The sequence below is a fragment of the Lactuca serriola genome, chromosome 6 (genome assembly GCF_051521515.1).
Source record: "Lactuca serriola cultivar US96UC23 chromosome 6, Lser_US96UC23_V15, whole genome shotgun sequence".
Lineage (NCBI taxonomy): Eukaryota > Viridiplantae > Streptophyta > Magnoliopsida > Asterales > Asteraceae > Lactuca > Lactuca serriola.
In genome coordinates this window covers 79,752,535-79,824,623 of record NC_136413.1, presented here as the reverse complement: position 1 = coordinate 79,824,623, position 72,089 = coordinate 79,752,535, and the positions used below count along the sequence as shown (strand labels likewise).

The following is a 72,089-nucleotide window of genomic DNA, read 5'->3' as shown; positions in this document are numbered from 1 at the left end:
AGATTAGATAAAGTACTAGACAGAAAAATACAAGAGTGAATTATTATAAATAAGAATAGAACAAAGCAGTATGTAACAGTTACTTGTTGAAACTAACTTATTATATACTGTTTGTAGATTTTCAAAAAATCAAGGCACAAGTTTCAGCCATAGCAGAGGAGATTGGTAGCATGTTTGTAGATTGGTATATTTTTGTGAGAACCCAATATTTCAACTCCATGTAATGACCTGAAAAGTCAGTTATTGTAACCACTTTTGTGATAATGAAATTAACTTCGAAAATAAAATGTCCAAAAAGTTTCTATTTAATTACCTCCTGTGATAGATGTCTTTAAACCGTGATCGTACGTAAAAAGAACGCCCAAATCCGACTTCGTATATTGAAGTTATGATTTTCCAAGTTCGGCTTAACAGCAGACAGCTAAAAACTCGAATCGGAGATCGAGCGACTTTTGGTCGGAATGACCTAAACGAGAATCGAAGGTCTCGACAATGGTAATTCAACGGTAAAAAGTCTGGCAAAAACCGACGTTAGAGAAAGAAGTTATGAATTTCTAAAGAAATTCCTTAAACACGACCCTTTTAAAAATAAATAATAAAAATAATTTCAAAATTTGCCGACAGAGTCTAAACGAAAGTTGTAGAGCGTAGTCTCCCCTACGCGTGAATATAAAGACTATCTAAAATGGAGTTCGTATGAAGGAGATATGAATTTTAGAAGTTTATTAATTAAAATAAATATAAATTTAATTATAAACTCTTGGTAATATCCGAAGAGGAGTCAGCAGATAGGACCGAGGTACGCCCTGCGTACCCTCTTACGCCCCGCGTACTCCAATCAAGGGCACCGGTTCGTCCACGTCGCCCCCTATGCGAGCTACGCCCCGTCCCATCCGAACTCCGGGGCAGTCGAGGACTCGGTCGTGCATGACGCACGGGTACGCCCCGCGTACCGAGGCCTCTCAGCCCCTATAAAAGGGATGCGAGGGTTCCGGGAAAACTTGCTCATTTCCTCTCGTTTCTCATGCGTTTTGCCTCGTTTTCTGTGCCCGTGCTAACCCGAAGCCCTGGTCTTTTTGCCCAAGTCCCGAAGATCGTTATTACTCCTGAGATTCCCGAGAATCCCGAGAAAGATCCGTTTCCCGAGACGAAATTCTGCCCGGTTTCCATCTCGCTTTCTTCAAACCTTCAGGTGAGTTCATACCCCTACAAACACACTTTAAATACGTTTTAAATGCTTTTTATACTCTTTTAAGGGGGGGGGGGGGCGAATACAAGTAAACATACGGTTATTATCGTGTGAAACATCGATCTTTTGCTATACTTTTCATACTGTTGTTTTAACTATCTTATGAAGTCATCATCATGCAAAACACCTCACAACACAGCTTTACCCTCTTGGGATACAATATGTTTTATAAATAGAAATAATGTTTTATTTATACGTTTACATACAAATACATCATATCAAGGGTAACATTCTTTAATAAATCATTTTATGCATTCAAAGAACTTATGATTTATGCTTTGTCAAACATTGTGAAAAAGGATAAACTTTGCATACAAAACTACTACTTTAATACATACTTAGTTGAGAATCCGTGAGACGTGTATATCTTCAAATAATACCTTTTTGCTAAAAGGTACCGCTACAAGCTGTCTATAACCAGAGTCTCTCGTTCGGAGAACGTGTCAAATGTGTATAGATCTATACGGGAAGTCATGATCCCGTGCCCTGACTATTAGCTACAGTCCGTCCTTTGGGGTGACAGTTTTTCATAATGCTACGATGCCTGAAGAATGTCGCTACAGGCATATTATGTTTAGTATGGTTATAAAACTCATCGGATATACAATTATTATAGTACTTCTGATTGATGAATGAGTAGCTATTAAAACTACTCTTCATCTAGCAAACTGAAATCTTCTAATAGGTTTTATTATATAAATCTATGCTTCAACCTTCTAAAGCATGTCATTTGCTTTTGGTTTTTAGTCTGGGACATTAGGCTAACTATTACTTTAGGAAAATATGAGATTTTCCTGTATACAAAACAAACAACTAATAGGAAAATAAGGGATTTTCTTGATTCAACTATCTACATTATTCAATACAAATATTCTCATGCATTTCACACTTTTATAAGAAAATAAGGGATTTTCTTGGAAAACATACTCTCAATTTGGAATGGCATACAAATTTTCTAAACCACTTATGAACTCACCAACTTAATTGTTGACACTTTCTCTTTGAAATAACTTGTATTCTCAGGGAACCGCTAAGCAGGTTTGGAAATCAACCTTTGGGGATTAACGGCTGGCGTTAATTACTTCTTTTGAAAGATGTTTATGTATTTATCTTTTGAACATGTAATGAATACAATTATGTAAACATTTTTAAAACCTTTTTATATGTATGGTGGTGTGTACTTTCCTTTCTATGAACTGTTATGATACTAAATATGACGTCCTCCGCCCCCGAACGTTTCCGCCGTTCTGGTTTGGGGGTGTGACAGATTGGTATCAGAGCATTGTTTATAGTGAATTAAGTATATCAAAACCATTTTTGGTATACAACTATAAACTCAACTGGGCAAAAACACTCTCAGAAGAGTCATACTTTTGAAATTAAATTTATTTAGTTTTTGTAAAGTAAGCATGCACTCATTTCATACTAATAACAGTTTCACATCGGACCATTTTAGAAGTATTACAAATAAGTTGTGCAGTGCAGGTACGCCTTGGGACATGTAATTGGAACTAGGAAGAATATAGCCTGATCAACTATATTCGTCCGAGGGCCGACTAACGTGTGCCAAGGAGTGTCTGCAGTGGACAACAAATTTAAAACTTATCAAAAAGCATATCGTTAAATAATACTAAGGGAGTATTTGAGTATCAACAACCATTAAACTTAAGGGTAAATTTCATGTACTCTAGCTTATAGTAAATTCTTAAGCCTATTCTCGTACAGACTCAATGGCTGGATTCCACCACCCCAATGACCCCTACTACCCCAACCAAGGTAATGGAGGATGGATCGAAGAAGATCCCGAAGAAGACGAAGAACCTATAGAGTTGGATGAAGGAGATGACTCTGGTACAGATTCAAAGCCAGAGGTTATCAATCCACCGGCCCCACAACCTCCTGTCCATGTGAGGAACTTCCAAGGACCCACTCCTGTATGGGGGAGTCACCTCCATCATTGGAGCCAACAACAAAACCTACGCCCTCCCTACGACATGTGCCGTGACTTCTACGATGTCCGTGGCGGAGGTTCAGCTGATCGGGCATTACCAGTAATGGTGGGCAAGCTAGCCAATCAGTCCTACCAATCCGGAGTTCAAGCTAGCCGGATTCGGGATGTCAACGTAGAAGTACAGGTTCACACTTCTGACATCCGTAGGCTGGATAGAATTCAGGACAATGCCCAACTCCAAACCGAGGCATTCCAAGCACAAATGATTGCAGCCCTAGCCGAATTAAGGGAACAACAAGCCGCTTTTGATAGGCGTCTAATGGAATCGAAGCAATCGGATGCGGAGTCAAGCTCAAAGCGCAACCTACGTCGCAAGTAGTGCTTGCCAAAATTTCGAATTTTGTTATAAATTAGGACTTCGGATAAGAGTATTATTTTCTTTAAACTTTCGGTAATCGGAGACCTTTAGGATAGTCAAAATTTTTTGTCTAAACTCGGATGTAACACAACTATATGTTTAATATATATAGGGCATATCCCTTTCGTATGTTAATTATGTGCAGTTCATTCAATTCATAAGTATATCTATTCAAACACCATTTGTAAATCAAGCTCCAGACCCTGTGTTGGTCAAACCAAATTCTTAAACTATTAAAGAAAATTAACTCAATATCATTCAACTCTCAACCACCAAAACTTATAATCTCTCATTTTCTTTTGGCAGCGCGATGCCCCCTCGTCCAAACCTAAGGCCCAGGCCGGGCACGGCGCCACCACCACCTCCACCACCAACTTATGATCCGGCCATGGTCCAGGCTGCTATCACAGCAGTAGTAACAACAGCTCTCTCGCAAATAAACTCCAATGGAAATGGTGGTACAGGGAGCAACATGAATCATTCCAATCGTGGCACTGGTCATGGTCAAGTAAGAGAATGTACTTACAAGGAATTCTCCAACTCAAAGCCAAAAACTTTTAATGGCATTGGGGGAGTAATTACACTAATGCAATGGTTCGAAAAGACCGAAACAGTCTTCGAGATCTGCTCATGCCAAGAAACAAGCAAGGTTAAGTTCGCTGCTTGCACCTTCATAGATCGAGCCCTCACTTGGTGGAAAAGCCATGTGAATTCTGTGACTCTCACTGTCGCCAACGCCATGAGTTGGGAGGATCTAAAGGTTCTACTACTGGAAGAATACTGACCAAGGGGCGAAGTGCAAAAGCTTGAGTAAGAGCTCTGGAATCTGAAGATGACTGGGTCTGATCTAGTCGCCTACACAGCTAGGTTCAACGACCTCGCTGCATTGTGCCCTACCATGGTCAACCCAGAATCAATGAAAGTTGAAAGGTACATTTGGGGGTTCTCACCCCAGATTCAAGGGCATGTCCTAGCTTCCAACCCTATTACCTACAACAGTGCTAAACGCCTGGCTCAGCGACTCATCGACCACGGGGTAAAACAGGGTACCATTACAGCTACCGCCAATCCATCTAAGGAGGCACAGGGCCAGAGTAGGCCTTGGAACAAGAGAAGGGGACAAACCCTATAGGAGAACCCCAAGAAACAACAAGTAGTAGCGATCCACGCTATAACTGTACCTACCAACACTGCCCCCACAAGCTCATACAATGGGAAACTTCCAAAATACAACCAATGCAACTTCCACCACCACGGTCTCTGCCGTGACCTCCAATGCACTAGGTGTAATAAGAAGGGGCATACAGCACGCTACTGCAAGGAACCGACACAACAATCCGCCCCCGCTGCTAATACCGGAGTAAGTCGCGCCTGCTTTGAGTGCGGAGGCATGGGGCACTACCGCAGGGACTGCCCAAAGGCAAACAACAGGAATACTGGCGGAAGGGTCCGAGTATTCGCAATGGGACAAGACGAAGCCGTTGCGGACCCCACTGTTGTTACGGGTACGTTTCTTCTCGATAACTCGTATGCATGCATTTTGTTTGATAGTGGAGCGGAGAGAAGTTTTGTAAGTCACGATTTTAAAGGCTTGCTAAAGCCATTACCACAATCATTAAGTGAACCGTTTATAGTAGAAATGGCCAACGGTAAAACCGGAGGCACTAAGGAGATATACTTAAACTGTACCCTAACTCTAAATGATAATCCCTTTCCAATCAACCTCATGCCAGTCTCGATTAAGATTTTCGATGTCATCAATGGCATGGATTGGCTGAGTTCTCATCATGCTGACATTTTATGTTACGATAAGGCCGTTCGCCTTAATCTGCCAACCGGCGAAACTTTCCTTGTCTTGGGCGACAAACCTAGTACCACTCTTCGTATCATCTCAAACATCCAAGCTCAGAAGTGCCTACGCAAGGAGTATAACGCGTTTCTGGCACATGTCGTGGATGTGAAACGCGAAGTCCAGGACGTCAAGAATGTGCCTGACGTATGTGATTTTCCCGACGTTTTCCCGAGGACCTTCCAAGAATACCACCCGCGAGACAAGTCGAGTTCAGAATCGACCTGGTTCCCAGAGCTACCCCAGTAGCCAAAGCGCCCTATCGGTTAGCCCCGGCGGAGATGCAAGAGCTATCCAGCCAACTGAATGAGCTACTCGGAAAAGGATTCATCAGGCCGAGCTTCTCGCCTTGGGGAGCACCCGTATTATTCGTGAAAAAGAAGGATGGATCATTTCAGATGTGCATCGACTACCGAGGACTCAACAAACTTACCATCAAGAACCGTTATCCCTTACCCCGAATCGACGACTTATTCGACCAACTCCAAGGAGCCAACTACTTCTCCAAGATCGATCTGAGGTCAGGATATCACCAGCTGCGAGTCCTAGAGAGTGATGTTCCCAAGACGGCCTTCCGAACGAGATACGGACATTACGAGTTCGTAGTGATGCCGTTCGGACTAACCAATGCCCCGGTCGTATTCATGGACCTAATGAATCGGGTATGTCGTCCATTCTTGGATAAATTTGTGATAGTATTCATAGACGACATACTCATTTATTCAAAGAATAAAGAAGAGCATAGTCAACCTCTGAGACAAGTCTTAGAGACGTTACGAACTAAGAGACTCTATGCAAAGTTCTCGAAATGCGAGTTTTGGATTAGAAGGGTGGACTTCCTCGGTCACGTGGTCAGCAAGGAAGGAATCCACGTGGACCCATAAAAAATCAAGGCTATCAAAAATTGGTCTGCACCAAATACACCAACAGAGATTCGCCAGTTTCTAGGTCTTGCTGGTTATTATCGAAAGTTCATTCAGAACTTCTCCAGCATCGCAAAGCCTCTTACCGCCTTAACTCAGAAAGGGGTGACCTACAACTGGGGAGAAAAACAAGATGCTGCATTTCAAACTTTGAAACATGCCCTTTGTAGTGCGCCCATCCTTTCTCTTCCAGAGGGGACCGAAGATTTTGTGGTGTATTGCGATGCTTCGAAGCAAGGGCTGGGCTGTGTACTAATGCAGAGAGGAAAGGTTATTGCTTATGCCTCGCGGCAACTGAAAACGCATGAAGTCAACTACACCACTCATGACCTAGAACTTGGAGCAGTGGTCTTCGCTCTAAAAATCTGGAGGCACTACCTATACGGGACCAAGTGCACCATCTTTATAGACCACAAGAGCCTTCAACACATCTTCGACCAGAAGGAGTTAAACATGAGACATCGACGTTGGGTTGAATTGCTCAACGACTACGAATGTGAGATTCGCTATCATCCCGGAAAGGCAAATGTCGTGGCCGATGCCCTTAGTCGTAAGGAGTACTCTGGTCGAAGAGTGAAGTCATTAACCATGTCGATCCATTCGCACCTGTCAGCACAAGTCAAGGAGGCCCAAATAGAGGCCTTGAAACCCGAAAACGTGACAGGTGAGACCCTTAGGGGGATGGATAAGAACCTAGAAATCAAGAGTGACGGAGTACGCTACTTCATGGACCGAATCTGGACACCCAAGTTTGGTGGGTTCAGAGAGGTAGTTATGAGCGAAGCACACAAGACTCTGTACTCCGTACACCCAGGGTCAGATAAGATGTATCTAGATCTCAAGCAACTCTACTGGTGGCCAAACATGAAAGCAGAGATTGCTACCTATGTGAGCAAGTGTTTGACTTGCGCCAAGATAATAATAGAACGCCAAAAACCCTCAGGTCTACTCCATCAACCTGAAATACCTGAGTGGAAATGGGAACAGATTTCCATGGACTTCATAACGAAACTGCCCAAAACTCAGGGTGGCCAAGATACTATTTGGGTGATCGTCAACAGACTAACCAAGTCCGCTCATTTCTTACCGATCAAGGAAACTGATAAGATGGAAAAACTATCGAGAACCTACATCCGGGAGATCGTACGACTTCATGGAGTGTCGATGTCTATCATCTCAGATAGGGACAGCAGATTCACTTCCAGATTCTGGCAATCATTGCAAAAATCCATGGCGACAAGGTTGGATATGAGTACAGCATACCACCCACAAACTGATGGATAGAGTGAGAGGACGATCCAAACCTTGGAAGACATGTTGCGAGCATGTGTAATCGACTTTGGTAAAGCGTGGGATGTTCACTTACCTTTAGTCGAGTTCTCTTATAACAATAGTTATCATACTAGTATCAAGACTGCTCCATTTGAAGCCCTTTACGGCTGTAAGTCCAGGTTACCTCTGTGCTGGACGGAAGTAGGCGACACGCAGTTGGCAAAAGGTCTAGTCCCTAATAGCACCCTCACTGGTCCGGAGATCATCAGAGAAACGACTGAAAAGATCGTTCAAATACGAGAACGACTGAAATCCTCAAGGGATAGGCAAAAGAGTTATGCCGACAAAAGACGAAAACCCTTGGAAATTCAGATTGGAGACCGTGTACTGCTAAAGGTCTCACCCTGGAAGGGCATGATACGCTTTGGAAAGCGTGGGAAACTAAATCCTCGGTACATTGGACCCTTCGAAATCATTTCAAGAATTGGTCCAGTGGCTTACAAACTCCAACTTCCAATCGAGCTTAACAAAGTACATCCAGTATTCCACGTATCAAACCTGAAAAAGTGTTTGTCCGACGAAACACTAGTCATTCCACTCGAAGAAATCGAACTTAACGAAAACCTTAACTTTGTGGAAGAACCCGTCGAGATCATGGATAGAGAAATTAAACGAACTAAGCAGAGTCGAATACCAATAGTAAAGGTTCGCTGGAACGCTAAGCGATGACCTGAATTCACATGGGAATGAGAAGATCAGATGCAACAGATGTATCCGCATCTTTTCCTCAGCCCCTAAAACCTTTCTTTTGTATTTAATTTCGGGACCGAATTCCCTCTAACGGGGGGATGATGTGACAACCCGATATTTCAACTCTATGTAATAACCTGAAAAGTCAATTATTGTAACCACTTTTGTGATAATGACATTAACTTCGAAAATAAAATGTCCAAAAAGATTCTATTTAATTACCTCCTGTGATAGATGTCTTTAAACCGTGATCGTACGTAAAAAGAACGCCCAAATCCGACTTCGTATATTGAAGTTATGATTTTTCTAAGTTCGGCTTAGCAGCAGACAGCTAAAACCTCGAATCGGAGATCAAGCGACTTTTGGTCGGAATGACCTCAACGAGAATCGAAGGTCTCGACAATGGTAATTCAGCGGTAAAAAGTCTGGCAAAAACCGACGTCAGAGAAAGAAGTTATGAATTTCTAAAGAAATTCCTTAAACACGACCCTTTTAAAAATTAATAATAAAAATAATTTCAAAATTTGGCGACGGAGTCTAAACGAAAGTTGTAGAGCGTAGTCTCCCCTACGCGTGGATATAAAGACCATCGAAAACGGAGTTCGTATGAAGGAGATATGAATTTTATAAGTTTATTAATTAAAATAAATATAAATTTAATTATAAACTCTTGGTAATATCCGAAGAGGAGTCAGCAGATCGGACCGAGGTACGCCCTGCGTACCCTCGTACGCCCCGTGTACTCCAATCAAGGGCCCCGGTTCGTCCACGTCGCCCCCTATGTGAGCTACGCCCCGTCCCATCCGAACTCCGGGGTAGTCGAGGAATCGGTCATGCATGACGCACGAGTACGCCCCGCGTACCGAGGCCTCTCAGCCCCTATAAAAGGGATGCGAGGGTTCCGGGAAAACTTGCTCATTTCCTCTCGTTTCTCTTACGTTTTGCCTCGTTTTCCATGCCCGTGCTAACCCGAAGCCCTGGTCTTTTTGCCCAAGTCCCGAAGATCGTTTTTACTCCCGAGAATCCGGAGAAAGATCCGTTTCCCGAGACGAAATTCTGCCCGGTTTCCATCTCGCTTTCTTCAAACCTTCAGGTGAGTTCATACCCCTACAAACACACTTTAAATACGTTTTAAATGCTTTTTATACTCTTTTAAGGGGGGGGCGAATACAAGTAAACATACGGTTATTATCGTGTGAAACATCGATCTTTTGCTATACTTTTCATACTGTTGTTTTAACTATCTTATGAAGTCATCATCATGCAAAACACCTCACAACACAGCTTTACCCTCTTGGGATACAATATGTTTTATAAATAGAAATAATGTTTTATTTATACGTTTACATACAAATACATCATATCAAGGGTAACATTCTTTAATAAATCATTTTATGCATTCAAAGAACTTATGATTTATGCTTTGTCAAACATTGTGAAAAAGGATAAACTTTGCATACAAAACTACTACTTTAATACATACTTAGTTGAGAATCCGTGAGACGTGTATATCTTCAAATAATACCTTTTTGCTAAAAGGTACCGCTACAAGTCCTGTCTATAACCAGAGTCTCTCGTTCGGAGAACGTGTCAAATGTGTATAGATCTATACGGGAAGTCATGATCCCGTGCCCTGACTATTAGCTACAGTCCGTCCTTTGGGGTGACAGTTTGTCATAATGCTACGATGCCTGAAGAATGTCGCTACAGGCATATTATGTTTAGTATGGTTATAAAACTCATCGGATATACAATTATTATAGTACTTCTGATTGATGAATGAGTAGCTATTAAAACTACTCTTCATCTAGCAAACTGAAATCTTCTAATAGGTTTTATTATATAAATCTATGCTTCAACCTTCTAAAGCATGTCATTTGCTTTTGGTTTTTAGTCTGGGACATTAGGCTAACTATTACTTTAGGAAAATATGGGATTTTCCTGTATACAAAACAAACAACTAATAGGAAAATAAGGGATTTTCTTGATTCAACTATCTACATTATTCAATACAAATATTCTCATGCATTTCACACTTTTATAAGAAAATAAGGGATTTTCTTGGAAAACATACTCTCAATTTGGAATGGCATACAAATTTTCTAAACCACTTATGAACTCACCAACTTAATTGTTGACACTTTCTCTTTGAAATAACTTGTATTCTCAGGGAACCGCTAAGCAGGTTTGGAAATCAACCTTTGGGGATTAACGACTGGCGTTAATTACTTCTTTTGAAAGATGTTTATGTATTTATCTTTTGAACAGGTAATGAATACAATTATGTAAATATTTTTAAAACCTTTTTATATGTATGGTGGTGTGTACTTTCCTTTCTATGAACTGTTATGATACTAAATATGACGTCCTCTGCCCCCGAACGTTTCCGCCGTTCTGGTTTGGGGGTGTGACAATTTTCAACAAGTAAAGGCTCCTTCTTCATAGGATATGGGAGTAAAGTTTTGATGACCTGTAACATTTCATATAGCAATATCAAGTAAATCAGCTGGCAGATATTAAAAGTTAAAAGTATACAAACTAATCGAATATTCATTTACCATTATTCAAATATATATATATATATATATATATATATATATATATATATATATATATATATATATATATATATATATATGGACGAAAGTCATGTCCCCAATGACTACAACAATGTGCTTCCTGAAAATTCAAAAAGATATGAAATTTATATTTTCAAAATTATATTTCTTTATAAAAACTAAGAAAAAAAGAGTGAGTGTACATCAATTGAGATCAAGGAAAGACGTCCAGCATGGTGGCATTTTTCAAGTTTTGACACAAATTTTTGCTTTTGGAGACTTTTTCTGGTGTAACATACAATAGTTTAAGATCCCCTTCTCCCTTTTCAAGAGCTTTGTATATAAACTTCACTAGTTGGTGAGGTAAGCATAGATGCTAGGATCCTTAATGCAGTTAATCCCATGACCTAAAGCAAAAAAAATCTTAATTAGAGTTTATAATCAGGTAATCAATAGTAAAGGATATAGAATATTAACAAAAACAAAAATAAGCACCTGATCCTAAATAAGAGAAAGTAAAGGACTAACAACAAGAGCAATTCCATGATGTAAACCAGATGGAAGTTGATAGCATAGACTTTTGCCTCCACCAGCAACCATGATCAGAAGAACATCTCTCCCACTCATGATTGCATTAATGATCCGATACATGAGTATCAACCTTACGCTGGTTAGCACAATAAGTGGGAATGCCAAAAATATTGAATCTGATATCATCAGCTCTATGATCCCTGAGAACTTCAATCTTGGCCAACTAAAAATCACCAGCACCCAATACATGAACCTAATGAAAAATAGGTTAGCCACTTAATCAAATTTATCAAGCCACAAAATGACAAAAAAAAACTAAAAAATATTTAAAAGAACTCTTTCTTTCTGAAAACTTAATCAAATTTATCATGCTTTAACTCAAGCATATTAAGAGTTGTTTCTTTCTGAAATATGAACTTTAGCACTTAAATAAAGCATATTAAGAGCTTACACTGGAAACACAAAAGATCTTGAGCTGCTGTCTGTTTTGACTTATCTAAAGATCCCACATCATGCTACTCATATATCTACATGTGATTAGATATGACCAATTATGTTAGGATCTAGAAATCCTAAGTTATGATTCATTTGAATTTATGATCTAAACAATATAGAGAAATTCTAGGAGCATCTTATTAGTGCAGAGGAGTTAGGGGCATTTTGGGCATTTAATATTACTAGTTTGTTATGTTAGATAGTTAGGGGCATTTTGGGCATTTCATAACAAATTTACCCCAACAACCAATACTTTGAGAATAATATTAAGATTTATAGTTAAATCAAAATATCAGTCTACCTGGAATAATACGAGTCCAATGAGAACTGGTTGAGTATCAAATCCAAAACTAACTGTATTATATTATGTACTTTTTTTTTAGAAAAGCATTATTTGACAATGCAGTAGCAATACAATGCCTCAAAGTGAACAGGGAAGTCAAATGAGCTCCAAGAAGAACTGCAAGATTACTTTTAAAATTAAGAGCTTTCAAAGGTATTAATATATACATAAAAATATAAAATATAATCCATGATTGGCATACAAATCTGTTCACACTAGCCAAACATATCCCTGTTACTTGTATAATTCTGAAAAGTTGCAATGGAGAAGATCAATACACAAATGAAAGTCCCAACAACAGAAAGTTAAAAGGTTAACTTGAATAAAGAACTGTTTACAATGACCATACAAACCTGTGTACAAAAAAAAATCTAACTGACTAACTTATGTACATAATGATCATACTGCCCTTATTGTTAAATTACAGAAAATACCCTTTACCCTTATTGTTAAATTACAAAAAATACCCTTTAGGTAAGTTGACAAACGATGTATGGCATTAAAATTTTAAAGTACTTGATCTATTTATTTAAAGAACAAAACGATGTAATTAATTTTTTAATTTTTAATAGGCGTGCTACTCTTTAATCTAATACGATGTACTCTAACCTCTCGTTAACTGTACTCTATGCTATAAATGGAATACAACGTATTTAAGCTGTATTCTATTCCCTCTTAACCGTATTCTAAGCCACTATGTAAATATATATATATATATATATATATATATATATATATATTAGAAATTTGTATTGTTAAAATTATAAGAAATAAAGAAATGTCAGCAAACCTGAACAACAATGAAGAAGTACATTGTGTGATTCAGTTTCCAGTGACCAAGTTCATGAGCAATCACAGCAACAACTTCTTCCTCATTTTTGCATTGTATAGTATCATTAAATCACATTAACCAAATAAACTAAATAAGAGTAAAAATTGAACTTTATTCAACAGGATTGTGTATAAACACGAAATGTATAAAAGACACGTACTTGTTGACAAAGGAATCCAACAACGCCCTCAAATCTTCAATAGTTATCCTTTTTCTCTTAGAAGTAAAGGGATCAGCAGAAGACGATCCATACTGTTGAACATTTGAGGCAAACACCAAGTTGGACATCATACACAAGAAGACAACAATCTGCACCACGAAAAAAAAAGCAACTCCAAGGCTCTGAACAAATGAGAATCACTAAATACGAAATTACAGATTTGGTCCTCCAACTTGTACTTTAAGGACATTCTTTGTGCCCTTCAGTAAATGAGAATCAGTAACAAATAACCTGTAGAGTGAAGAGCCTATCCTCAAATTCCACTTCTTTTGTTAAGAAATCGACTCCTACTGTTGTCTTGTATTGATTGCTAAACTTCTTGTTCACATATCTAAAGTTGAACATTAAGTGCAAATAATAATAATCATCCCCAACAATGGCACATATCACACGAGCTCGATGTATTCTAAAATTTCAACTTGTTGGATTTTTAGAGACATGAAAGATGTCATTGTGGATCCTATTTGATTGTTACACCTGAAGACTAAAGGGAGAATAGAGGTGAATGGTAAAAACGAATAAACTCTAACAAATCTAAGTTATACAGGATATTGATCCATCAACGAGGTCTTGCCTACCCTGCAATCGATTTGCGAGACCTGAAGACCACAACGTCTCCGGTCACCGCCACTGGCAACCCACGCCATCGTACCACCAATACCAACAGCGACAACTGAGAGAGTTGATAGTAGAAGAGGAACATCAAAAATATCCACGATAACCAAAACTCTTAAATCTATAGAGCGACAACTGATTGCGACTTTTTATGGTTTGTTGAAAGACCTGTGGTGGTGTAATGGTGGTTCTGGGCTGTTGCGAAGGCAGTGTGGTGGTGGCTCAGGGCTGGTGTTGTGGTGCGATGTTGTAACGATGGAGTCTGAAAGCAAACACAAATTGTGATGGAAGCTATTGTTGTTGGTGATGTCCGATTCATCAAAAGAAAATCATTCTTCGATCAATCTTCTATTTTGTGAAAGAAGATATTACTATTTCAAATGTGTTATGTTTGATTAGGGTTTGCACATAGAAGGAAGTGAAAGTCGATCGGAGAGGAAGGGGTTTGCAGAGAGAAAGAACGGAGAGAATGAAGTCGATTTGGCGGGTGTAGAGAGTAGAGAGGAAGAGGAAGCGGGTGTTCAAAATTTTGGGGGATTTAGTTTCCCCCCCTTACCTATCAAGGAGTCCCAGAAACGCGCATTTATTAAAATTATAAAGCGAAATTTGTAGAGGACGCCCTTTTTATTATAGGTGCCCTCCGTGTTTTTAATATTTTTACATGAGACACTAATTTAAGGGCACTAAGTTATGCGCGACCTAAATCCTTAAAATTTTTGAAGAGATGACACTTTTTTAATGTCGCTCTCTAATGCGTAACATAAATCAAAGAGCTTCGTGTTTTGCACGTCGTAAAAGGGTCTTTTTCTTGTAGTGGGAGTCTTTTGAGAGAATTCAGTATTAATCCGGTCATGCATTTGGCTAGAACTTTGGTTGGTTTTGTGTTTCTTGAGATCAAGGATGGGGACTGACTCCTCATCAGACTCATCTTCAACATTGACAGAAGGGGTCTGAACTAGATCAGAATCTTCATCTAAAGAGACAACGTGTATGAGTTTACTTTTCTTGGTTGGTTCGACTTCTTTGGTTGGAGTGTTTTTCTTGGACTTCCCTCGAGAGGTTTTTCTTGAAGAAAGCTTCTTGAGTCTTTTGGCTAAAGGAAGGTTAGAGATAATAGTCGAAGATGGGGCTGTGGTATGTTCAGGATCACGGGATGCGGTAGAAGCTAGTACATTTTGACTGGGTAGAGGCATGGTAGAAAGGTATGGGTCAATACCTTCTGTTTCCTCAATGTGATCAGAGACTTCTTTTGTCTTAAGTCCAATGGTAGTCAAGATATGGATGGGCAAACGTCTTAAAGGTTCGAATACATATTGATCTTTAGAGGGAGGGTACCTTTTGAGATCGCGGGTGACAAAGAAGTTGATGTCACTGCCCATACTAAGCTTCGCATCGCGGTGAAGGTCTGAGATGCACAATGACCAGAATCTTGCAAATGTGAGTTCTGTAGGAGTTTCCCTCAGAGTCTCCTTAGGAATGTATTGAAGGAAATCATCCCATAAGATCTGGCCATAGTTGGCGTCGTGGCCTGTGAAGATACTTCAGACTAGCTCCAACAGTTTGAGGCCCATGTTGTCAGTGCCTACGGTTCTTCCTGATAGACTGTGGATCACATAGTGACAAACGAATAGCCAGACCGTAGGGAGTTGGTTTCCTATCCCTTTGATCTTCTTTTGGTAACCTATTTGGTAAAGTGAAGAGATGATGTCCGTCACTCTGGGAGAGATGAACTTGGTAGAAGGATGAACCAGTAGATTGATTGCAGTTAAGAACTTATCTTTGGTCAAGATGACTAAAGAATCATCCATTAAGTTCAGATGAACTTCTTGCAGATTGTTGAGGGGACGATACGCCGAGAATGCACATTTGAAGAGTGTTGACATTGGAACCACATCAGTGAAGGAATCAAAGGGTCCAAACAGTGGGTGATTGGTGATGAACCTGATCATGAATCGAATAGACTCATTGTAGGAGGAATGATCTTAAAAGATTGCCCTAAAGGTGCTTGAGGCGATGGATGGCGATTGGTTCCTTGTGGCGGAATCAGAACCAGCGGGTTATGCATAACCTGAAGCTTTGGATTGCTTCTTTGAGATGCCAGACTTCACCATTTTTGAAAAGAGTTTGTAGAACTTGCAAAAAACTTGAGTGCAAGAAGGTGAAGAAGATGAAGATCGTCTAAGAGGGTTCAGAAAGCGTAACGCTTTCTTGGAAGAGAGAAAAAGGTTTTATAGGGGCGGATTTCAAAAGTTTATTGTTTTTACCCTATATGTGACGGTTAAAGATAAAAACCCTTGAGTTTTTATTTTTTACGAAAAGATTAATTTCAGCCACAAAACGATTGAAAAGAGAAAAAGGTTAAATATCTTTGATTTTCCAAAAAAATAGCATTTAATGAAGTGTCAGGTCCATTGTCACACGTTTGAGGATCGTGTGGTGAAGGTCTTAAGTTCGTTGAATAAAGGTGGAATTTGAACGAATTTGACGGCTTAGGGCAAGGTGGATACGACAGTTTAATGAAAAAGATTTCTTAAAGATTTCTTTTATTAGGAAACCGTTTTATTTGGTTTCAAACCCAAAATAGGTCTGACAAAGTATCATTTGAAAAAGGAAAACTAAAACGGTGATGTGCTATACAAAGAATTTTTTTTGAGAATGTTTTTCTTATTTAATGATGAATCATTAAATAGCACACTTTGTCCTTTGGAATTTATGAAATAGTTGAGAGTTCATTCAATGTGACTGTGGATTGATCAGTCATTGCGGATTGATACATCAATGTTGATAGATTTTTCATTGTGGTGGGTGATTATAAGACTACGGTAGAAGGAACTGAGATAAACACTTGAACACGATCAGAAATAAAAAAGAGTAAGGACCTTAGAAATATAGGTATGATATATGGTTAAGGTACACCATGTATACTATGGTACACAAAGTTAACTGAAACCATGTATGATAGATATATTTTGTTAGGACAACATCGGGGACCAGAGATGGTCTGCGGTACCTATCAGTTCAAAAAGAACAGTGTGTCCGGATTCATCATTCCTAACATTTGTAAGAAACTGTTGAGTTTTGTAGAGTCAAGTGCTTTTGTGAATACATCTGCAATCTCTTCATGAGTGTTAACAAAAATTAATTCAATGTTACCTTTCAGAATGTGGTCTTTGATAAAACGGTACCGTAATTCAATATGTTTCGTCTTAGAGTGATAAATAGGATTGTGGGGAATTGCTATCAGACTCTCTGAGTCATAGTAAATCGGTATCCGCAACATCCTGTATCCGTAGTCCATAATTTGTTTTTTCATCCACAAGACTTGTGAACAACAGCTGGCTGCAGCCACATATTCAGTTTCTGGGGTAGACAATGAGACACAATTTTGTTTCCTTGATGACCAACTAATGAGTCTTCCTCCAACAAATTGACAGCCACCGGAAGTGCTTTTTCTATCCAATCTACATCCAGCATGATCCACATCGGTGAAAGCTTATAGGCTGAAGTCATTCCTTGCTGGATATCAGAGGCCTAGAGCCTTGCCGCCCTTTAAGTATCTGAGAATTTGCTTAACTGCGGTCATGTGAGATACTTTTGGATTCGCTTGGTATCTTGCGCATACACCTGTTTCGAAGACAATGTTCGTTCGGCTTGCGGTGAGGTACATCAAAGAGCCAATTATTCCTCTATATGTTTTGTGGTCTACTGATTCACCAAAAGGATTAGCAGAGATCTTATATCCGAAGGCCATAGGGACCTTGGCAGAGGAACAATTGTCCATTGAGTATTTCTTCAGTAGTTCATAGGTGTATTTCTCTTTATGGATGAATATCCCTTGAGGGACTTGTTTCACTTGATGTCCTAGAAAGAAACTAATTTCTATATTCATGCTCATTTGAAACTTGTTGGTCAGGAGCTTTGCAAATTCATCCACCATTCCCTGATCAGTTGATCCGAAGATGATATCATCCACATATATTTGTACAAGCATAAGATGATTACCATTTTCCTTTCTGAATAAAGTGGGATCAATCACTCCTCTTTTGTACCCGAACGAGACAAGAAATTCAGAAAGAGTCTCGTACCACGCTCCTGGTGCTTGCTTTAGACCATAAACTGTTTTCTCAAGTTTGTAACAGTGATATGGGAATTCAAGACATTCGAAGCCTGGAGGTTGCTAAAGATAAACCTTCTCTTTCAATTCACCATTTAGGAAGGTGCTCTTTACATCCATTTGATGTACATTGATATTTTTGTGAGCAGCATACGCTAAGAAGATGCGTGTGGACTCCATCCTGGCTATTGGGACATATGTTTCATCATAATCAACTCCTTCAAGTTGACTATACCCCTTAGCGACTAGTCTCGCTTTGTTTCGGATGACAACACCGGATTCATCCAATTTATTCTTGTACACCCATCTGGTACCAACAACAGTGTGACCTTTTGGCTTTGGGACAAGCTGCCATACTTTATTTCTTTTAAATTTTTCCAATTCCTCTTTCAGTGCAGTTATCCAGTCGGGCACCATTAATGCTTCTTTGATGGTTCTGGGCTCGACCGAAGACATAAATGTTGCATAGTGACAATGATCAGATAAGTCTCTTGAGGATCGAGTTTGAATACCTACAGACAGGTTGTCGATGATTTGACCCGGTGGGTGGTCCTTCATCCATACATGTAAACGAGGTTGTAGATGATCATCACCTGCGGTGGATGGAATGTCTTCAATATCTGAAGACTCTGCGGTAGAAGAAGGTAGTTCCCCCTGGACTTGTGAGCAGCCAGCTGAATTGTCTTGGACTGGGAAAGTGGGATTAGAATTATCTTGAGCAAGTGAGAGAGGTTCCCCCTTGGATTGTGGATGGGAGTTCCCCTTGAACATGAGTAGGTTCCCCTTGGATTGTTGAGAGAGTGATACCTCTTGGATCGGTTTCTGTATCAATTTCTTCTAAATCTTCATCGTCTGAGTCTCAGGAGACATTCGATGGAAGAGTAATTTTGCGGATAGGGACCGGAGCTGCATCCTCAGGTACTGGAACCTCGATGGTTGTCACTTGATCCGAAGTGGAGCTTTCCCCCTCAACCGGCGAGGTGGAAGTATTGAGTGACACATCATCAGATAGAGTAGGACCAAAAACTTCGGCATGCTGCTATTGAGCTTCAGGAGACACAAGAACTTCGGAGAGTTGAGCTGTCTCTATGGGGTCAAAGAGATCACCTTCCAGGATTGCTTTCGTTTCATTTGAAGGAGTAATGTTGCGGACGTAATAGTCATCGAATTTGACGTCGAAGCTTTCAACTATTAGTCTTGTGCGTCTGATGAGAACCCTATAGGCTACCTTGTTTGTTGAGTAACCAAGGAAAATGCCTTCATCTGACTTAGGTGCAAATTTGTTTAGATGATCCTTGTTGTTAATGACAAAACATCGACATCCAAATATGTGAAAGAATCTGACATTTGGCTTGCGGTTGTTAAGGCCCTCATACGGATTTTTGTGAGACGCTTGCAGACATTGCTTCGGTTTTGAACAAATCATGTTGTGGCCACTAGTTGAAGTGTGGGTTTGGATAAGGGTAGACTGGAAATCTATGCGATGGTTGTGGGTCTGTATTATGATTTTGTAGGTTGATTATGCCACTTTTATATAAGAGGAATTTTGTGTAAGCATCTCACATACAAATGTCGCAAATGGAGTTCCATGTGCAAGATATTGGAGTCTGATTCTCCAATATGTATATGACAAGGAAGGGATTTTGGTTCATGTTGATGTTCCTACGGCTGAGTTTGGGATTTATCAACATCCAAAGAATGTTTAAGATGATTCTGTAGTGTTTCCCAATGTTGGGAGGAATCCAGATGCAATGCTTCGCAAGGTTGAGCCCATAAATCCAATTCATATGGATTATCTTCAATAAGTCAATCATTCTGTTGAAACTGATGTTTTGCTACCAAAAGGCATTGGAGGGACTTCAAAACATGGCAAAAAGTCCCAAGAAACCTTCAAAGGTTGACAAACCTTAAGCTGTTTCTGAGGAGGTTGAGATAGTAGTTACGAAGCCTATTACTGAGCATGTTCAAGAACCAATTATATAGGATATTCATAATGAGGTGGTCCCTTCGAAATCTGGTGTTTTAAAACGGATGAAGAACCTTACACACAGACCTCGTCATTCACCAGAGACAAGGGAAGATGTTGTGGAACAATCTATATCTTCACCAAAAGGGGTTTTTGAAACAAAAATTCAAAAGATTCGAAAGCCTCAAATTAATAGAAAAGGGGTGATTATTTGTGAAATCCCTGCTCCAGTTTCTCCAGCTTCAAAGAAACGGAGAGCTCATGAATTAGTGAAAATGATCAAAAAGAAAGAAAAGGCTTTGGAGGATCCTCTCGATGAAGTTGTTTTTGAAACGGATTTAGAAGGTAATGATTCTCCTGTTCTACAAAGTAAATTTTAACTTTGATTCACCCCAGAGGGACTCACTAGTCAATTCGAATTTCGAGGCGACTAGTAGTCTTAGTGGCTCTGTGAAAGCATCTCATGTGGACACATCTACTAATCTAGGTGATTCATCTATTTTATCCATCCCAGAGAAGACTTCGGTCATATCACCCGAAGTTTCATTTGCCAAGTCCATTTCGTAAGAGGTACGAACTTCATGCATCAATGTGGACATATCTAATATGGACACAAATGTCACCATGGGTGATTGGATGTCGGCACACAAAGTCCACGGTATCCCGTATATCTCTACTTCATCCATTCATGTTTCTATTATTACTTCATCCACATTTGAAACCACTGTCATGGATACCTCTACTTTGTTACCACTGTTTGTTTCACCCATTCCTACTTCATTACCTGCTTAAACCATATCACCAACTTTTTTGAATATCATGGATCAGCCTATCACTTCCTTATTTCCTTCTCAATCATCTAATGGTCCAAAGTCTACTTCAGAGGTTGAACAAGATGATGACAATTACATGGTTTCATTTGGTGATCTTCAGCTCGATCCTGAGGAAGAGAATATTCCTGATCATATGTTGATGTCAAGAAAACAATTAAAAATCCTGAATCGTAAGTTGAATTCCTTGCTTCAGATTCAAGAAGATACAAGAAGTCGCCATTTCGTCTCAGTCATCAAAGTTGATGTGTTATTAAAAGCTCAAGAACACCGATTGAAAACTCTTATGGAACAGACTGATACGAACACTAAAGAACGTTTGAATCATCAATCTGAATCATTTGTTCATTAGGTTAAAGGCTTGAGGGCAGTAGCTAAAGAAAGGCACGCTCTCTTTGTTCAAGTAGTTAAAAGAGTGCAGGAAGATGTCAATTTGAAAATTGAAGAGCTTCGAACTAAGCTGGCAAAGGAGGTTGCTACACTTGATCAGAGTTACTATAATCTTTATAAGAAGGTTGATATCATTGCAGATGTTATAACAAAAATGGTGTAGTATTACAATTTACTTCTTTCCAAGGTTGATACGAAGTCCAGATCTGAATCCCATGTTTTTTCCAAAATGGAAGAATGATTCGGAAGTTTGAAGGTGTTGGTTTCGCAAATTCAAGTTTCTCATTCTTCTTTAGTTTCACAAGAATCTTTGTCCGTATTATTTTCTTTGTTGGAGTCCAACCAGAAGGTTGAATTGGTTCCTATTCTCAAGTTGATAAATTTGATGCCTTCGGATGCCCCACCCGTTAAAACAGGGGTGCAAGGGGGAGAAAAGGTTGGAGGATCTGGTTTGACAAAAGTAGGAGATGGTGAAAAGTAGTTGGGAAGGTGTTAGGTGTTTAGTACACAGATTCATACTCCGCTTCCAACTTCTATGTCAACTGTATCAACCACCATAACTTCGAAGCCTTTAACTAAAGGTATTACTATTGGTTCATTTGCTGGTGGATCAAGTTCGAATCCACCTTCATCGAAGAAAGATATGGAATGAAAATGGAAAGGTTTTAGCATTGAGTCAAGTAAAAGAGGACAAGAAGATTGCCTTAGAAAAGGAAATGGAAAGACAAAGGCAAATTCAGAGTATTCTACAATTAAGGCATGGAGACCCATCTGGTCTTGAGAAGGGTAACCCAACAAAACCTTACAACTATGAAACCATCGAGCAAATTTGTGAACTTGGAGAGATGCATGATTTTCTAAAAGTTCCGAAGAAGAGCTATGAAATAGAAATTTCAAACTTTAACCAACTGGATTTTCATATCAACCACATGACATTCATATCAACTCAGTACCAATTAATAGACAAATTCGAAGACAAAGAAGAGTTTAAGAAGCTGAAAATGAGGTTTCATGCTATACTCGGAAAGAAAGAAGAAGAGATTTGGTCATTATTAAAGATTGTCAAGGTGTTGGGTATAACGAAGGATCAGTTATTCGAAGGGTTATTGCAGAACTTTCATTTTCATGTAGTTCGTGCCAACAATGTGGCTTGTGATTTCTTTGTAGCTGATTTTCCTTTGATGAATCTTAATGATCTCATATGTGTGGAAAAAATCTTAAGTGGGGTTGATGCTTTGAAACTCCAGGTAACAAACAAAGAAGATTTTTTGCTCAGGTTTGCACATACCAAGCTCTTTATTGACAATTATTGTGATTGTCTTTCCTTGACGGATGTAGAGTTAGCTTTGGCTATGGGAAAACAAATCACTATGCCACAATCTTTGTTGAAAGGTGTAGGAAGCTTGAAGGAGGTTGATGATGGAGAAATATGTGTGAAACCATTGGGAATAGTTTTTGTGGGGAAAAATAAAACAAGAATACCAAGTTTTTATTCAGAGTTGAGGATGTCGAAAAATACACTAACTCTCAGTATACGAATTTACTTATTTGTATAAATAATTGCAAGAGGAATACTGAAGGAGACAAAGATGATGTTCGAAGAACAATTGTTTGGTACATGGAGATTAGAAGAGTTCTTCATCTGTCTACGAAGAGGCTAATGACCTAGGACTCGACACTGCTCAGAAAGGGGGAAAATGCTGGCGTTCAAATTATGTTGTGAGGTGTCGAAGGGTTTTGAGTCTGTATTAGTATCAAAGTCTGTGTTTCAGCTTATGTTGTATGTATTTCATAAAGGCTCATTTGTATGTCAAATCTTAATTGTTTTAGCCTTTATGTATTTTTTGTTAGCTTCTAAATTCCTATAAATAGGAATAGGTTCTAGAGTTAGAGTGACATTTTAGCTTTCTATTGTTCTAAGTCTATTTGTTCTTTGTAATCTTCAGAAGTAGTATTGATCCATCCAAATCTTATTTACTCCTTGTGTTCATGATTCGATCTATACTCTGGTTTCATTTCATAAACTTGATCTTTAACAACTACATTTGGTATCAGAGCTCATAATTCTCACTACAATAATTAAATATTCTGGAAGTGAGTTCAAAACATGCAAAAATGAAACACATTATTTGAATTAACACAACTTTGATAGAAAAGAAAAGCTCTTTATTAAGTCACAACGAAATAAATATCAAAAAGGTTACAATTCATACTTTTATACATTTCCAAACAATTCAAACTAGTCAACTAAACTATTACATCAAATCACTATCTAGTCCCATGCCAATGGTCCTTACATGACCATCATGTTTCTCTTTTGGTAATGGCTTCATGAGTGGATCAACAGGGTTCTCCTTAGATGATACCATATTTATGATGATGTCTATGTCTTCTAATCTATTTTGAATGTAGTGTGATTTTTTAGTATGTGTCTTGAATTACCACGGTCCTTGGGTTCCTTCGTCAAGGTGATTTCACCCTTGTTATCACAAAAGATTGATGGTTTTCCTAGATTACAATTATAAAGGTCAATGCGGAAAACACTTAACAATTAATATTGGGCACATGCAACCTAATATGATCTGTCTTCACATTAAGGCAACATACTTTGAATAATAAAACCTATAATGAACTCTAGTAATTTCAAAATCACAAAGCGGAGTTACATACCTTAACTTGTTATAGAAAACAAGTTAGTTGTTTCCTTCCTTATATACTTGAGAAGCAAGCACCAAATGTTAGTGTCTCTAATGGTTTGTACCCAAAACCTAGCAACAAAAACACAAGATGTGAGAGGAGGAGATACAAAATTTCGGCTCTTCTAAAGGAGATATGGTGGACGAAATCAAGGAACCCAATAGGTCTTATTTATACCTGATAAGATAACCCTGGAAACCCTAATCCCAAATAAGATAATATTAATTAATTTCAAGTGGTTATCTAGTTTCCTTACCTTAGAAGGAATATTCCAGATTCCCTTTTGGCATCTCGAAAACCGTCCACCCTAGTGGAAGGTTCCGAAATTCCTTTTTGTTCAACTATTGAACAATTACAATCCAGTCCTTGCACTTTTAATTAACTCTAATTAACCTAGAATTAAATACTAATTAATTATGTTGAACTCTTAATTAATTATAAATATTTCAAATTAATATATAATCTTATAATATATTAATAATTCAACTTCTCTCTCCAAATGTTATTCTGTTCAGTTACTAGTTATGAGGGAAACCCAAAAAGGATTTTGCTTCTAACTATAATTCATACCAATTTAGTTATGGGCTTAGACACCTTAATCCAACAAAGATCTCCATTTGTTCTTTGATGTTTGGTACAACTCCAAGATTATTGATGAAGTTCTTTAACTATGTAGCTTCCTTTGATGCTTTACAAAATTTAATATATTTTAACTCACACATTAAGTATACCGTTATCTTCTTCTTGGAGCTTTTCCATGTAACTACCCCTCCATTTAGCAAGAACACCCAACCTGATTGCGAACACGAGTTGTCCCTGTTAATCTGGAAACATGCATCAGTATAACCTGTAACTCACAACTCTTCTCTATCTCCATATACTAAGAACATATCCTTAGCTCCTTTTAGATACTTGAGGATATGCGTTATGGTCGTCTAATAACTATCGCCAAGATTTTCTTGATATCGACTCATCATGCTCAAAGCATATGAGATATCAGGTCTAGTACATGTCATGTCATACACGATCAATATAATAATATAACCATATGGGACTTGACTCATTCTTTCCAATTATTTAGTAGTATTGAGTGATTGATCCTTCTCAATCTTATGCCATGTTGCATGGGTAGATACCCTTTCTTTGAATCTTGCATTTTGAATATTCTCAAAACTTTATCTAAGTGTGTATTTTAGCTTCCCTTCAAAATATGAAACAAATATCCATGCACTCAAAAAAATCAGCACCAAAATAATCCAAATCATTGATTACTATATATCGATTTCCATCCACCATCGAGTTCTATAAAATGATAGTTTTTAATCAATTTCCTAAAAAACGAGCGTCAATATCCCATCAAACAATCGTTTCTATACAACCACTTCATATTATAGGGCTTATATCTCAAGTCGGTTCCTCATGCTTCAGTGTGTCCAGACGCTAATGGTTATACATTGATGACACACTGATCAGGTGATACACTAAACACTCATACACTGATGGTGCTATCTGCTGAAGCTGAAGCTGATCAACATGTTGCCCTGACCCTAATGCTGAAGCTAAAGCTAATCTCCAGTAGCTGACGTTCATGCCCTGATCAGCGAGACTCCCTAAAGCTGATGCTCTGATCAGCATCCGATGTGCTGGTGCTGATATCTGAATCTGGAGAAAATCTGATATGATCCATTCCTGTTATACTAGATTAGTTTATATGTAGATTAGATATAATCCCTTGATTGAAGGGATTCACTAGTTTAGATTAGTATATATTTATGTTTTAGGGTTAAACCCTAATCATGTCTTTGTAATTGTCCTGGTGACCGTCTTTGTTATGACCCATTTTCTTGGTGAAAACAACCCCTTTCTTGGTGAAAGACAACTTTGTGATACTTTTTGTGTTCTTCATTGTTTTTTCTTGTTTATATTTGATCTACGAATCTACAAAGGGTTTGGGACTTTCAATAAATAGAAGACACTCTTGAAAGAAGAAGGTTATAAATCTGAGGGGGGGAGCTAAATCTATGGGGGAGCAGAAATCATCATATTACTTCAGTTGTATTTATCTATTAGTTCATTATTTATTAGTTTAGTTTTGGCATCATCAAATAGGGGGTGATTGTTGGGTCGCTCAATTGTATAGATTTGATGATGCAAAATATATACATAGTTAGTTAGTTAATCTGAAGATATTCTGATGGAAGTTCATATGTCGAGGATTGAAGATTATCCCCTGATAACTGAAAGATCTTGAAGACTCAAGACACCATCTACTGAAGATTGGTTAGTGTGTCCAGATGTTGATGGTTATACATTGATGACACATTGATCAGGTGATACACTGAACACTCATACACTAATGGTATTGTCTGCTGAAGCTGAAGTTGATCAGTGTGTCGCCCTAACGTTGATGCTGGAGCTAAAGTTGATCTCGAGACGTTGACGATGCTGCTCTAATTAGCGAGACTCCCTGAAGTTGATGCTCTGATCAACATCTGATGTGCTAGTGTTGGTATTCGAATTTGGAGAGAATTTGATATGATCGATTCCTTTTATACATGATTAGTTTATATGTAGATTAGATATAATCCTTTGGTTGAAAGGATTCACTAGAATAGATTAGTATATATTTATGTATTATGGTTAAACCCTAATTGTGTCTTTGTAATCGTCTGGGTTACCATCTTTGTGACAATACATTTTCTTGGTGAAAACAACCCATTTCTTTGTGAAATACAACTTTGTGATACTTCTGTGTTCTTTATTGTTCTTTCTTATTTATATTTGATATATGAATCTACAAAGGGTTTGGTACTTTCATATTTACGCTGTAATGTATGTTTGCATATGAACGAATGACATCCTAGAGGTTTTTATCAAAATGAAATAAATTTTGTCATCTCAAAATATTTTGTTTAACTGGGAATTTCCGCATCCCAATTATATAAAGCATAAAGAAAAATGTTTTTATTGGTTCTGAAAATTGAGGGATCTCACACTTATGCCAAAGTTAAAATTACAAAGTTATGTATTGTAATTTCACTTATCTTTGTTGGTGTATATTTGAAGTAGGAGAGGGCACGATGGTCCTTTTTAATAGATTGTTATATGGAGTTGATAGCCTGATGATAAGCAAAAAATGCAATGTTTATATCATCATCACCTATGGCGTGTATGAACAGAACTGTATAAAATGGATCGGTTTCTAATATTTTTATTTTTACTTTGTATTCTATAATTTTACCAGATTGAGGCAAGGTCTTTTGTGGTATAGCTTCTCAATAAATTTAATTCATTTATGAAAATCCTTGGGATAAGCCTTTTCATATGAAATTAGTTTGTTCACTCTTTCTTGATTGAAACCTCATCGTCTCTTTTTGCTTTTCACATACAAATCTTTTTTAAACATGCATAGACAAATCCTGTCAAAACTCATCCAAATCTGCGCCAACGGCGCAACGAGTCTTCTTCTAGTTATTTTATTAAAATTACATTTTTTAAAATAAAAAACTATATTTAAAACATATTTTCTATATTTATCATTAATTAATGGCACTTTAATACAAAAATAATAGTATAATGAATAATTATTATTTTTAGGGTATATTTTTTTATATATTATAGAATAGTATAGAATAATGAAAGATGAGGGACTATATATGAAACATAAAAATGTTACATCATTTTGGTGTAGGAAATGGAGTGATATTGGAGATGATCCATATCATGTTGGTATAAAAAACAAGTTTTGTTGTTGGGTTGTAGATGCCGTAAAAAAATAAAGCCTTAAATCTTAATCAATCTCTAACTCTAAAGACCACATGTTTTCATTCCACTCTTCTCTTCTCTTCCTCTTCCTGGTTCTCCACCATCACAACCCCAACATTGCGACTGACAAAACTCCCCCATCGAATCAAATAGAAGGTTATTTTTTCTTTATTCGAATCGTGTTTTCTATTTATTACGCCTTTCAAAGCTCTAAGACTCCTACTGTTGTAACACAAGGGATAAAACAAAAAGTGTAGATTCGCACATTTTGTTTGATTGGTTTTTGATGTTGTTTTCTTGTCAAAGCTCTAAGACTCCTACTGTTGTAACACAAGGGATAAAACAAAAAGTGTAGATTCGCACATTTTGTTTGATTGGTTCTTGATGTTGTTTTCTTGTCAAATGTTAGCAAAAGTGTAGATACCCACGTATCTACCAGTGTGCTCATCACTTAGATGCTCCGTGAATGAATTAGGAGAATATTTATCCACCCTTATACAAAGAGTTTAGAAGGTTGTCAATGGTTGCAAAATAAGAAGTGATTTGTATCTTGTACATCAAGATCTCAAGATTATAATGATCTTTAAAAAAATAATCTTTGTGATCTTTTTTGTTTTTTTATTATTCGACACCAATTTTTCCTATTATTACTCTAAAGGATTCCAAAATCTTTGGTTGAAAACTATTATTGTTGGATGAAAATGACCTGAACCCCAATTAACGATATTAGTTGATTTTTTGAGTCTATATATCTAATTAAGTTATTATTTTGAAGTACTCTATGTTTAATATACTTAGACCGGCTGATATTTTGGTTCTTGGATGTGGAGTGAAACATGTTTGTGTAGACTTTACAGGAGTATCCTCTCTCGTGGGCTTGAAGGTTGGGGGTTTCAAGGCGGGACATGCTGCTTTAAAAGCTGTCACATGCAAACTCACAAAACATGATTGAAAAATCAACAGGTGTTCATACTATTTGTGTTTGATATGTTTGGTTTCCTCGCACCAGACACGGTGTCTCTTCTTAACCGAGTACAACGAATCATGTACAACAATGTTATATCCCCTAGATCTATGAATGTAGTCTTCAAAAGAATTGGTTTTATCATCCAAAAACGTTTAGCAGCACAATTTATTCACCGTTTGCCTTCTCACTCGTTATAGTGTGATAACAATTTATGATAAAAAAAAAAATTCTAGACTCATTAAATCTACATCAACATAAAGAAACACTAAACAATTAAGTCAATTCCGATTTAAATATATAATGGTTTAGACAATCGTCAAAATCAATATGTAGCTACAGCATTATATATTGTGTGCATGTAGGATTGATTATATACCAATCATTTTAGTTATTTTAAGAAAGTAATTAATGCATATTACATGTTGAAGATATAATGAGTATTAATTGAATCTTTAACATTTAATATGCATTGATTACTTTCTTAAAATAACTAAAATGATTGGTCCAGAATCAATCTTACATGCACACAATAGATAGTAGAAACATTTGAACTTAACTCTCTCTCTCTCTCTCTGTCTCTCTCTCTCTCTCTCTCTCTATATATATATATATATATATATATATATATATATATATATATAAGTTCATTGAGCTTAGCAATAGTAACCTTTAGTGTTTTTAGATTTTTGCCATAATTCTTTAACCACTTCGACACTTTGGTCATTGCAGTCAAAACTTTTACATTTTGGCATAAAAAAAATACAAAAAACGTCCCGGGGTGAAGCCCAAGCTTTCCTCCTAACTGTTGATCAAAACACATGATCATACAAATATTTAACATGAATAACTTTTTAATATGATTTGTTTGGATTGATTGGTTAACATATTTTTCTTCATTTATGTATTAAACACTATTTCTGTTATATTTTAGGTTATATTAATATACAAGATAATTGTAATACATATAATCTAAGCCCCATTGTTTAATATTTGTAGTTTTTCCTTTTTTTTAAAAAAAAATTTAGTTTTCCATTTTCATGGTATGGGTCGGGTTTCAGGGATTTCAATTAGGGTTCGGGGAAAACTATTACCCCAATGGGGCGCCAAACGGAAAATGAGTCTGGTTGAGAAAGGATATCATTTTCGGGTTCAAGAATAAGGATACCATCCCTAACCACGAACTGGTTCATTGTCATTCCTATATACTCCCCCACCACTCCATACAACTTCACAGGGTGTGGTCAATATTGGTGATATAACCACCGACACAACAAGTTAGTGATATTTCTAATTAAGCATGGGCATTTTGGGTACACACAAAGCATAACCTAAGCTCAAATGTCAAAGACGATTTATGAGAGACCAGTTTGTTAATTATGTATAGTTCGAAACTAAAAAAATTAAGGGGTTTAAGTTGTAATTAATATTTCAATTAGATTATATTAATTATTTTGGAATTCAGATATTGAATTAGTAGATAAAATAATATAATATTGACCAAAATTGTAGATATCTTTTAATTTTTTTTTTTGGTGTGTGATGTTGAACACAAAAAGGCACAAAAGTGTTTTGTGGTATTACTAACTTTTCTATCAAACTCATGTAATTCTTTTCAAGCTAAACAAAACAACAGTGAAAATTGTCTAAAAACCCTACTCAGCACCACTAAAATGCCACAAAATTCTTCTCGTTAATATATTTATTCAATGGACGAATAAATTGGCATAGAAGCCAAATACAATTTCATTCTCTCACCCCCATACTAAATATTACTATTGTTGATTCTTTCTGAACTCTATTAGCACATGATATATATTCTCAAAGGCAGTGTACATCTCTTCTATAACCTACAATAAACACCATAAAAGCTTATAAAAATAAACAACATAAACTATTAAAATATATCAAGAAAAATGTCATCTCTAACCTTTGATCCAGTAAGAACAATTTTCCCGGAAACAAAAATGAGCAACACAATTTTAGGTTGATTCATACGATAAACCAATCCAGGGAATATTTCAGGCTCATACTACACAAAAAACGCAATTAAAATGAATTAAAGACAATTAATTATCTAAATTAAGTTGAGTTTTTTAGTGAAACAATTAATAAGAAACTTACCCTTGAGAAAGCACCATGAGAGTTTGCAAGTCCTTCGAGTCTAATTGGAAATTTCACATCACATGATCCAACTATATTCTGGATCTTGAAATCCTAAAAAATTACACAAAATTATTTAATTCATTGATTTTTTCTGGAAAAAAAGTTTTTGATAAGAGTTTTTACATAAATTTTGCTGGGAAACCAAGTTTTTGTATAATTCGAGCATACTGGACAAGAATAAAGTATTTAAGCATACAATAAAAGAAAAAAAAATAACAGGAATAGCAACACTGTTTGATTGCTTTAGCCTTTATCTCCAAAAAAAATGATTTAAATACTAGAATGTTTGATGTTTGTAAAGATTATGCATTTTCTTCTTTAAATAAAAAGATTATAATAATACTCATGTACCTTTCGTGCTGCTAATTTTGATTGTTGTTCACTCTTGGCTCCTGTACAAACCTGAAGAACAACCAAAATACTTTGAATACAAAGGTATTTTCTTGATACTAAATTGTAAATTTACAATTTGTGTACCATATGTATGACAATTATGAGAGTCATGTTTGATAAGAGCTTTAGGTTAGAATAAAAATTTACCATTTTCCCAGACACAAAGATTAGTGTTGTAGTTTTAGGTTCTCTTATCCTCATAATAAGAGGAGCAAAACGCTAGATGGAGTACACATAAAAAACAATATGTGAATGATGTTAACTAGAGAAAAAGGGTATCACATTGTATAATTAATTCTTCACCTGATAAAAATATTAATAAGTAATTTCCAAAAAAGCATCCAAATTTTATTCCAACATTAACAAGTAGACAAATACTACATACCTTTGGGTTGTATTCTGCATTTCGAGCCTATAATGCTATAGTTTTCAAATCCAATTTACAGTCCAGATTGACAATAGACACTATGTTTCTACAAATATATAAAAGACATTGTAAAAAAAATCAATGTATGTATTCCCACACCTTTTAAGGAAGAGGTGTTTCTTTATTTTCTCCAATCTTTTGAATCTTGATATATCCACTCATCATGGAAATTAAAATGCATACTAAGACCACTTTTCTATGATTTTGTTTTACATGATGTTTCTATATTAGTCTATACAATGGTTCTAAAAGACGTGTCAACGTATGCCATGACGAGCGGCATGACTACACTGTTTTGAAAGCCTTCATGATGGATATGCTAGGCATGCCACATGGTAAAACGGGTCAAGGCGTGTTATGACACGAGTTTTTTAAGATATTTTTTTGTTTTTTTAGATCGGGAATGACACTATTGAGTTCTTGTTAAGTTTTTGTTATTAGGGGTTGATATAAGTATATATTTTATATAAATTTATAATTATATGATTTGTCTTTTTTTTATATATAAAAGATTACCGTCTTAAGTCACGTTTTGAAAAACATCGTGATTCGTCATGGATCATAAAAATTGAGGTTTGACATTGTCGTCATGTCACGCGTCACATGATTTAGAACCTTGGTGTAGACTATCAGAAACATATACTTTTATCATTTTGTTTTTTCGTTGTTCAATCATAAAACTTGAACATATCTTACACACACACACATGTTTAAAGAAGAACCAATTAAGAACTTACCGAATAGTAGGAACAACTCCAGGTGGGTGTTTGATGAGATGAACCGGTTGGCTACCTTTAAACACTTGATCTGCCATCAATCCCTCCTCCTTATCCCCTTTTTACCTCTACAGTTCAATCAACACCTTCAATAGTTGAACTTTTTCTCAATCAAATTAATCCTACAAAAATAATCATTTCCATAAACCAACTTTCCCAAACCCGTATTCGAAGATATTTTAATTTCAGAATTCACAAGTTCTTTGATTTACTATTAATAATCTCCTGATTACTGACCATAAATTATTGATTCTTTAACTATCCAACCACCCTTTTTCAAATTTGAGAACTTAGATTAGGATTTTTGGGAAATTTTAGATAAGTTTCAAAGCTAAGCATAAAACGCAAGAGATTAAATTGACGAACGTTGCAAATGATTTGATAGAAGGCGATAGGAATTTAAAAAAGGTGGTGTTTATACAAATGAGGGAGATTCGACAGGGTATATATAGAGGAAGGGGTGAGAAGCATTGAACAAATGAAGAATATGGAAAACAAGGGTTCGGTCTAGAATATATTGCAAACCATGGAAGAATATATAATATAATGAAATATATTAGAAGGTTCTAGAACAAACTAGAAACCCTTTGATGGTTCAAGAATATACTAGAAGACCCTGAAATAAAAAAGACATTTCATAAAAACTAGTTGATAAGCTTGTGTAAAATATAAAATGAAACGTATAAAAATAAGTCAAATATTGTAAGATAAATACATAACACATTAAACTTAATTAAGTAAATAGTAAAAAACAACTTTCTAACTATTTATGTTTCACTAAATTTTTTGCATCCGATATGAAAAAAATTATAAACAAGTATCAGAGTAGTTATACATTTGTCTACGATGTAATATTTTCCTATATGAAAAATGGTGATTAGTTCAAAATTATAAACAAGTATCAATCTAGTTATACCTTATGGGGGATTAGGGAAATTGATAGAAAGCCTCTTAATTGCATGATATCTAATATGTGGATACGGTGTCATATATCCTTTTTGACTTGGGTATCCTTTGTCTACGATGTCATATTTCCTTATATGAAAAAAGATAAGGGAAAATCAAATTAAATGGCAATTAATTAGAAAATTATAAAAATGTGTCAGAATAGTTATACCTTCCGGGGACTTAGGAAAACTCATAGAAGACATCTCAATTGCATGAAGGAATAGTCATGTATCATGTGTTGATCCTTTCCACCCGACAGACAATCATAGGTAGACCCAAAACCTACCACCCAAAAAAGAAGTCATAGTGTGATGGTATTTCTGACGAAATAAAGAAGAAACAACCATTACAAAAAAGATTTAAGTTATTTCCCAATTATGTTTAGTAACTAAAATATATTTTTTTTACTTTATGAGGCAATAGTCATGTTAATGACTCCTTAAGTATAAACAATTGTAGCTTAATCACTTAAGTTTTTCCACGCATCTTTTGAAAATATCTCAACGGATGTAGTATTACTTAGGATTCGATATATATTACTAGGTATATATATATATATATATATATATATATATATATATATCACTCCTTTCCGGAGTCCTCGCGACTCACATTCCGGCCTCGAGCAAAACCCCTGAAACCTCAAATCTAGAAACTCATGTGCTAGACTTTCCCACTCAACCCGCGTAATGTAACGAGTACATAATATCTCCCTGGTCCCAAGTAACTGCAGCCCTCTGCTCATCAGAACATGTCCCAGTAACAAATCCCAGGACTGGAAAGCTCGACCAGCTCCTCCCCTTGTCGTCGTTACAGCTACTAAAGCTGCTGCGACAGCTGTCTCAGCAATGGCTGCATAGCGCTCGTCGAAATACTCAACCATGGTGGTCTTAATAGACCCAAACATCTTCGGTAACTATCCCCGGACAATCGATCACCCCCTCTAGGATGATCTCACTGACACGATCCTCTAACAATGTTGGCCTATCCTGGCTGTCAGCTCCCGATCCTAACCTGGATCCGGTCTCAAGACGTCTCGTAACCACCATTCTGGTAAGACATCAAAAAGATCTCTGATAATCCATATAATGACAGGGGGCCAACTCCCAACCCAACCCTAGGAGTTGTGACTTCCTTGCTACGTGTATGGGTCTTGTGCTTTCAGTAGGACGGGCCCATACTACCTTCCACACAAACCCATATTTGTCTCAAGTATCATCACAATGCCATAACAATATACATAATCATAGCTAGCGCTCAATCCTCACTCCTAGAGTAATGCTAAATATCTTGTAACTGGCCTCACGGGCTCTCACGACCCACCCATCCATGAGACTTCCACCAACCCTACAGCACTAGTGTATGCTATCTTACTTAATATTGGACCCTATAGACTTTCGAATATCCAATGCTACTCTAAGCTCCCAATCAACCAAGAACAGACCATAAGGCTAAATCAAACATTCTCAGGCTATAAGATCTTAATTATGTATAACCATGATGTATACACTAAGCAACTACAGTAATGATGTCAATCTCATATAAAGGAAACCCTAGGCTAGCAGGCATCATGTAATCAGACAATTCTATCATGCAATTCTAGAAGATCCCTAGTCTAGTACTAGCATGTTGTTCTAACATATCACATAATCAATTACTGTGTGGTATTTTGGGGTCTACTTACTGGCTCCGGCTGATCGTACACCCTACATCCTCCTTTACTTATTTTGAAAACCATTTTAGAAATCATTTTGAAGATCTATCCTTGATTTGAGACTGGATTCACACGAATGTTCTTCCAATCACTACAAGAAAAACAGCCTTTTACGACGCTCATTGCGCGTTGTAAAACGCTCAGATGACGCGCAAATGCGCGTCAAGGAAGGCTTTGTCATAAAGAGAGACGACGTGCATTTACGACGCACATTTATAACACGCAATGCGTATCATTAAAACCTCTGTCAAGAAAGGCCATGTCATAAATGAAGATGACACACATTTTTGCGTATCGTAAATTTAAATGTTTAAAAAAAATATATTTATATATTTATTAATTTTTAAATTAAATTTGCATTTAATGTCTCATAATAGAAATAAAATACCATATACAAAAAATACAATCCATTGCATAAAATTTAATGTCATACAATTTTATTTCTTACAATATATAAATTTGCATTCATCTAATCTACTATGTGTTTCGTACTAACAATTGAAATGAAGAATGCAACACTTGCATTTGCAGCATCTTATCTCTTTTAGCTTGAGCTTTCTTTTCCTCTTCTAACTCTAGAGCTATTCGATTTCATCAACCCTGTAAACACAACACAAAATCACTTGTCATTTTCATTCTACTTTTAAAATTATTTCTTATTGTATTCCATCACTTGGATAGCTGAACAAAGTGAAGACTCCAAAGTTTCAATACCCACCTGTACAAATATAAAATTAAACTTCTATTCATTGAAATTACATTTTTGTCCTATTTAGTTTTCAAGAACCAACATACCATTGCACCTCTAGTTACAGGGACTCGAAGAGTGCTTGACTCTAGATCTTCATTAGCACCACACAAAGCAAGATTGTGCCCCTTTTCAATTGAAGCCCATTCATTGAGGTAAGTCATATGATCCATAGATATCACAATATTAGATACAATCAAAAGAATACAAACAACAAGAAATAAATATGGAAATAATTAAAGAGTGTTATGGGAGAATGAATTACTTGTTGATTTAAAACTGAATAAAGCTTTAGCTTCAGTCTCAATTGATTGAGCTCAATCCTCTTTGCTGCTACAGAATCATGGAGTTCTGAGGTACTTCTCCACACATTAAATAAAGATTTAAGCATCATGAAATATAATAAATTAACTATAATAAAGACATCAAATAAAAGTGCATTGCTATTTCTTTCATTTAATCCTTTTAATCAAACCATAACAGTTGATTTCTGGGACTTGAAGCCAGCTTCTGAAGTGGCATTAATAAATCTCCACTGAATTTGCCTATTGTGAAGTAGTCTCAGATAATGAGCATCTTCTATCTGATCAACAACTTCTTTTCCCTTTTTAATATCAACAATAAATGTGAGAACATAAGCTTTATTCGAGTTGCAGGGTTGTCTCAAAGGACTACAAGACCTTATAGAAGGACTGACATTTTTCAAAGCCAAAATAGATGGCTTGTTTGGTGTAACAACAGGTAAAGATTGAGACCTTTAAGAAACAAGATTCGACATTCTTAGTAGATTGTCATATTCCAACTTTCCTTTATCGGAAAATGACGATAATACTTTTGCAGGATCGGTTGTAGATTTTCCTAAAAGATTAGATTTAGAACTTGTTTTGCTAGGCCACCGATGCTGTTCCACTAGTTTAGAATGTAAACTCTCTAAAGGTTTGGAATTTTCTGATTGATCGATGACATTTTTACCCTTGAGTGGACTTCTTTTCCTCTTAGGAGTATACTTTCTAGAAGGTTTAAGTGCTACATTTGATGATGACTTTAGGGTTCGATCAGAAAGAGCTTGAGGAGGTGGCTTCTCTTTCTTACTAGTGGGCATGGAAAATGAATCAGATTGGAAAGAAACACTTAGACTATGCATTGGTGAAGGAATTGCCTTTCTGGTTATCACTTCCTTTAGTCGAGTCCTTCCCTTTTGGACGTTATATATATATATATATATATATATATATATATATATATATATATATATATACACGTAATAAAAAGGAAAAATAAATAAGTTAATTGCTAAAACACACTGTCTATTTCACATATAAGTATAACTGACCTTGGCCAACCGGATTTTTCTTGTCAGTAAAACAATATTGAGCACTTTTGCTCACCAAATCAGCAAAATAAATCCCTTTTCCAAACTACAAACATAGAAAAAGATTACTTTCTTGATCAATATATAATGGATTAATGGATTGATTAATAGAGAGAGAGGAGGAGGAGAAGGACCATGTAGCTGGTTGCAAAAGCTTTAGGGGGAGCTATTCGCAGTCCTTGGCTTAAAATACCAACATAGTTTCTCAAATGAGAACCTATTAAGAACAACCGATTTCATTAACATATATGCAAAAGACATTAATGCCCTTCTCATCTTGCATGAATGATATAACTTAACAGAAAGGTTTGAAGCTACAATACCATGCCAAAGGAGAATCTTGTTCTTGATTTTATTTTTATATGGAACAAACTTATCAAACTCTCATTATCTTTCAACTATGAAAACTTCTTCCAACTCAAGTGCCCAATCCTACATTTTACAAAGTACAAACAAGGCCTCCTAGCAAGTTTTTTCCTACAACCAGAGTACAATGTCAATTTCATGTCAGATATTATAAAAAGACAAAATCAAAAAATCAACAAACATATGACTTCATTAGACAAGGAATCAGAAAAAAGTTTACGTGTAAAATTCAGCAACACCCTTGTTGCAGTATATTTCAAATGCATATTTAAGAGCCTATAGGGGAATTATGGTTTAAATAAACAAACAAATAAATAAAAATTTGTGTTTTGACATTAGACCAAACTACAAAATGGTTAAAAATTAACAGATTAGATGAAATTATGGTTTGAGTTTGACTTACAGAAGGTAGGGCAGATCTGGATCTTGAAGGAGATCTGCAACAAGAAAATGAATCAAGTAAATGATGCAACAAGAAAATGTTTGACTCAGAAGGTAGGGGAGATCAGAATTTGAACTTATGTTTGTTAATTTCATTTTTCATGTGAGTTTGACACATTTCAAATAAATGATGCAATAAGAAAATGTTTCAAGTTTCAACCTTATGCTCCTGCTGCGACTCCTGCTATAGCTCTTGCTTTTGCTTCGACTGCGACTCCGGCTCCTAGAATGGCTTGAATCATATCCTTCACCTATAAGTAGATTAAAAACATACTTTATAACCCATGGATATATATACTTGGCATATTAATTGAAACGATACACGAATGTATCCACGAGAGAAGGCATTTCGAAACTCAGAGTCATCCAATTTCTGTATCTGTAAACAAAAAATTATAAGCTTCAAATTTAAAACTGTTTCAAATAACTGTGTCAAATATATAAAAAAAAAAAAAAAAAAAAAAAAAAAAAAAAAAAGAGGGTAAGCCACGAGAGGCGCATGTGATCCTTTAGGTCTTACCATGATGCAGAAGAGGGTAAGCCAGTCACCATAACTGTGTCAAATATAAAACAAAATTATATTTGAGAAATCATGGGGTCAAAATTAGCACAGGGTAACATAAAAATAACATAAGCTTATTCATGTTTCTTCCTTTTGATTCTACACACAACACCTCTACAACAAAAAATAAATAATAAGAATAATAAGAGAGAACAGAACAAAGGTCCTTTCACATAAAATTTCACCAATCAAAGTTAAAATAAAAATCCTAAATAACAAATCGATCATTTATTTCAGCTACTTAACACATGTCCTTTCACATACTCAGATAAACACATTCCAGATTAGAAGGTGAAAAAAACCAAAAGCCCTTTCCTTTGAACAGGATTTGATTTCACCCCAATATTACTCTCAATGAACAAAAATGGAGATTTCAAATTACGAATCTTTACCTGGTTAGTGGCCAAACGATCATTCAAATTACCGCAATAACTCAATAGTGTTTAAGAGATTATTAGGGAGGAGTAGTTGAATGATATACATACAGTTGAGCTTAAGAGACTGAAACAGAATCGATCGCCCTAAAATTACGTCAACTTCCTCAAGTTGCTATGTGTTTCCTATCACAAATGTTACCAGAGGTAACTTCACCAAATCACTCCCCGCCACCAACTGCGTCGCCAACATTTTCCTACTCTTTTACTCCTCTATTCAATGACAGAACAGATACATGTACAAGGGAGAATATGTAGCTTTAGTAGCCAAAGATGGTTACCGGAGTAGGAAATCGGCGACAACACTTCAGGGGATCGAGAAATGAAGGAGTAGAAAATACATAGAGAGAAAAAAAAGTCTGAGAACCATTTGAAGAAGTTAACAAATTCAGATGAGAAATTAGGGCTCGTATGAAGCTGTATCTCTTCCATCAAGAACCCCTGTGGGTTTGATCTTTTCAGAAGACTGGATCAGAGATTTGGTGATATTGCGATTTTGTTGTGGGAAAAAAGAGGATTGGTGATGTTATTAGGGTTTTTTTGGGTATTAGAGTGATATATATATATATATATATATATATATAGAGAGAGAGAGAGAGAGAGATAGAGAGAGAGAGAGAGAGAAAAGAATGATGGAAATAAGGCTGAGGGTAACAATGGCGGATTTTCAAACTTTTGGGATTTTCGTTTCCCCCGCTGGAAAAAAGAGAACGCGCCTTTCATTAAAAAAAATATAAAGCGACATTTCTAGACGACACCCATTTTTAAATAAGTGCCTCCGTGTTTTTATTTTTTTTGTTCGATATTAATTTTAGGGCACGCACAAAAGCGTGTCCACTATCCTTCAAATTTGAGAAGAGATAACATTATTTTTAGGGCACACGCTTTTGCGTATCGTAAATCACCGCGTGTCATTGTTTGCGCATCATTAAAGGCTGTTTTCAAGTAGTGAATTCACTCAAACCAAGGCTCTGATATCAACTTGTAACACCCATAAAAAGCATGCCAAATTTAAACTTTTAAAAAAATTTCAAATCTATTAACCATTACAAAACTTGTTTCCAAAATGTATCATATCAAAGTATCCTATAAACAAAGTCATAAAAAGTGAGGAGCTGTATGATCACGCCTTTCCCTTGCCACAATCCCCCGATGTACCTGAAACAAAAAACTAAAACTGTAAGCCCAAATACTTAATGAGTTCCCCCAAAATACCCATACCCACAACAATAAACATATAATCATAAACAACGTACTATGGGTCTAGTCAACCATTGGGTTGGAATACCCTAGGCCCACAACCAACAGGTTGGAATGCCAGCATACTATGGGTACAATCATCCTCAGGATGGAATACCCCAGGCCCACAACCAACAGGTAGGAATTCCCACATACTATGAGTCCAATCATCCACAGGATGAAATACTCACGGACCACAATCAAACAGGTTGGAATGCCCAGGTCTATTGGCTTTCGCGCAAAGCAGATAAGCCTCAACCGCCAAATAACCATGTGCACGTATAAAATGTAATTACATAACAGTCTATAGACAGACAAACTGGTCTAACAGATCATAACAGCATAGCAACAACCTGTCTACCAGGATACTGCTCTAGCAGATCATAGCAACATATAACATCCTATCTACCAGGATACTGATCTAACGGATCATAGAAACATATAACATGTACCTACCTGGATACTGATCTTAACAGATCATAACAACATATAACATTCTATCTACCAGGATACTAATCTTAACAGATCATCACAGCATATAACATTCCATTTACCAGGATACTGATCTAACAAGTCATACTAGCATAGAATATTAGGATAACAATCCAAAAAGGGCCGGCCTTGGTGCCTTAGACCCTAGAGTATAGTGAGGAAAACTCACCTGGCACTGCTGAAGTCATAAAACTCCAGCTGGTAGTTGATAGATTCCCGAACTGTCAACATCAAACAATACCCAATTAATAATTGGGTTCCAAGCCCAAGGTCCATCTCACACTCCAAATACCCAAAAGTCAAGTAATGGGCCAAAGCCCAACATGTGGCCCAATTTTCCAAATTGGGACCAGACCTTTACATGGTCTTTCCTTAAGGCCCGTTCAATTATTCTAGTCCAAACTATTGGTATTCCCATGGCCCAATATCACATAATCATAAAGGCCTAGTTATGGATCATCTATGACCTAATTTTCCAAATTGGGCCCAAGTCCTTCACAATGGCCTTATCCTAAGGCCCATCCAATTATTTTAGTATATTTACTTATTCTTGAATGCCCATTAATAGTCCAATCACCAAAGCCCAATAAAAAGGCCCAACTCAAGGCCCAAGTGAAATTAAGGTTTTCACATGAAATGACAATTAGGGTTAAGCGTTCCTACTTAACCCATTAAGGACTTAATCCATTAAGTCCATTATTGCCTAAGATGAATTTGCCAATGATTATAATTTAATATGTTGAGTTTGTTAATTAATTCACGTGAGAGTCCTGATAATTTCCCCAAAATTAGGGTTTCAAGCCATTAGGGTTTTCCAACCCAAATACTAGCCCATTTATTAAATGATTGGGCTTTTAGGTCCATTAGGGCTTCATTGGGCCCATTAAGGTCTCATTGGGCCCACTAGGGTTTCTTTGGGTCTATTAGGGTTTAGTAGACCCTTTGTCCAAACATCCAAACGAGTCACAAACCAAATAAGGCACATCGCTACCCAACATGGCGGGCGGTGATGGCAGGAGGCGACAGCCACCACCTTACGGTGGTGGTGACGAATTTTCTTTTCATTATTCCATTTTGTTACAATTTACAATACTATCCAATTAACACACACACAAACACTAATGACACACACACATTCACTAATAAGCACAGACACACACACACAACCACCTCGTGGTGGCCGGAGGTGGTATATGGTGGCAGCCACCATGGCCGGCAGCCATGATGGTTTTTCCTTGGTTTTCCGGCAGCAGCAATCCGAAACACCCTCAAGCTTGAGAGACAAGACTAAAACACATACACCCGCACTAACAGCGACGGAGAATACTGGTCACTGTGGAACAGCTGTGTGGTGGCGACAACCACATCAATCCAACCGTGAAGGAACAAGCGGCGGAGGGCAGCCGTTCGAGCAGTGGTGACAACGTATCAGCAAGCAGAACAGAGAGGAGAGGTGAATGTGGTTCGAACCACCGAGTACAATAGCAACGGCGACGAAGAAACGCCCACTCGAGTCCCCGTCGGCAGCTCTGTCGTCAACAACCATGGCAGCAAGCTAGGCACATCCATGGAAGGAGGTGGTTGCGAGACCGGAGATCGTAGGAACGAAGATGACAGCAACAACTCGGTGAAACATCCGAATGGCGGCAGTGGTAGTGACGAGGCTCGACCAACACCATCGATCGGTCCATACCCGATACAACAACAGTCTTGGTGGTTTCTTCCTACGACCTTGACGTCCGACTATCCTTCAGATGGCGGCGGATGGAGAAGGAGGATGGAAAGGGTGGCGGATGATACTAGATTTAAGGTTAGGGGTTGCATGCGGTTATATATATATATATATATATATATATATATATATATATATATATATATATATATATATATATAGAAAAGTTCAATAGAGAACCATAATTATTGGTTCTACAAGGAACCAAATCTTTTTTTTCAATTTCTAGAGCTTATTCTTTATCGAAAAAAAATTAAAAATATCTAAATTCATATATTAACATTGTGAATGTGAAAAGTATTTTTCGGATTCACGTTGTGAATTTTCAAAGATTCACATTGTGAATTTGACGTAAAAAAAATTCTAATTTTATATCATTGGAAAAAAGATAAAAAGTTATGAATTTCTGTATTTTTAGTTTAGTTTTTTTTTTATAAAAAATAAGTTCTAAAAGTTGAAAAAAGATTGGTTCTTGGTTCCTTGCTTAATTATGGTTCTCGATTGAACCTCACCCTATATATATATATATATATATATATATATATATATATATATATATATATATATATATATATATATATATATATATATATATATATATATATATATATATATGGGCTAACAGGCGACGAGGATGGGAGTCGGGTTTAAGTCCCTCTCCACACAAACTTATACATATTTACATATCTGGTCCCTCCCCATGAAATCTTTTTCAAATTAAGGCTACAATTTACAAAACAGCCCCCAACATCCAAAATTTATAACAATTCAAGTCCCAAAGGTTACCATATAGCCCCTCCATGACAAATTCTTTTCAACTTGGGTACATAATTTACCCTTTTAACCACATCCATCCAAAATCCTTTCATATTAAAACCAAATGATACCAGCCCCTGACTTCTGAAATCCTTTGCAAAATAAATCCCAAAATTACACTTTAACCGCTGGAGGTTCAAACCTTGTAATTTGGCTTCCCTAAACTAACACCCCACTAAATATTATTCGATTTTGGGCTATAATAATATGAAATAACAATAAAAATCACTTCTCGTGTTTCCGGGTTTATTATTTAATTATTATATTTAAATGGGATGCTACAACTCTCCCACATTTAAATTTGATTTCGTCCTCGAAATCATTTCTTCCCATTCCTTTCACGCCAAACAACTTGAACTAAAATCCCGAGCATAACCCTAGCCTTTCCAAGGCAACCGTAACCAACCCTTGTGGGGTTCTAAAACCTGAATATAATTAATCCCTTGCAATATGATCACATTTACTCGATCTGAAATCTGAAGTCTCGAGATGGTCTGGCTTCCTCACAGACTGCCCACACCGGATCATTATCGAATGCATTGCACTTAACTCCTAACTGGCTACTCAACTTCTGGTAACCTGAGGTTCCCACTAGAAAACAGAATCACAAATCCCACATTGCTAACTATGATCCTCTTTTTTTTTGACAAGAGATTAAGTACTCCTTCATGAAAAACTCGCTCTGGTAATCAATTCCCAGGGATATAATGAACAAAGGGGTGTAAACTGGGAGATGAACCCTTTTGGATCAACAAGACAATGTTCCTTTAGTTCCTGAACCACATACATATAATAATCGGCTCATAAGCACAAATACTCATACCTAGCACAATCAACCTCGGGCTGGAATGCCAGGCATGCCTACGATGGATCCAATCATCCCTAGGATGGAATACCCTCGTATCACGCACATGTTTCGTCCAATCAACCCTCGGGTTGGAATACCAAACACGTCAGTTCCACTCAATCGTAGGGTCCAGTCATCCTCACGATGGAATACCCTAGATTGGAATACCACTTTATACATAACTCAGGTCTAACCCATAACTTGAAATCTAAGGACCTATCCTTGCATCTCATCCAAAAGCCTCTGATTCGTCACAACCGAGTAACACTCATCTGAAATATCGGGCTTCGGCCCGGTCGCGGAGCTAAAGGATTCCCACATAGTTGCCTCACACGACTTCCGAACGAAATCCTTCCCTTGAACTAGTTGCCACTAGTTATCATGCCTCTACGACTCTAACAACCTCTTGATCCAACCGATCGGATCCATGCGTCAAATCCTGACGTCACCAAATCGAAGGCTAAAAGTGATTGCTACCTTACCAACAGTAGACTTATATCACAAACGACCTTAAGCAGTTTCTTGCTTCCTTGATCTCTTAGTTGTAGTGGTGTTCCTACAGTCTTATTGTTGGCTTAACCAGGTCTAATCCCTCTGGGGAAACCTATAACCAATTCGTGGATTTCCATATCCTCAATGCTACACCAGAAACTGGTGGGTACTATTGATCCTTCTGCGTCCTAGAAACGCGCTCATACTATCTACCAACCTAGAGAATGTTGCGTCTACACCCACGGACTTACATCACTCTAGCACTATTTTCTAACCTTGTGAATGTTACGGCTACACCCGCAGACTTATAACACTTCTCACACTGTCTACTGCTAGTGAATGCTATGACTACCCCCCCCCCCCCACAGTCTTACAACACTTCCCATACTAATTGGTCGCTAGTGAATGCTACGGCTACCCCCGCAGTCTTATAATACTTCGCATACTACTCGAACATGTGCTCAACCTAACACACACAACTGAACTTAATTCATGGCTAGAATCCCATCCTGATTTTCCTCAAGTTCTTCTATAAACACCGAGAAGATGCAATTCACATGTTGGGGAGCTTTACCGAACTCCCAACTCACACAACACTCAAACCAAGTAGCCACTTGGGTTGTCTTCATTCCTGACAACAATGTGAAACTTATCCAATTTTCAAAACCGATCCTGCTTCTCCATTCCGGGTCGATTCTCCCCCACTTAGATTCAACTAAGTCTTCACAATACATGGAAATTTGAGAATTCCCAATCCTTCTTACTTCCAACGATCGATCTGATGACAATCGAACCTTTCCAACTAGTACTCCTTACTAGCCGCCACAAATGATCACACACTTCTAATAACTAGATAAACACTTTCTGAATCCCCAGGAAACCAACAATCCCTAATGCTCGAATGATCCCACACCCAAATCTTGAAGTCCAAAGATAAATGCTCCAACTAATGTCTCAACAACGAGCTGCTTCCCTTGGCGCTTTCCTCCGCCAATCAATAACGGTTACTAAAACCACCGAATCCTGACAATGTTGAATAACCATTCTGTAGGACCCTGTCCGCAGACCTCCCATCCAATACCTTTCTTACAATGTGCTCCAAACGGAGCTCTCGGATCAAGAAATTATATCATTCAGGGTCTCACACCCTGACTCACTCACCAGCTCAATTGCCCATAGCTGAACTGCAGTAGCTGAAACAACCTAAACAACCTCTGCCCTAAACCGAGCTATGAAAACTCCTAATACATAATCTACAATCCCAAAAGTGCAATAGATCACACAATCAATCCTTATCGTCAGATGCAAGAGATCCAAGGTGAATTGGATCTTAGCTCCTATGGGTTGGAACGGTAATCGCGTACGCCTTACAAGATATTCATGCCACATCGACCCACCTGCGCTAACTTGCGCCGAAATACTGTCGCCAACCCCTGTGAATAACTGATCTGAGCTGGAACACAACCTGATCCTGGGGTCCCAAGTCTGCTCACTCCTTCTAGCTCGAAAACTGAAAGCGCACAATCCTTGCCCTATAAAACGACATTCCAATCCACCAATTAACCATTCTACTTCCAACTGTAAAACCCCATCTGAACATAATCATCACTCCTTTCCGAAGTCCTCGCGACTCACATTCCGGCCTCGAGCAAAACCCCTGAAGCCTCAAATCTAGAAACTCATGTGCTAGACTCTCCCGCTCAACCCGCGGAATGTAACGAATATATAGTATCTCCCTGGTCCCAAGTAACTGCAGCCCTCTGCTCATCAGAACATGTCCTAGTAACAAATCCCAGGACTGGAAAGCTCGACCAGCTCCTCCCCTTGCCATCGTTACGGCTGCTAAAGCTGTTGCGGCAGCCGTCTCAGCAATAGTTGCATAGCGCTCGTCAAAATACTTAACCATGGCGGTCTTAATAAACCCAAATATATTCGGTAACTGTCCCCAGACAATATTGATCACCTCATCCAGGATGATCTCACTCACATGATCCTCTGACAATTTTGGCTTATCCTGGCTGCCAGCTCCTAATCCTAACATGGATCCGGTCTCAAGACGTCTCGTAACCACCATTCTGGTAAGACACCAAAAAGATCTCTGATAATCCATATAATGACATAGTTCCAACTCCCAACCGAACCCTAGGGGTTGTGACTTCCTTGGTACGAGTATGGGTCTTGAACTTTCAATAGTACGGGCCCATACTACCTTACACACCTACCCATATTTGTCTCAAGTATCATCACAACGCCCTAACAATATACATAATCATAGCTAGCACTCAATCCTCACTCCTAGAGGAATGCTAAATATCTCGTAACTGGCCTCCCGACCTCTCACGACCCACCCATCCATGAAACTTTTACCAACCCTGAAGCACTAGTGTATGCTAGCCATACATAACGCTAGACCCTATAGACTTTCGAATATCCAATCCTACCCTAAGCTCCCAATCAACCAAGAACAGAACATAAGGCCAAATCAAACATTCTCAGGCTATAAGATCTTAATTATGTATAACCATGATGCATACACTAAGCAACTACAGTAATGATGTCAATCTCATATAAAGGAAACCCTAGGCTAGAGGTGGCAAAATTTGACACGACACGAAACCTGACACGAACCCGACACAAAATAAACGGGTTTGGGTAAGATATTTCAACCCGTTTAAATAAACGGGTTGACACGACACGACACAAAAATTAAATGGGTAAGGTTAGGGTTAAGAATTTAAACTCAAATATGACTCGAAAATGACCCGTTTATTTATATGCAAGTATTTTGAATTATTTAAATAAACTAGAGAGATACAAAATCAAAACCATAAGTAAAAGAAAGCCTTTGAATTGAATTGTTTTCTAATGTTGAAATGACTTAGCCATCTAGATCAAGACTCTTTTCAATTTTTCCATTCTCTCCCAAACTAACCAGTCTCTTTCACCACTCTCGCATCCTCATGACCTTTGTCATTCGTCTCCCCAACTCCCACTCTTTTAATTTTGTCATCTGAACTTGCTATGACTTCATCTATTCTGCCTCCAAACTATTAGCTTTTCCTTTCTACCTACCTAACTCCTACTCTTTCAACAAGCTCAATCTTTTAACCTCACATGACACGACATATTTCTAGGTATAGCCCTAACCCGAAACCCGACACGAAAATAAACGGGTTGACACGACACGACACGTTAATTAAATGGGTTGGGTTAGCGTCAAGCACTTTCAACCTGTTTAGTGTTTTGACATGACACGAACCCGACACGACACGACACGATTGCCACCTCTACCCTAGGCTAGCAGGCATCACATAATCAGGAAATTCTATCATGCAATTCCAGAAGATCCCTAGCCTAGTACTAGCATGTTGTTCTAACATATCACATAATCAATTATTGTATGGTATTTTGGGGTCTACTTACTGGCTCCGACCAATCGTACACCCTACATCCTCCTTTACTTATTTTGAAAATCATTTTGAAGATCTTTCCTTGATTTGAGACTGGATTCACACGGATGCTCTTCCAATTCACTCAAACCAAGGCTCTGATACCAACTTGTAACACCTATAAAAATCATGCCAAATTTAAACTTTTAAAAACATTTCAAATCTATTAACCATTACAAAACTTGTTTCCAAAATGTATCATATCAGAGTATCCTATAAACAAAGTCATAAAAAGTGAGGATCTGTACGATCACACCTTTGCCTTGCCACAATCCCCTGATGTACCTGAAACAATAAAGTGAAATTGTAAGCCTGAATGCTTAGTGAGTTCCCCCAAAATACCCATACCCACAACAATACACATATAATCATAAACAACATACTATGGGTCCAGTCAACCATCGGGTTGGAATACCCAAGGACCACAACCAACAGGTTGGAATGCCAACATACTATGGGTCCAATCATCCTTAGGATGGAATACCCAAGGCCCACAACCAACAGGTTGCAATGCCCACATGTTATCAGTCCAATCATCCTCGGGATGGAATACTCACGGCCCACAACCAACAGGTTGGAATGCCCATGTCTGTTGGCTTTCACACAAAGCAGATAAGCCTCAACCGCCAAAAAAACATATGCACATATAACAGGTAATTACATAGCAGTCTATAAACAGACAAACCGATCTAGCAAATCATAACAGCATAGCAACATCCTATCTACCAGGATACTGCTCTAACAGATCATAGCAACATATAACATCCTATCTACCAGGATATTGATCTAACGGATCATAGCAACATATAACATCCTATCTACCATGATACTGATCTTAACAGATCATAACAACATCTAACATTATATCTACCAGGATATTGATCTTAACAGATCATAACAACATATAATATTCCATCTACCAGGATATTGATCTAACGGATAATACTAGCATAGCATATCAGGATAACAATCCAAAAAGGGTCGGCCTTGGTGTCTTAGACCCTAGACTATAGTGAGGAAAACTCACCTGGCACGGCTGAAGTCTCGCAGCTAAAACTCTAGCTGCTGGTTGACAGATTCTCGAACTATCAACATCAAACAATACCCAATTAATAATTGGGCTCCAAGCCCAAGGTCCATCTCACACTCCAAAGACCCAAAAGTCAAGTAATGGGCCAAAGCCCAACATGCGGCCCAATTTTCCAAATTGGGCCCAGACCTCTACATGGTCTTTCTTTAAGGCCCGTTCAATTATTCTAGTCCAAACTATTGGTATTCCCATGGTCCAATATCACATAATCATAAAGGCCCAGTTATGGCCCATCTATGGCCTAATTTTCCAAATTGGGCCCAAGTCCTTCACATGGGCCTTATCCTAAGGTCCATCCAATTATTTTAGTTTGTTTACTTATTCTTGGGAAGCCCATTAATAGTCCAATCACCAAAGCCCAATAGAAAGGCCCAACTCAATGCCCAAGTGAAATTAGGGTTTTCACATGAAATGACAATTAGGGTTAAGCGTTCCTACTTAACCCATTAAGGACTTAATCCATTAAGTCCATTACTTCTAAGATGAATTTGCCAATGATTATAATTTAATATTTTGAGTTTGTTAATTAATTCAAGTGAGAGTCCTGATAATCTCCCCAAAATTAGGGTTTCAAGCCATTAGGGTTTTCCAACCCATATACTAGCCCATTTATCAAATGATTGGGCTTTTAGGTCCATTAGGGCTTCATTGGGCCCATTAAGGTCTCATTGGGACCACTAGGGTTTCTTTGGGTCTATTAGGGTTTAGTAGTCCCTTTGTCCAAACATCCAAACGAGTCACAAACCAAATAAGGCACATTGCCACCCGACACGGCGGGCGGTGATGGCAGGAGGCGGCAGCCACCACCTTACGGTGGTGGTGACGAATTTTCTATTCATTATTCCATTTTGTTACAATTTACAATACTATCCAATTAACACACACACAAACATTAATATCACACACACACACACTAATAAGCACAAACACACACACAACCAATTAACACACACACACAAAACCACCTCGTGGTAGCCGGTGGTGGTATATGGTAGCAGCCACGATGGCCGGCAGCCATGGTGGTTTTTCCTTGGTTTTCTGGCGGCAGCAATCCGAGACACCCTCAAGCTTGAGAGACACGACTGAAATACACACACCCGCACTAACAGCGGCGGAGAATACCGGTCACCGTTGACCAGCCGCGTGGCGGCGACGGCCACATCAATCCAACTGCAAAGGAACAAGCAGCGGAGGGCAGCTGCTCGAGCGGTGGTGGCGACGTATTAGTAAACAAAATGGAGAGGAGAGGTGAAGGTGAAGGTGGTTCAAAACACCGAGTACAATAGCAACCGCGACGAAGAAACGCCCACTCGAGTCCCCGTCGGTAGCTCTGTCGTCAGTAGGCATGGCTGCAAGCTCGTCACATCCATGGAAGGAGGTGGTGGCGGGACCGGAGATCATAGGAACGAAGATGGTAGTAGCAACTCGGTGAAACAGTCGAATGGCGGCAGTGGTAGTGACAGGGCTTGACCAGCACCATCGATCGGTCCATACCCAATACAGCAACGGTCTTGGTGGTTTCTTCCGGCGACCCCAACGTCCGACTATGCTTCAGATGGTGGCGGCTGGAGAAAGAGGATGGAGAGGGTGGCGGCGGACACTCGATTTAGGGTTAGGGGATGTATGCGGTTATAAAGAATATATATATATATATATATATATATATATATATATATATATATATATATATATATATATATATATATATATATATATATATATATATATATATATATGGGGCTAACAGGCGACGGGGAAGGGATTCGGGTTTAAGTCCCGCTCTACACAAACTTATACACATTTACATATCAGGTCCCTCCCCATGAAATCCTTTTCAAATTAAGGCTACAATTTACAAAACAGCCCCTAGCATCCAAAATTTATAACAATTCAAGTCCCAAAGGTTACCATATAGCCCCTCCATGACAATTTCTTTTCAACTTGGGTACATAATTTACCCTTTTAACCCCATCCATCCGAAATCTTTTCATACTAAAACCAAAAAATACCAAACATCCCCTGACTTCTAAAATCCTTTGCAAAATAAATCCCGAAATTACACTTTAACCTCTGGAGGTTCAAACCTTGTCATTTGGCTTCCCTAAACTAACACCCCACTAAATATTATTCGATTTTGGGCTATAATAATACGAAATAACAATAAAAATCACTTCTCTGGGTTCCATGTTTATTATTTAATTATTATATTTAAATGGGATGTTACAAAACCACTTCCAAAAGACCTAGATGTATAAAACGTTGTGTCTTAGTCTATTATCCTAAGGGTTTAGATTCCTTAATAATCCCAAAGTCTACTTCAAGATCTAAACAAGGAATAACCATGTAGGATCATATCGGAGATATGGTCCATTTGGTATACAGATTATACTATTTGAAAATCCAACTTTAAACACCTCACTAATCTAGCCTAGACATTACTCTTGTAAGTAGATCAAGCAGTATAATGACTTGAAATCGTTAATAAATCTTACTTATAAGTTCTTAGTAACGACTTATAACTACGATTATAAATTACACTGAAGCAGAATAAGTGTAACTCTCTTACTGAGTGCTATAGACAAGAATCGAGATCTACGTTGGCATAATACTGACTTGGGATCTCCTGTTCGAAGGATACTACTCAGATAAGTACTCGGGGATGTTGTAGGGCTTTGCCGCAGACTAGAATGATGGAAAAAAAAGGGCTAAGTATCGAAAATTTTATAGAGAAGTCGATTGGATTGTGTGATGAGAAATGAAGGAATTGGCTGATCCTTATAGGGAGGATTCTTGAGATGTGCGTCCTGTAATATGGTGGCACATCACGCATAGGGTGTCGTGGCTCCTCGGTCCTGCTAACACGTGGCATGAATTTGGTGGGGTAGCATAGCATCTTCTAGAACCTTATGTGTGTTGTGCATACACGTGCCGATTTTTAAGATTTTCATAATTGTGTATCTTCTTCATACAAAATCTTTTTCACTTTCTTTATATCCCCAAAAAGCTCTCGACGAGATCTACAACTTTCGTTTAGACTCCGTCGGCTACTTTTGACTTTATATTTTTCACACGGACTTAGGCTATTAAAGCTCGTATGAAAAGCATAACTCTCTCATCCGGTGTCCGATTTTGACATAATTTTTATCGTTGGACTCCTAAGAATGAGATCTTCAACTCTCATTTAGATCATCTTGGCTAAAGTTCGATTTTTAAGTAAAATACTGCTATGTCGAATCTTAGAAAAATCATAACTTCCTCTCATGAAGTCAAATTTAGACGTTCTCTATATGCACGCTCTCGGTTCAATGACTATTACGAATCTTGTTTAGATTACTAAGGCTAAAATGTAATTTATTGAAAATCTACTCTTTACAAGACGCAGAGTCATGCTTGTTAAATCGCGAAACTTTGAAGAAGCGTAACTTCTTCATATGAAGTCAGATTTGAATGCTCCTTATATCTCCAAAAATCCTTATCACGTATACTATAACTAAGTTAAGATTAATTGACCTAAGTAATCTTTTATTTTCGACACATATTTTAATTTTATTTATTTTATTATATAATACACCCAATATCCTATAGTAAGCACAAAAAATATATGAATAATCCTTTCTTATTTATTCATATAAAGGTTACAATGGTTGACCAAAGTGATTATAGACTATGACCTAATCTAGCAAGAAATGTGGTCGTTACAATAAATGTGAAGTGTATACTTACTTGCACAACCGATTACCGGTGCAGGCTTGATGGTGGTCCAATGCGAGACTATGGATGATACTTGGTTCCATAGATAGTATGAAAAGCAATGAATTTGTTTCTTAAGAACTACCATCTAAGATTTATGGTTACATGAAACACTCAAATAAGAACTTACAGTGACAAGCCAATGTCATCGAAAAACAAAGAAATTTTCATAGGTCACAACTTCCTTGAAATATAAAAAGGAATTGATGAAAGTGTAAGTGATGTGTGCAAACTCACTTAGTTTTAAACCTACTTTTAATTATTAAATAACACACAAAAGGCAGTGAACCTATCAATTGTGGTATAGCTAAATAAGCAGGGTATCGATCACAAGGAACGGTAAATTATAATTAAAAACTAATTTTATCTAAGTTAATTAATAAGTAGGGGTTTTCTCTAGTTTTACAAGACTAGAAACTTACTAACTATTACTAATTTAAGAACTAGAAAATAAAGAGTTAACTAGATTCAATAATTGGAAAGGAACTTCTGTTTAGTTCAACTTGGTTGACTCTATGGTTGATTTCAAGGTAATGGTGCAATGGATTAATTCTTTCATTGATTACCGATTCAAATGATTAGATTCGTATTCACTACCCTAATCCTTAGCAAATAAACTAACTTAAACAGTGGCCAATTGTCTAATTTAATTAAATTCACTAGATTAATTATTCGGGTTAAGTTAGACTTGCAATAGTTAACTAATTTATTCTTTTAATTAACTTCTTGTTTGATGGTCATCTTACAAGCTTGCACATGGATTTACTCAATTTTCTTATTAATTCTAGTTTCATATTCATTAATCCTAGACATATGGCATAGTGATCACATAGCATATGAGGTTAATAATCAATAGATGTTCATGCTAATCAATTATCTTTCTATTAACAGAAAATTAATTATTATTCACACACAAGGTTCTTTAGCAAGCTAAAATAACAAAAATTCACCAACTTAGAATTAATCCTACCAATCAATCAAACCATATTGTCAACTTTGTATCCCCAAATAGAAGTCTAAAGGTTTTAGCTCATAATTGAAGTAAATAACAGCAAACAAACAAAGTCAAATTGCTTAACCATAATGATAAAACAAAAGAATAAGTGGAATGATGAAATTTTGCCTCAATTACTCTCCTGGATTGAATTCTTGCTTCTTTCGTCGTCTTCTAGGGTTTTTCTGCCTTCTCAATCGCAGCTAAACTCTTCTGAATCGTTCTAGAACTCCCCTCTATCGTTTTGAGGAATTATCTTTATATATACGAATCGACTCGTCGAGTCAGGTGGTGACTCGTCGAGTCCCTCTCACATTCCCCGTATTGTGATAACTCTCTGGGATCCCGAGTCATTATCTTCTCGATTCTTCGATTGGACTCACCGAGTAGTCGATCTGACTCGCCGAGTCAGTGCCATTTTTAGTGTTTTTCTTCTTTATTTCATCCTCGATCTTCTAACTGTTTCTCCCGCTTCCTTTCGCTTCCGAGCTTCATCTTTGGACTGAAAAACATAATTTAAACACTTTTAGGTACCTTTTGTCCATAATATGCAATAATTTAGCTAATAAATGAATAATAATGTATACTTAATATGAACCAATTATGCACATATCAAAATACCCCACACTTGTCTTTTGCTTGCCCCCAAGCAAAACTAAATTTTAAACATATTAGAATCACATATGACAACTCCAATCTAACCCATCCATTATGCCAAGACCGCAACGCATGCATTTGTGTCTAAAATTTTTCCTAAAGACCTCCCACACTCCAAATACTCACAATCCTCATAAACACTTGCCCGCTCATCCCGAACTATGCTCATTTTATGCAACCCTCCGAATCCATCCGCAGAAAACCTCTTACCCTCAAGGTGTTTTTAATTGAGCAACCCAAGCATACATAATCTAGAATTACAACTTTTTCGATACCACCATGGAGCTCTTTTGAATTCTTCACTTCCTTTGGTAATTTGATCTTTGAGCTCTTTGAATTCACCACCTTTATTGTTTGATTTTTGGTATCTCCAACTTTTGAATCTTCGGAATTTTGATCTTCTAATTTCATACTTAACTTTGATGCTCCAAAAATTCCTCAACTTTTCTTGTAATTCTCTCTTTTTTTTAACATGTAACTCACTTTTTTTCACTCAAATCCCTACATGCTTAAGCAGGGGCGCTCAATCTCAACTTTTATTGGCTAACGATAACAATCTTCCTGGATACATTTCAGGTTTAGGCTGCTAAACATATTGCATCCTTCAGGCTGAGCAGGGTCGTGTTTTTGTCCCATGATTTCACTAGAATAAGGAAGCCACAAATGCACTAGAACGTATATAGGCTCAACTAAACATTTGGGTCTTCATGCAATTATCAACACAACTCTAACATGGGATCCTAATTTCACTTTTACCAAAATTTTCTAAATTAAATCCTAAGTAATATTTTTAATATGCAACAAAATTTTAAAATTAACCTAAATTAAGACTCTAAATTTTCTAATATGTAACCAACCCCCTACCCCACACTTATTTTATACAATGCCCTCATTGCATATTATGCATGATAAAAACATAAAAAGAGAATAAAGAGGGAATTGGAACAAACTCCCCTGGGATAGCAGTGGATAGGTTGGTCACTTTCATTTTAGCTTCAACTTCAATTGACTTTAGACATGGTATCATCTCATCCATGCCTTGGGTGTCAACTCTCGTGTGGGTCGCTCCAAATACGCGGAAAAACAGTGTAAGATCTTCAGGAATCAATATGGAAAGAATAGATAGTCAAGTGGTACTCTTATCAGCATCAAATTAGCAGCCCTTTCGACATGAAACCAAACGACTCGTCGAGTTACTTCGGGAAATCTTCGGATTTTTGAGAATTAAGGGCGACTCGTCGAGTCAGCTTAATGCACTCGACGAGTTGGTCACTGAATTAAAATAATAGCATTCTGCATCGGATCCAGCTTCCAATAAACTCTCTATACTTTCTATTCACTTCTAGACTCCCTTGCCAACATCTCTAAGGACCGGACTCAATACTTTAACTCTAACGCTCCTCTTTCTTGACTCTGTTTCTCACTTTGATTCTATGATTTTAAACCCTTTTGAAGCTAGCACTCCTAATTCAATTCTGAAAAATTGTCAAAGCATCAAACATCAAATAAACATCAAAAGCAAGTTTTAAAACATTAAACAAACCAAATAAAAACAAACACAAAAATAAAAAGATTGTTTTAAAAAAATCGCAATGAAACTAATCCTCATCATCATCATGATCATCTAGCCATGCTCCACTTCCTCCCGCACCACTTCTTCTTACACTTATCACCTCTTCCCATGATGGAATATATAGAAAGTTACCACCATCGATGTGCGGAATGTTAAAGTGGTCGAAAAGTCGGATATGTGATTGGTTACTAAAATTCAAGCCCTGCGCCATTTGATCTTGTAGCCGCCACATCTCCACATTGTACCAATCCATTGGTACTTCTTCATTATCAACCGGAATCACCGGCGGTTCTTCCTCCACATCCCGCTCTCTCCTCGATCTAACCCTTCTTCCCGGTGCTTCGGGACCAACAACCGGATCATCATGCGGGATAGCATAATGACCACCACCATAATCTTCAATAATCCTGGCCCGCCGGAAAAGAATTGGATTGAATGGAGGTGTAGGAATCATCGTCATGAAGTTCCATGCACCGCGGTTCATCAACCCAAACGAGTTGGCTAGCCGGGTGACAAACATACCACCATTGATTCGAGAAGTTTTGCGATCCTTAACTGCACCCTCCGAGAGATATGAAGCTAGACACCAAGGAATATTGCAAAAAACGATGGGTGTGATAATGCTCCATAAATAGAAGACATCAAGGTTAGAAACCTTGTCATCATCCTTCCTTTGGTTGATGGTGGATGAAATGAGACGATGAATGAGGCGGTGTGTTGGGGATCGAATGCTCCCTTCTTGTGCCAATTTTGGAATATAGACCTTGTTACCAATTGTATTCCACCAGCCCGCGCTAGTAACTCCATCGGGAAATACCATGTGGGATTGCCCCAAAAAGGCCCGAAAGATATCTGTTGAGACCAAGGGCTGGTCATAAATTCCCAATCGACAGGCAAGGTCCACCACAGAGCATTGATGAAATTCTCCCCCAAGGCAGAAACTAAAGCTTGACGGGTGATAAACATCCACTCTCCCGGTGAAAGATATCGTGGAGAAGAACTCCAGACACAGCTCCAAATAAACCGGCTCTTGAATAAGGAAGACCCGGCTCCACCCGTCGCAAACCATTGTTTCACCTTCATGGTGAAACTCCTTTAAAAGATAAGGAGCTAAATCCTCCTCATAGCATACACTTTGCAACCAATCCCAATCTATCCGGTTGGGCACGTAGATCTCTTTCTTCTTTATGTCAGCCAACTTCTTCTTCCACTTCCGCAATGTTGAAGCGGACTCGATTTGTGGGAAATTCAACCAAGGAAAGTCCCCTTGGTGGCCACTGGAACTTTTCCCCCTTCTGAACATGATTTCTGCAAAACAAAAAATGCAAAACCCAGAAAACACAGATTAAAACATATCAAGCAGATGGTCCCCGACTCGACTCGTCGAGTCCATGGCCGACTCGGCGAGTCGCAAGAACTGCACGAGTCAGTCGGCGGGTCAATGGAAATTGGACCATGGAACCTGGAAATTACGTCAAGGGTTTTATCCAGGCACATATTATTAAGGTATTAAGGCCAGAATAAGCATTCAAAACAACATAATTCATGAAAAATCAAAACCCTAGAAATTTACTACTTTTCAAAAACGGGTTTTTTCATGCAATTTCTATCATAGATAGCCTTATAATCATGTTCTTAACAGAAAACAAGAAGAAATTCATTACCTTTTGAGATGGTACTTGAAAGATTCGAAGACTAATTGAAGGAAAAAGATGAATGCTTGAGAAATTGGAGAGAAAAGGAGGCACGACGAGTGTGTGTGAAAGAAAACTGAAAGCTTTAGGGTGAAAACCCTAATTACCGATTGTAAAAGTTAATATTTTTTTTTCTGTGAATAAGACCGACTCGTCGAGTCTGGTCGCGATGATACTTCCTTCTGAATTCTAAATGGACTCGTCGAGTCATGGTCAGACTCGGCGAGTGTCTTGCAAACCATTAAATAACACACAAAAGGCAGTGAACCTATCAATTGTGGTATAGCTAAATAAGCAGGGTATCGATCACAGGGAACGGTAAATTATAATTAAGAACTAATTTTATCTAAGTTAATTAATAAGTAGGGGTTTTCTCTAGTTTTACAAGACTAGAAACTTACTAACTATTACTAATTTAAGAACTAGAAAATAAAGACTTAACTAGATTAAATAATTGGAAAGGAACTTCTGTTTAGTTCAACTTGGTTGACTCTATGGTTGATTTCAAGGTAATGGTGCAATGGATTAATTCTTTCATTGATTACCGATTCAAATGATTAGATTCGTATTCACTACCCTAATCCTTAGCAAATAAACTAACTTAAACAGTGGCCAATTGTCTAATTTAATTAAATTCACTAGATTAATTATTCGGGTTAAGTTAGACTTGCAATCAAACCATATTGTCAACTTTGTATGCCCAAACAGAAGTCTAAAGGTTTTAGCTCATAATTGAAGTAAATAACAGCAAACAAACAAAGTCAAATTGCTTAACCATAATGATAAAACAAAAGAATAAGTGGAATGATGAAATTTTGCCTCAATTACTCTCCTGGATTGAATTCTAGCTTCTTTCGTCGTCTTCTAGGGTTTTTCTGCCTTCTCAGTCGCAGCTAAACTCTTCTGAATCGTTCCAGAACTCCCCTCTATCGTTCTGAGAAATTATCTTTATATATACGAATCGACTCGTCGAGTCAGGTGGTGACTCGTCGAGTCCCTCTCACATTCCCCGTATTGTGATAACTCTCTGGGATCCCGAGTCATTATCTTCTCGATTCTTCGATTGGACTCGCCGAGTAGTCGATCTGACTCGCCGAGTCAGTGTCATTTTTAGTGTTTTTCTTCTTTGTTTCATCCTCGATCTTCTAACTATTTCTCCCGCTTCCTTTCGCTTCTGAGCTTCATCTTTGGACTGAAAAACATAATTTAAACACTTTTAGGTACCTTTTGTCCATAATATGCAATAATTTAGTTTTAAACCTACTTTTAATTATTAAATAACACACAAAAGGCAGTGAACCTATCAGTTGTGGTAGAGCTAAATAAGCAGGGTATCGATCACAGGGAACGGTAAATTATAATTAAAAACTAATTTTATCTAAGTTAATTAATAAGTAGGGTTTTTCTCTAGTTTTACAAGACTAGAAACTTACTAACTATTACTAATTTAAGAACTAGAAAATAAAGAGTTAACTAGATTCGATAATTGGAAAGGAACTTCTGTTTAGTTCAACTTGGTTGACTCTATGGTTGATTTCAAGGTAATGGTGCAATGGATTAATTCTTTCGTTGATTACCGATTCAAATGATTAGATTCGTATTCACTACCCTAATCCTTAGCAAATAAACTAACTTAAACAGTGGCCAATTGTCTAATTTAATTAAATTCACTAGATTAATTATTCGGGTTAAGTTAGACTTGCAATAGTTAACTAATTTATTCTTTTAATTAACTTCTTGTTTGATGGTCATCTTACAAGCTTGCACATGGATTTACTCAATTTTCTTATTAATTCTAGTTTCATATTCATTAATCCTAGACATATGGCATAGTGATCACATAGCATATGAGGTTAATAATCAATAGATGTTCATGCTAATCAATTATCTTTCTATTAACAGAAAATTAATTATTATTCACACACAAGGTTCTTTAGCAAGCTAAAATAACAAAAATTCACCAACTTAGAATTAATCCTACCAATCAATCAAACCATATTGTCAACTTTGTATCCCCAAATAGAAGTCTAAAGGTTTTAGCTCATAATTGAAGTAAATAACAGCAAACAAACAAAGTAAAATTGCTTAACCATAATGATAAAACAAAAGAATAAGTGGAATGATGAAATTTTGCCTCAATTACTCTCCTGGATTGAATTCTTGCTTCTTTCGTCGTCTTCTAGGGTTTTTCTGCCTTCTCAATCGCAGCTAAACTCTTTTGAATCGTTCCAGAACTCCCCTCTATCGTTCTGAGGAATTATCTTTATATATACGAATCGACTCGTCGAGTCAGGTGGTGACTCGTCGAGTCCCTCTCACATTCCCCGTATTGTGATAACTCTCTGGGATCCCGAGTCATTATCTTCTCGATTCTTCGATTGGACTCGCCGAGTCAGTGCCATTTTTAGTGTTTTTCTTCTTTATTTCATCCTCGATCTTCTAACTGTTTCTCCCGCTTCCTTTCGCTTCCGAGCTTCATCTTTGGACTGAAAAACATAATTTAAACACTTTTAGGTACCTTTTGTCCATAATATGCAATAATTTAGCTAATAAATGAATAATAATTTGAACACTTTTAGGTACTTTTTGAAACGGGTTGCCTTCCGTCAAGCGCTTCTTTTGAAGGAGTCATTAGCTAGACTCCTTCCCATCTACGTTTCGTCATCTTCGAGCATCGGGAACGCATGCCTAACTTTTTGTGGTTTGTACTTGGTCTTGTAAGCGTGAATCTTCTTCTTGTAAGCCCTTTTCAATGCATCTCTTTTCTTTTTCACAGCATCATCCCCAGCTGCTTGGGCTTCCCTTTTCCTCTTTTTCTTCTTTACCCCATTCTTTTTCACCTTCTCTTGCACCTCCTTCTCTTTAAATTTAATTACTTCATATTTCGTGATGGTTCGTGCTTTAGGTTTAGTAGTGAATGGTTGATCAGCTTCCACCCTCCTTTCCTTTGTCTCTTCATCCTTTCCTGTGCTCAACCCATCTTCAAATGGAATCGTATCAAGATATGTTACATCGGCGTATTGAACTTTCATTCCCATTCCTCCTTTTGTTGTTTGTTCTTCTAAAGAATCATGAATAATATCTAAATCCAAGGTATGTGAAGAACTAGTAACAAACAGATCTAAGTCGGCCAAGTCTTTGTCAAATTCGACTGGACTCGTCGAGTCCATTAAAGTGACTCGGCGAGTCTGATCGGGTTCCATCAATTCTTGGGTGTTTTCTGAGTTGGCTCCTTCCAGTAGCTTTTCTAACTCCTCCAAGTCCTTGTTAACATCTCCATCTTCTTCAGAGTGTATCAAAAACTTGCTTGGATCTTCTTTTAGCAAAAGTGCAAGCTCTTTTTGTAATATCTCATCATCCAATTGGATAAATTAGATTTCTTCATTCTTTTCTTCTTCTTGCTTGGCTTCTGGAATAGCTTTAAACATTACAGACTCATCACCCACCCTTAATGTCAATGTAGACTCACATATATCAATTAAAGCACACGCGGTGTTCAAGAATGATCTCCCCAAAATAATTGGAATTTCGGGGTTTTCTTCCATATCAACTACCACAAAGTCTACTGGAAAAATAAACTTGTCAACTTTTATAAGGAGATCCTCACAAACGCCTTGTGGATGAATTATCGTCTTGTCCACCAAATGGATCTTCATATTCACCGGCCTTGGTTCTGGTAAATTCAACTTCTTAAAGAATGAAAAAGGCATCAGATTGATGCTTGCCCCGAATCAGCTAATGCTCGGGTGAAAACTTCATTACCAAATTGGCACAGAATCACAATATTTCCCGGATCACCCTTCTTTTCAAGTAGCTCACTCATCAATATTTCCGCGACTTCAGCCAAATCTTTCCTAGCAACAAAAAGGCCCTTAAGCAAGTTGAAGTACTTAGGTGTTTGGAGCATTGTTTCCACAAATGGCACATTAACTTGTAAAGCTTTAACATGCTTCATGAAGGTTCTTTATGCCTCTACTTTTTCTGCAGGCATGGCTTTGATTGGGTATGGCAGAGGAGGATTATAAGTCTTCAAAGAACTGATAGTTTTATCATTTACGCATGGACTCGTCGAGTCCAATGGAGTGACTTGGCGAGTCGGATCGGGTTTTGCTGGGTCCGATTCTTCTACCTTTTCTTCCTTCTTCTTGGAGATTCTCAGTGCTTCTGTAAATGTTTCTTCACTGCTGGAGGTTATTACACTTACATTCTCCATTCTGGGATTAGGTTCGGTGTTACTTGGAAGTTGACCCGGTCTTCTATCATTCACTTGATGCGCAAGCTGCCCCAGCTATTTCTAAATGTTGAGAATTGATGCTTGCTGATTCCTTAGCATGTTTCTGGTCTCGTGTATGGCAGCATCGTGATCATTGTGTCTTTTTTCGGACGCGGCTATGAATCTAGTGAATAACTCTTCTAAATCGGCTTTCTTTTCTACCGGTTCTTCCTTTTGGTATAGTCCCCTCTCCTTCTGCTTGTATTTCTCCTCCTTTGCCTTCTTATACTCTTCGTATGGTAGCCATTCCTTCTTAGGTTTCCGCCAATTTTCATCATATTGATCGCCACTTGAATAGAAGACTTGAGCTTTCTTATTTCCATTCTCATCCAAATCTCAATCCTTTGTGAGATGGGGCCCTCTACAATTTTCGCATCCTACTCTAATAGCATGGATTGTTTGATCCATTTTTGTCATTCTTCGATCTAGACTATCAAGCTTAGCTATCACCGCCGCCATGCTATCATTTGCCGCGTTCACTACCCCCCGACTTACTTCGTTTCTCGGATTGTGGTATTCTCTAGAGTGCTTAGATAATTCTTCAATTAATTCTTTAATTACCGGGGGCGACTTCTTTGTGAGCGGGCCTTGAGAATCAAGCAATTGCCTTGTGGTGACATTGACTCCATCATAGAAGATGGAGACCTCTTGTTGGCTATTAAGGTCATGGTGTGGGCAATTTCTAAGTAGGCTCTTGTACCTTTCCCAAGCTTCATAAAGAGATTCTCCGGGTTGTTGCTCGAAGTTGGCAATGGCTTTCTTTAGCTTAGCTATCTTGGAGGGCGGGCATAAAAGGTCTATGAACTCTTCTTTCATCTTGGCCCATGTGGTGACCGATCCGGGAGGAAGTGACTTTAACCAATCTTTTGCAGCTCCTTTAAATGTGACGGGAAGCATGCAAAGAAGTTGGGTCTCACGTGGAACATTCGGTACGTTGAAGTAATCGGCCACATCATTCACTTCGTCCAAGTGCTTGTAAGCGTCTTCGTGATCCTTCCCGTAAAAAGGAATCTCCTTGAGTTGGGCGAGAATATGGCCTTTTAGTTCGAAAGTAGCGGTCGCGGGAATTGCGGGTTACACAAGTCCCGGCCCGGTGTCATCACGCATCCTTTTCTTCCATTCCCCCATGGGGACTTCATCAATGTTAGCCATTGTGATAGCTAACTCTTCTTCGGAATCGGTTTCGTGCTCGTAAGTATGCTCTTCTTCTTCCTCGGTCTCGTACTCGAGGCACTGGATGCTCCTGATTTGCTGCTCTTCTTCTTGCTGAAAACGGACTTTAAGTTTTTGAGTGGTGAGTTCTTTGAAGATGTGGTTTCTCCAACGGCTTTTCCTTTGCTCCTTCTTAGTGCGGAATCCGGGTCTTCCAAAGGAGGGACCAAAGGTGTATCAAATCCTCGGGTCATGAACAACTGTAAACAAACAAAACAAAAGAAACAAAACGCGTAAAAAGAACAAAAACGAAATAATAAAATAAAGCTGAAAAAGCGTCGGACTCGCCGAGTCTGCTCAAATGCACTCGGCGAGTTCAAGGCAAAACTAAAAAAAAAAAAAATTATAGTTATTCTAAAAACAGAATTTTATTGAAACTAATTCTACTTACTGAATTACTTTGTAAATAAATTTGTGTAAGATAAATCCCACACAAAGGATCGATTAAACTAGAATTTAATATTAATTTTAGAACCGTTCCCCGGCAACGGCGCCAAAAACTTGATGTGTGCAAACTCACTTAGTTTTAAACCTACTTTTAATTATTAAATAACACACAAAAGGCAGTGAACCTATCAATTGTGGTACAGCTAAATAAGCAGGGTATCGATCACAAGGAACGGTAAATTATAATTAAAAACTAATTTTATCTAAGTTAATTAATAAGTAGGGTTTTTCTCTAGTTTTACAAGACTAGAAACTTACTAACTATTACTAATTTAAGAACTAGAAAATAAAGAGTTAACTAGATTCGATAATTGGAAAGGAACTTCTGTTTAGTTCAACTTGGTTGATTTCAAGGTAATGGTGCAATGGATTAATTCTTTCGTTGATTACCGATTCAAATGATTAGATTCGTATTCACTACCCTAATCCTTAGCAAATAAACTAACTTAAACAGTGGCCAATTGTCTAATTTAATTAAATTCACTAGATTAATTATTCGGGTTAAGTTAGACTTGCAATAGTTAACTAATTTATTCTTTTAATTAACTTCTTGTTTGATGGTCATCTTACAAGCTTGCACATGGATTTACTCAATTTTCTTATTAATTCTAGTTTCATATTCATTAATCCTAGACATATGGCATAGTGATCACATAGCATATGAGGTTAATAATCAATAGATGTTCATGCTAATCAATTATCTTCCTATTAACAGAAAATTAATTATTATTCACACACAAGGTTCTTTAGCAAGCTAAAATAACAAAAATTCACCAACTTAGAATTAATCCTACCAATCAATCAAACCATATTGTCAACTTTGTATCCCCAAATAGAAGTCTAAAGGTTTTAGCTCATAATTGAAGTAAATAACAGCAAACAAACAAAGTAAAATTGCTTAACCATAATGATAAAACAAAAGAATAAGTGGAATGATGAAATTTTGCCTCAATTACTCTCCTGGATTGAATTCTTGCTTCTTTCGTCGTCTTCTAGGGTTTTTCTGCCTTCTCAATCGCAGCTAAACTCTTCTGAATCGTTCCAGAACTCCCCTCTATCGTTCTGAGGAATTATCTTTATATATACGAATCGACTCGTCGAGTCAGGTGGTGACTCGTCGAGTCCCTCTCACATTCCCCGTATTGTGATAACTCTCTGGGATCCCGAGTCATTATCTTCTCGATTCATCGATTGGACTCGCCGAGTCAGTGCCATTTTTAGTGTTTTTCTTCTTTATTTCATCCTCGATCTTCTAACTGTTTCTCCCGCTTCCTTTCGCTTCCGAGCTTCATCTTTGGACTGAAAAACATAATTTAAACACTTTTAGGTACCTTTTGTCCATAATATGCAATAATTTAGCTAATAAATGAATAATAATGTATACTTAATATGAACCAATTATGCACATATCAGTAAGAATCAGATGAGAAATGGATATGGGTGAAATCAGCCAACTTTATAGGTTTCTATAACTACCCTTGGTTTTGGAGAAAATTGGAGGTAATTTTAAGGTGGGGTAGAGAGGTGTAGTTGGGGTTTCTCCTAAACTCCAAGGGTATATTTGTCATTTAGTTTATTCATGTAAGATGTTGAAACGAATGTTAATACATAATAAATCAATGTAATTAATTTTTTAAGGAGCCTAAGGAGCAATATGTACAGGGCTGACCATTGTGGATTAAGCCATGAAGTGCAGGAGTGATAGTTGCATAAACAAAAATTGAAACCATTAGCATCTGCTTTTATATATATAATAAGCCTATCCATGAATACATGATGAATTCAACACCTATGTGATGCCAAAGTCACAACTTTTCAGTCACGGTTTAGGACGCCCATCTAAAAAAGTGTTTTTAGCCATGACTGCATATGTAAGATGTTTTCTGGTGAAGTCCCGGGTAAGGGTTAAGTGTCAACAATCAACAGTTTGGACGTAAAGGTGATTTGGGATTTCTATAGAAGGAATATCATCTTCTTGGGGTGAGGCCTATATGATTTTGGTGCTTATAGTGATATATATATATATATATATATATATATATATATATATATATATATATATATAGGGCTAAATTTTAGGATTAGAAATTGGGTATTTTTCGAATTTTAATAAGAAAGGAAAAAAACAAAAAATGTAGTCAAGTACTCAAGTTCCATCTATTTGTACCCTACCTCTTGAGAAATCTTGATCTTCTTTCTTTGAAGAGGCAAGATTGTTGTTATTCATATAATCAAATAGAGAAACAGAATTCAACCCATCTTTCAAAGATTTATATAACAGTGAAAAGATTCTTTATAATATTATGGTATTTTAACAATTTTCAACTTCAAAAAGTTTGGGCAATTTCAGTATAAAAAAAAGTAAGAAACATGCATATGAAGAAACTAAATAAAGAAAATACAATGACACCAACATTTACCATGTAAAGGTCGCATAAGTGCACAATGCAACAGCTCCATTATTTCATACCAGAATGAAACATGGGCTGAAATTGTAACTTTCCTGGTTCTACTTCTAGTTGGAAAAAGGAATCTAACAATTGTATGTTAGATATTGAACTTGCGTTCTGGGTTATGGTTTTGTCAATAACATAGATCAAATTTAAAAGTAACAATGTAACAAAACCCAAATGAGTTTGTAACTATTATGGTAATTGCATAAGATATTTTTATTAATAATGTGTAAGAAAACACTAAAAATTAGATTATAAGGCATACCATTCAATAGTTTTCTTATCAATTTGGCAAATAGTTATACTTTCGAAGTGTGAAGTTTACAAATTTTTTTGTATCGTTTTGCCAATCATCTGAAATAACCAAAAATTATAAATCAAAATTATAGATTTTATCTACACTATTGTAAAAAATAAATAAATAAAACCAATTGTTAAAGTAAGGAACTAAAAATTATAGATGAATCATTAAATCATAAAGTTATGAACTTACAAAGAAAAGAATGCCTTGTTCAGAAGAACTCTAACATTTGTAAAATTTTAAGTTTTTATAAACTTACAGGGCTAGATTTGACATTTTTGAAAGCAGGAACAAACAAAATAGTAATGGCTAAAAACGTGAAAGTATCTGATGATAAATCATTAATGGATTCAACGGCTCCATCATCGCAACCAATCACAACTTTCAGGTGAATAAGTACTAAAAAAGTTCTAAACAAGATAAATTTGGGTAAAATTAAGGTAGAGAATAGGGTTTTTGGAGCCGAGATCTTTGATGTTGTGAGTTAGCCATAAGAAATCGTACCAATTAAACCCATAAACGAGAATAAAATGCAATTATTACATAATAAATTCTGTCAGCACGTATGCACCATGGTGTTTGATCAGCGTGTTGAAAAGGTTTAGAGTCGACAACAAAAAATTACTGTATACATGTGGTAAAGCCATGGAGGTGAGAGGTGGTAGAAGAATTTTAGAAGCAGAAGCCACTGCCATATCGACTCCAAGAGATTGAAAATCTGAAGAAGACAATGAGATTCTCTCACGTTATGAGTCAAGGCAGTGGAGACCAAACGTAAGAAAAGGTAGCAACCTCAAAATCGGAATTGGATATCCAGAAGAATGCAAACTTAAGTCGAAAAGGGAAAGTAAATATCCATGTGTGAACGATTACCCAAAAACTATGATGACTAAGAAAATATAAAAATGATGGGTTGCAATTAAAATATTTATTAAATAAACAGACTTGCAAAAATTTACAGAAAAGAGAAAACAAATGGATATCAAGGAATGGGGTGAAAACATAAAACATTGAATTTAGGGGCCAAAAGTGACAGATTTAAAAATTCTTGTGGTGAAAGTCTAAAGGTAACAAAGTTAACTATTCCTAAGAGTTATATATATATATATATATATATATATATATATATATATATATATATATATATATAATTTGTATTAGTAATATGCAAATAATAAATTGTTGGATTAGTGTCTAAGCCCGTAACTATATTTGGTATGTACTTCACCCGGTTGTGCATGGTCCTTTTGGGTTGCCTTCACCAAAGCAACTTGATAGGATGATTTATGGAGAAAGAGGATTAATTATGATTTATTAATATATTATATGAATAACATATTAAAGGAGAAATCATATTGTTTAATTAAAATTAGTCAAGAATTAGTTTTGTGTCTAAAAGACATTAATTAAACTTAGGGGACTGGAATTATAATTATAATATAATTGCAATTGGGCTATGGATCACCTTGAAACATAGGTTGGACGAATTCTATGGGAAGCCCATAAGGAATTTGTCCAAAGGGTGTTCTAAAGGGAGTCCATGGGCTGCTTGGAGCCTAAGCAGTCAAATTAGGGTTTCCTTGTTTGATAACCCTAATGACCTCACTATACAAAGACTCATCTGGCCCCCAAAACGTGGTGAACTCTTTTGAAAGAACCCTAGGACATTTTTGGTGCTCCTCCTCCTTCTCATTAGTCATTCTCTTACTCTTGGTGTTTGTAAACCATTAGAGGAGTGACATTTGTGACTCTAAGCTCCAAGGAAAGAAGATTGAAGAGATTTAAGCCATTCTACAAGTGGTAATCATCTAGATCTATTCTTGCATGTCAATTTCGAAATTATTATGCTAGATCTAGGGTTTATAAGTCTTGGATGAATTGCATGTACAATAGAGAAACCTAGATCCAAGCTTTAGGGTTTGCATGAGCACATATGATGTTCTTTTGTATAAAACTCATCAGTGGTATCAGAGCCTTGATTGGTTTTTGTTGTATTTGATGTTTGCATGTTCATCCATTGCTTGAAAAATCGATTTATGCCCTCTGCCCGACTGAACTCGGCGAGTCCAGACAGTGACTCGGCGATTCTGGGAGTCAGACAGAGGGAAAATCGGTATTTTTTTTTTTTGCTATTTTTGCTGAAGGCTAATTACCAAAAACGTTTTTCATCAATAAAATCCGAATTTTATCAATATTTGGTGATTATCTTTACCAAAATAGAAGATAATTGTCAAAATTAAGATAATTACTTGTTTTATAAGATAAATACTAATTATTTGTAATTCTTTTTTGAATTAGCTTGTAAGAAATTGAATTAGGTCAAATTTAGATAATTAACAATTATTTGATTAATTTAATTATTTGTAATTTGATCTAGATAGTTTTGAAAAGTTTCAAAACTTGCCCTCAAGTTTTGGAATTTAAATTTTTGATTAAAAGTTTAATTCTGAAAATTTTAAATTCTAAACCCTAATGATTTGAAATGTTTCAGAACTTTCCCTCAAGTTTTGGAATTTAAATTTTTGATTAAAAGTTTAATTTTAAAATGTTAAATTCTAAAACCTTAATTTTTTAAAAGTTTAAATTGCACCCTTATGGTTTTATTAAATTAATGAAGTGTATAATTAAAAGAGAGTTAATAAATCCATAATGATATGGTTTACATTTAATTAAATTAAAAGTGTAATTTGTTAAATTAGACCATATAGTATTTTAAAAGTTTAAAATACACCCTTATACTATATATAAAATTAAAGGTCTAATATTATATATGTATAACTTAAATGTCAGTCTTACTGTTAGTAGGCCTCATTCACGAAGCTGGTCTATAAGGGGTGTTTAAGGAAGCAGCCTGTAAAATGACCGCCATTGGGTATCCACTCTTACCCACTGCACTCTTGACTAGTGGAGGGTCGTTAGCCGAACGGGTAGGATAGGGAAAACCCTTTCCATTAAAAGTATAATGAATTATAAAGTAACTAAATGTTTTTTTACAAAATTCCCAATCTTAGTTACTTTAGGCAAAAGTGAATTTGATGCAATTCCATGAAATTACACTTTGTATCCTTGCTAAGACGTTAGTGGAGCGTGTGTAGTTAACTGGCACACTAAATGGGTTCTAAGAAAAGGTAGCGAATGGTGACTTGATGTTTGTTATAGTTCGGTGGAGCGTGTGTGGTTAATCGACACATCGAATAGGTGACTGTAACATTGGGGGCACCATGTAAGTTTGCATGGTTATTCACACCCTGTTTTGTGATCATCGGCATCCCAGTCACAAATCGAGGGGCATATCGAGATTTAAACATGCCATTGAAAAGTTCAATGAATCTCAAAGGATCTAGGAGTTTTCAATACATTTAAAACTTAATCTCTTTTTCTTTTTTCATGCTGGAAAATTAGTGAATCGTCATACACTTACTTTCAAATGTTTTACAATTTGGGTTACAGCATCCCTCTCTGTGACAATCGTAAATTTCTGGTCAAGTCAAAGTCAAATAAAGTCAACAAGTCAAACCGGTCAACTCAATTAACCATTGTATATTAGGGTTTACCTTATGTTCACTATTGTACAACACACCATCTTAATACAAAGCATCGCTTAGGAGTTTCACGTGTTCAGAAAATCCACACCCAAATTAGGGTAAGAGATGGAACTACTCGATAAAAACATTAATACATACCCTTCGAGGGCGTATAAAGTTCATAACGAGGCTTAACGGGGTTTACAAACCTTGCATTTCGAAGTTAAAACACTCATAAAAGTCGCAAATAAAGCCTCTCTAAATCTCTCTCGCTCTATCTCTCTCTATGTGAAATCTCTCTTAAATCTCTTCAAGTATGTGAAATCTCTCCCAAATCTCTCTAAGTATGAGAAATCTCTCCAAGTATGTGAAATCTCTCCCAAATCTCTCCAAGTATGTGAAATATCTCCCAAATCTCTCCAAGTATGTGAAATCTCTCCCAAATCTCTCTAAGTATGAGAAATCTCTCCAAGTATGTGAAATCTCTCCCAAATCTCTCTAAGTATGAAAAATCTCTCCAAGTAAGTGAAATCTCTCTCAAATCTCTCTCAAAATCTCTCTCAGCTTTTTATAATCACTTGGGGCATCCCGACCCTCGAATTAGACGAAAACAACTCGAAAACGGAAATCTACGCGAAAAACCCTCTTAAGGAGTCAAACCTCTTAGGAACCGAACTTGTTAGAAGCAAAGGTGTCAGAAGCGAACTAAACCCTCTCGGACCAAAGCTCAGCAGACCGAACCGAACCTCGGACCTTTGGTCCCTCCCCCTCACACCTTTGGTCCCCTTCTCTACTCTCGGTTCCTTCCTTCCCTTCTCTCGGTTCTCACTCTCTTAGAGCCGAACCTCGCAGGTTCGGTCCATATTGCCGGTTTTTTACCCAAACTTCATTTTAAGCTCGTTTTACGTGATTTTAACGCGTGATTTTCACCCAAAATCGTATTTTAACATAATAAACCCTAAATATTCATATTTTAATTATATTTTGGGGAAAATCTTTGCCTAAGAATAAAATCTAGTAGGTAAGATTTATGGGTGGAGTGTTGACTTACCCTTTGGGCAAAGACACAAGCAACCTCCCACACCCACTCCATAACCATACCCAGCCACTATTCATCACTATTCAGTCAATCATTGTCCTTTTTACACTCATTTTTCCAGCCATACTCTTGAACAAAGGCTGAAAATCTCCTCTCTCCTCCCATTTCACTCACTTTTCACCAAAGAGCCAACACTTTTCTCTCTCACTCTCCTCTCCAAATTCCCGAATTCTCCAGGAGCTCTAAGGCTTCTTGCACACCTTGGTAAGTAAATCTCTTCCCACACTTGATTCCCTTCCACTTCTTCACTCAAATCATGAGTTCCTTACACAAATATTGTCATATTTGTTGTTAGATCTTCAAATCTTCAAGCATCATCTAAGTGTTCTTGAGTTGAACACTTCTTTTCTTCATCATCCATCTACTGAAATCACTCAAGGTGAGTTCCTACCCCTATCTTTTCACGTCTTTCTTAAGTTTTAAGGGGGGAAGACAAGTTAAAACACCAAGAACACAACTAAACTCATCCAACAGCTTTCATCAGAAACGTTTAACTCCATTCACGGACTATTTTGGTCAACTTAAAAATTTTACTTTTCAAAATTGTATTAGGTGCAAATAGTTCAGGTTCATGCCTTTAAAATGACTACTTGAACATCCCCATACGATTTTTCTACAATTTATGGGGAATTTTACAAAACTTCCTATCACTGTAGCTTCGATTTTGGACCAGTCTGTGAATATGGACATTTTCACACAAGTTAGAAGTCACTAAAAATCATAATAAAATTTATGAATAAACTAAAGACATATTCTAGATTCTCAGAATTTATGGATTTTGACTTTGACTTTTCATCATTTTTATATAATTTTCCTAAGAACAGGAACAGGAAAGTTAAAACGAGAAAAATAGTTAACAAATTCATTTACACCTTG

The 72,089-nt window shown here is 37.1% G+C and overlaps 1 protein-coding gene, 1 non-coding gene and 1 pseudogene across 3 annotated transcripts; 1 reads left to right on the top strand and 2 right to left on the bottom strand.

The window, feature by feature from the left end:
• Window positions 1-30,314: 30,314 nt before the first annotated feature.
• LOC145057974 (TATA-box-binding protein-like) lies at window positions 30,315-32,532 on the bottom strand (annotated as a pseudogene). The gene is made up of 8 exons (XR_013686213.1): window positions 32,456-32,532; window positions 31,677-31,764; window positions 31,439-31,510; window positions 31,250-31,300; window positions 31,023-31,065; window positions 30,857-30,951; window positions 30,663-30,764; window positions 30,315-30,582 (listed from the first exon to the last, which is right to left on the bottom strand). The product of XR_013686213.1 is annotated as a TATA-box-binding protein-like (transcript).
• Window positions 32,533-35,805: 3,273 nt separating this feature from the next.
• Window positions 35,806-37,051, bottom strand: LOC145059948 (QWRF motif-containing protein 4-like). The gene is made up of 5 exons (XM_079007705.1): window positions 36,708-37,051; window positions 36,409-36,659; window positions 36,176-36,315; window positions 35,952-36,074; window positions 35,806-35,874 (listed from the first exon to the last, which is right to left on the bottom strand). Exons 1-5 carry the CDS (start codon window positions 37,046-37,048, stop codon window positions 35,806-35,808), a joined length of 924 nt encoding a protein of 307 aa, XP_078863831.1. The 5' UTR covers window positions 37,049-37,051.
• A 25,787-nt stretch (window positions 37,052-62,838) lies between these two features.
• Window positions 62,839-62,945, top strand: LOC145060645 (small nucleolar RNA R71). Its single transcript, XR_013686861.1, has one exon. It is a non-coding gene; the product is annotated as a small nucleolar RNA R71 (small nucleolar RNA).
• The last annotated feature ends 9,144 nt before the right edge of the window (window positions 62,946-72,089 follow it).

Coding starts and splice junctions, on each gene's coding strand:
- LOC145059948 (XM_079007705.1), bottom strand. CDS start 37,048: ATGCATAGTCTAAGTGTTTCTTTCCAATCTGATTCATTTTCCATGCCC. Junction 36,660..36,707: donor TCATTTTCCGATAAAGGAAA/GTTGGAATATGA, acceptor TGTTTCTTAAAG/GTCTCAATCTTTACCTGTTG. Junction 36,075..36,175: donor AGCTTTATTCAGTTTTAAAT/CAACAAGTAATT, acceptor GTGATATCTATG/GATCATATGACTTACCTCAA.